General features: G+C 43.5%; 2 protein-coding genes across 2 annotated transcripts; both read left to right on the top strand.

Moving 5' to 3' along the window:
• The first annotated feature begins 10,524 nt into the window (after positions 1–10,524).
• Positions 10,525–25,623, top strand: PNLIP (pancreatic lipase). Its single transcript, XM_090278659.1, has 13 exons — positions 10,525–10,555; positions 10,695–10,740; positions 11,867–12,021; positions 12,596–12,718; positions 14,627–14,761; positions 15,698–15,809; positions 16,969–17,088; positions 17,187–17,306; positions 17,840–17,958; positions 20,077–20,206; positions 21,273–21,381; positions 21,952–22,116; positions 25,501–25,623. Exons 2-13 carry the CDS (start codon positions 10,695–10,697, stop codon positions 25,562–25,564), a joined length of 1,398 nt encoding a protein of 465 aa, XP_090134785.1. The 5' UTR covers positions 10,525–10,555; the 3' UTR covers positions 25,565–25,623.
• Positions 25,624–31,616: 5,993 nt separating this feature from the next.
• On the top strand, positions 31,617–46,215 carry PNLIPRP1 (pancreatic lipase related protein 1). The gene is made up of 12 exons (XM_090278660.1): positions 31,617–31,696; positions 32,247–32,401; positions 32,876–33,001; positions 35,063–35,197; positions 36,769–36,877; positions 38,371–38,490; positions 38,590–38,709; positions 40,166–40,284; positions 41,195–41,321; positions 43,405–43,513; positions 44,083–44,250; positions 46,095–46,215. Exons 1-12 carry the CDS (start codon positions 31,648–31,650, stop codon positions 46,156–46,158), a joined length of 1,401 nt encoding a protein of 466 aa, XP_090134786.1. The 5' UTR covers positions 31,617–31,647; the 3' UTR covers positions 46,159–46,215.
• Positions 46,216–50,992: the final 4,777 nt, after the last annotated feature.

Consider the following 50,992-nt stretch of genomic DNA (forward strand, 5'->3'; position numbering starts at 1 on the left):
TCTTGCCCTTCCTGTAATGTTTAATAAAGAAAAGTATTTGTCATTACATGGTAGTGACTAGGGAATGATATCACCCATAAAAAATGGGACATTATTGCCAGTAATTTTTATGACTCATACAATTTTCTCATACATTTAAGAACTACTTTATATAACTGCTTATCCAAGAAAGGATATTTTAGAGAAAATGTAATTTAATTTAACTTTGAACTATATTTAATTAAACTTCAATTATGCAAATGACTTCCTCATCTGAAATATTTACTTTGCATCTACATGTTTAGAATTCTCTAGACAAAGTTATAGTGATCATATAAATGAAAAAATGTAATTAGCTTAATTATCTGGTGTTCTGTTAACTGTGATTTTCCTCATGTGCTATTAATCACGTGTTAGTTATTTCTTCATTATTTCTTATAATCAAGTTTTAAATGCATATGTTAAACTCAGAGTTTATGGGTAGCATTTCACAATTAAAATATCAGATTATGTGCTAAATGTATAGTATTAATCACAGGCAAGATCTGTTGGTTTAGATGAGGAAAAGTTTTGAGCTTAATTAGGAGAAATAAAATACATTGTTAGTAAATTCTGCAGAGCCTCATACAAACACAAGTAAAACAGAAAACATTCACCAGAATAACAAAAATATTTATGAAGCACCTACTATGTGTCCAGGGAGGTAGATTCCATAACATTCTCATTTCACAGATGAGGAAGCTGAGCTGAACTTAGGCAACAAGTCCAAGGTCACATCAGCCCACAGTGTAGTCAGGGTTAGACCTAGGCTTTCTGATTTCAGAGCCTGCCTATTCCACCACAGAAGTGTAGAAAGTTTGCATGCTTTAGATTGCTAAATATCCCCTGCCTCCTGAAGCCTGCAAAGTGGGAATGGTTTTTACATATTTAAAAATCAAAAGGAAGCCCAGGCCTGGTGGCTAAGTTGGAGTGCCATCCTGTACCCCACAAGGTCTCAGGTTTGATTCCCAGCTGGGGCGTGTATGAGAAGCAACTGATGGATGTTTCTCCTTCGCATTGATCTTTCTCTCTCAAATCAATAAATATATCCTTGGGTGAGGATTCTTTTTTTTAATAGAAAGAAAAAAATATTTTTGTTACACGTGAAAATGATCTACAATGAAAATTTCAATGTAAACTAAAGTTTTATTGAAGCACAAAACCACATTCATTTGCTTACATATTGTCTACGGTAGTTATCATGTTCTCACAGCCAAGCTGAGTAATAGTAACAGACCATAAGCCCACAAAACCTAAAATATTTACTATCCAGCCCTTTACTGAAAAAAATGTACTAACTCTTCCTGGAGACCGGAAGTAAAGGAAACAAAGAACACAGAATTTGAGCAAATGCATCTGCAGGTCCATGAAAACAGACTGCCTGTCACTGAAGGTTACCTGGCAGCAGGCCTCCCCTTGCAAACACAAGTGTGTGACGAGAAACACACGCAAGGACCCCAGATGGCAGTGGTGTGGGTGGAAGCTACATCTGCCTCCTCCCAGGGCCAAACTGGAATTACAACTAAAACATAGAATTATCATCCTGAATAACCAACCGGAGAAAGACGCTATGCGATTAAGTAAAGAGCACCCAGAGACAGAGCAGTGGGTGTCTAGCCTGCTCTTCCTGGGTGGGGTCTGAGCGTAGGCACAGATAAGACCAGGAAGAGCAGGGTTGTTCCCTGGCCTTCTGGATCCAACACATACCTGCTGCTTCTCTCACAGATTGACTCAGAAAAAGAGCCAGTAAGTCAAGAAAGGACGAAAGTCCCATCTCCCATTGCCCTCGTTGCCTGAAAGGGATTTTGGACTGGAGACCTGCAGGGATCTTTCTCAGGGGCGGGGTTAGAGTGAGGTGGGGTGCACATTGGTTTGGAAGAACAGGGGCCAGCATGCCAGGGAAGCCCCGTTGTGTGTCAACAGAGCTGTCAACCCATATGCCCTCGCTATAGAGAGGCAATACTCACTGAAAAACTACTTCTAAACGTCTTGACTGGGAAAAATGTCTTTCAATAAATTATGTTTTTAAACATCATTATGATTACTTTTTTCCTCCCAAATCAAGGTTACTAGAGGCTATTTCAGTTCTCAGGGAAGGCGGAACACCAAAGCTGTATATATTCATTAAAACACTTGTTTTCATTAGCCAGGTGGGCTACTGTGCTGATGCATTTGGGCCGAGGCCTGTGAAGTGGGTCAGGCCAACTACTCAGAACTAAACAAAGATGCCAGTCATTTTGTTCATAAGTTCCTGTATACGTTCTCAAATGATTATTTTTTTACGTAACAATGAAAGATATCCTCTATGGTATCATGGTATTCTCCAAAGCATGCACATAAAAAGTGTAGCTTAATGTGTTTTAAATTTGAATTTTATGTCATTCCTATTTTGTTGAGTTATATCCACATTTTCACATGCACACGAGTATGGATTCGCGCCTTAAAAGTGGCTCTCTGATGTGCAAAGGCAGTGACGAAAATAGTAACGCAAATACCATAGCTCAGAATAAGCTCATAAACCGAAAGAGACGAGACCACAGTAAAAATCTGACTTATAAACCTGGAGGTCTTGGAATCAATGTGAAAATAGGATGATGGTAATAGGATAGACAATTATGATCAAAACTTGGATTGCATTAGATCAGCATTCACTGGTCTTTGACCAGCCTGTCTCCGGTCTCCAGTGGGATTAGTCATGAATATTCCTCCAAAGTGGAGTTGATGGTGTTGCTGTTTTCATAATATTTTCAACTACTACACTGGTAGGCTCAAGGAAATGAATTGTTTTTTTCCCCCAGAAGAAGAAAAACATAATGCTTTCCAGGATGAAATCAATTAATTTGGCCTCTAAAGTCATAACTCAACTCAAGACTCTACAAGTATTAACCAAATTGCATTTGTAAAACTACTATCACAAAGGAGCCTGCAAAACCAGCCATCAGCCACGATTATAATGATATGTATTATTTTTGGATAGAAAAATAATGAGCTATCAGACAAATTCCCTTATCATATGACATTGTCGAATGTTATGTAGTATCAATGGCACACTATGTGGAATTATCTTTCAGAGTGAGCAAGAGACGTATTGAGTTGGCCAAAAAGTCTGCACTTTTTTTTTTTTGTAAAATAAGACACATTTTTTCTTTCTACCAATAACTTTATTGATTTGAATACTTTGAATATGTCAGCTGTCTCCTGCTATTGGCTTCTAGTGGGTAGAGGCCAGGGCTGCTGCTAAACATCTTCCAATGCACAAGACAGCCCCACGGCAAAGAATTATTTGGCCAGAATGTCAGTAGTACCAAGAAACTTCGCAAATCACTTTTGGAATATTTGATCAGTCACAACACCTTCTCCATATACTGCACAAATCTCTCTTTCTCTCTTTCTCTTTTTTTTTTTTTTTTTGCATTTCAGTTGTGCTTTTACCTTTCTTGAAATAGTAAAACCTAATATGCTGAAAATGTTGCGTATCTTTTTCCACCTTCAATATTGAAATGGCTACACAAAAATTCACCAATTATGATCATTTTTTTAAATGCACCCTGATGTGACATCTGTCACCATACAATCCAACAAAACTGTTTTGAATGAAGTTAAAGACAACTAAGCACTACTAGAGCCATTGTATGGAAAAAAAAACAAAGGAACATCTTGGCCAACCCAATATTTCACAGTTACAGTTGGATGGCTTCACTCATGTGCAGAGTAGAAACTCTTTCTTGGCACAAGGAAGAGCGCTTTACACATTCTTTGTCTTGTTTATCACTAAGCATTCATATAATGATTATTTTGTAAACCATAACACAAGCTGATAAAGATGCATTGGGATGTGTAAGGAAGGAACACCACTGGCTTTACAGCAGGAAAGGGTGTGATTCTCAAGCTATAAAAGGTAGCACTTCATTCTGAGCCTCAGAAACCAGCTGGTGGTCAACCAAATGCTTGTGCCCCTGGTTGAGTGTTGAAGCACAGATGAAAATTGTAACTACAATAGAACTCTCTCTTAATCAGCCTCCACCTAGCTAATTTGCTGTAGTCACTCATGTTCTCCATCTGAATGGCCAGTTCTTATTTCTTATTCTTAACATATGAGACATTGATCATCTCTCCTTGAAACATTTTCTTCTTTTAGCCTCTGTGATACCAACTATGGAGACAGTAAAAAGATCCAGTGAAAGTAGGGAGAGGAATGAATAAGCAGAGCACAGAGCATTGTTAGGGCCATGAAACTCATCGGCATCGGCAGCCGTCCGTCTCGAGAGACGATGGCGTAGCTTCTTGAGAGTCTATCTGCACCGCCGAGAATGGCTGTGCAGTCCGACTCGGGAGTGACAATCCCTGCCATGAAACTACTGTGTATAATATCAATACTAGTCTGTTGGATATGCCATTATTCATTAGTTTGTGTTCAAAAGTCTACAGTCATTCTTATCGTTGTTTTCCCTGCTTATAGTGTCTCTCCCCAACCCCTGTCTACCTTTAAGATTTGTTTTTTTAATCATTGGGTCTCAGCAGTTTTACTAGGATATGCCTTTCTATGGTTCTCATGGGATTTTTCCTACTTAGGTATGGTGAGTTTCTTGGATATGTGGGTTCATTGTTTAAAATCAGTATTGGAAAATCTCAGCATAATTTTGTCAAATACTTTACATACCTCCTGCAGCAAGAGTCCAGTTATGTGTATGCTCTGCTACTTACTCTCCCATAGTTCACCGAGGCTCTGTTTAATTTTTTGGCCTTTTCTCTGTACTTCAGTTGGGATACTTCCTCTTACCACGTCTTCAGGTTATTGGTCTTTTCTTCTCTAATACATAATCAGCCATTAAATCCAAGCTTGATAATTTCTATTCCTCAACTCATTATGTCCATATAAGTCCCTGTCTAATAATTTAATCATCCCTAACAGTTCTGCATTTCTTTCTGTTAACGGATGAGTAATATTTTCTGCTTCTTTGTGTGCCTAATAATTTGTGATTTGATGCTGGGAACTTATAATTTTACACTATTCAGTACATTATTGTTTTCTACTAAAGAGAATTATATGAATTTAAAAATCCTTTAGTTGGTTAAGGTGGGTAGTTAATTTACTTGTAGATCAGTTTGATCTTATTTTTTTAATTGAACTCAATTTAATGTACTATTCCTGCCAGTTCCAACACACTTCATTACTTATATTGTTGGAAAAGCACTTAAAAATCAAACTGCATAATTTGTACTTATATATCTTTTTAATACTTTTTAAGTTATTTTTATTATTATTCTATTACAATTGTCCCAGTTTTTCCCTCATTGCTCCCCACTGCCCAGCCCAGACCCCTGCTCCCACAGTCAATCCCCACCCTGTTGTCCACGTCCAGGGGTCATTTATACTTGTTCTTGACTAGTCCCTTCCCCTTCTTTCCCCCCTTCACCCCCCCCCTCTGGTCACTGTCAGTCTGTTCCTTGTTTCCATGCCTCTGGTTCTATTTTTCTAGTCTTTTTGTTTTTTCGTTACGTTCCTGTTATAGATGAGATCATATGGTATTTGTCTTTCACTGCCTGGCTTATTTCACTTAGCATAATACTCTCTGGTTCATAGAAGTGTTATTTATATTAGCCAAGTGCTAGAAACAGCTGAAGTGTCCATCAGTGGATGAGTGGATCAAAAAAAAAAAAAAACTGGTACATTTACACGATGGAATACTATGCAGCTGAAAGAAAGAAGGAACTCCTACCTGTGATGACAGCATGGATACGACTGGATCAGTCTGATCTTTTTGAAGTTTGTTCTTATGTTTGTTAAGCTAGGCTGGAATTAGCCTTTATTCTTGGGCTATGTTAACCCTCTCCCTAAGTCATGACCTTCTGGGGAGTATCTACTAAATGCCTTGGTCATTTAATGAAATCTCTTTCTCTGATGGGCTGCATGTCTCCTCTGAGCTCCAAGAGCTGTTCAGATTATAAATTCCTCAATAGTTGGACTTTCCCTGAGAGTTGTTATCTGACCAGCTTCATGGAATCTTACCGTTTGCATGCACCGCTTAGCATTCATCCAAAGACTCAAGTGGACCACTATGCCAGTTTCTGAAACTCTTCATCTTTGTAGCTTCCTCCTCTCCAGGACTCTGCTCTTCAAATTCTAACTACTTTAACCTCCCTAAACCCTGATGTCTCTCTCCCCAGCTCAATGACTCTGCCTTGCTCTGCCTGAAATATACACCCCTGTACAGAAATTCCTCCAAGCATAGAGGTAGAGTGATTGGAGATCTCACCTCATGTGTTTTCTTTCTTTCATTTTTTCTTTTATTATAGTCTTGCACTAGTCATTGTACAGTCTTTGACAATGATTGCTTCATATATTTTCTCTAGTCTTTCAGTTATTTATGACAAAAAGATACTTGCTTCATCATGGCTAAAAGTCAACATTCCCTCAGCTTGTAATTTTTTTAATGAACTTTGCTACTTGACTTATAAAGTTGGTTATAGAAATGCACATAGTAAGAGCGCTTCCAGCTTTGCCTGCCCCTCTGAAGATTCTTAAGTAATTTCAAATTGATCCCCAAAATATAAGTATGGAGCCAAAAAAAATGATACAGATTATTAGCCTAATACTAGCCTGACTGTCCAGTAGTGTATAGAAGACAGACAAGAGAGGCGACTGAGCAATTAGGAAAATACTGTGGTGGCCCAGGAAAGAAATAATTATTATATTCAATGTCATAAAAATAGCATTTTTATGCCATAAAATTGCCATTTGCTGCATTAGTAGTAAGGGCGCTAAATACAAATAAAATAGGTTATCCGAAAATATGCATGACTTTGTTTTGAAGAGCAGATACCTGGACTTACACATGTATACATATACACGCACATATGGACACCTCCCACTGGGCCCATTCTTGACCATGTTTTTAGACCGACTGTAGACTAACGCAGCCCAGGAGAACATGGCCTTCTGTGGATCCACAGTCATCCGGGGCTGCTGAACAGAATTTGCCCCTTCCAGATTTAGCTCTGCTGCTTACCAACCGTGTGTCCTGGGGCACGATGCTTAAACTCTGAGTCTCACTGTCTTCATAAGAAAAATCACTAAAACTTTCTCAGTTTCTGTGGAAGATTATATGAAAAACAGTTGAAAGTATGTAAAGCTAAACAATGAATCCTATCAAAAGGTAGGGCTGTTTGTTATTCTGTTCCACAAAGTAAACCATCTCCGTACATAACGGAGGAGTGTTCACTACAGTTTCACCCCCTCAGCCTGGGTGAACTGAACCCCCTCGTATTTGACAGAATGGTCGCTCTGGAAGGTGTGAGGCAATGGTGGTCCCAGACCATCATAGTCTTCTTCTGCTCCGGGAAGTGCGGCTTCCCTCGGCGAGCATGCCCTCCCTCCCAGTGACGGCCCTGGCCATGGACTGGACTGGATAAGGGAGGCTCTCTGAAGGTTAAGTACACGAGACCTCGTTTGGTTCACACGCTGATTATCTGGCCACACAGATGTCCCAGAGCCTTTCTTTCCCTTACCTGGAGTTCGGTATCACACGGTTGCCAGAATCAGAACCTAAACTTAGATCAATATTTAACTCCTTTGCAAACATAGCGATTGGATTAGGACTGTCCAAGTTTGGAAATTTTATTTTTAAATGTCCAAGGTTTCAGAGCCAAAGCTGAGTCAGTGTTACAAATGCGCTGCCACATCCAGAGGTTGTGGTTTCAATGAGAAACCGCTTTCAAGGCCATGAGCTACCTGGGGAAGGACCCCCTTGGCTCTATCACCTTCCCCAGGCCCACCTTCCAGCCTACAGCCCCGAGATGTGAGGAGTAACAAAGGCTGGCTGCAAGCAGAGTTTTGGGGGGAGCTCCAGTCCACCTCCCTGTGGTATCTGCAAGCTTCTCATGCATCCCGCAGATTGAACGGCTCCAGTCACACGTAAATTGCAGTTGGGGGTACGTTTCCACTGAACCCGGATGTACCATATGGCCTCAGATTGCTTGTGAAACAACGGCCACTATCAGGACCAAACTGGAAAATGCCCATTAAAATTAAAATTCTACAAAAGTGGAATGAAGAATGGAGCAGTTAATTTTTATAATTCTGGAAGTGACAGGAAAGGGGGTTTTTAAGCCAAGCATTAGGAAAAAAAAATCTGTCAAAATATCAATGTTATACATAAGTATCATCTAGATCTCATGGTAAAATTTATAGCCCAGGATTCAATGTCTGGTACTGAACTGTTCTTGGAAGTAGGATAAATCATCGTACAATACAATAATCCCTATCGGTTAAGGTAATGCTAGTTGCTATAACCCTGAAATATCAGTGGCTTAAAACAATGGGAATTTATTTCTTGCTCAGGAAAAATTCAGAATGGGTCTTGGTGATATGGCTGGCTTTCCTCTAAGCAGGGAACCCAGGCTCCTTCCATCTTATGGCTCTGCCGGCTTCATCATATGGCCTTCAAGGTCACCGCACTTGCCTGAATCAGGCTATGGAAGGCAAGGCACGTGAGGACTGTGTGTGAGTTTTCATGGCAGAACTAGGACCGGTGCACATCTGTATGCTCACAGCTCATTGGCTGGAAGTTGATCATGTGGTCCATCGTTCTGCAAGGGAGATTGGGCAACAGGGTCTAGTTCTATTCTGTATAAGAAGAGGCCACCAACCTCTGCCACATACTCTATAAACAGTCCTAGATAGCTCACTAGTGGTCTGAAGGAGACAACAGGGATGATAAAATTATACAGCCCAGCTAATGGGTTCGGCAACATTGAATTGTGGAGGTCATTCCTCCAGAGCTCACCTGACAGGCTGCTGATTATGCACGAGTCCCTTCTTTGCTTTTATAACAGTTTGGGAAATTGACTCTTCCCAAGACACTCTAAAGTTTAAACCTATTTCAGTTTATAAAACAATTCCCCACGGACTCTAGTCTCTGTCTCAGAATTTGGTGACTTTTTGTCCTAATTCTACAGCCTCTGTTGAACAAAAGTCACCCAAATGATGGATTAAATATTGTGCCATCTAAAATGTCAACTTCAAAATTTTGTGTGAATTATTTGGTGATTCACACATAATATATTTTACTTCATAGTAAACCCAAAAGTGAACATTGGCTCACTTTGGGGGGGGGGGTTGTTTGTTTGTTTGCTTGTTTTACGTGAAAAGAGCCTCAGAAAATTACAGTTCTTTACTGTGAGGTTGTATAGGCAGTTTTCACGGTAGCAAGTATGCAATATAAAATAGCTTTTTATTTTCATTCCTTCACTGTTTTGCTCATTCATCCAATGGCAATATGTTAGAGGTCTTCTGTGTACCATCCATGAATTCTTTCTCATGCCTTCTGTCCTGATTTTAACACTTCCCTTGCCCAACTTTCTTGAACTTTCCTCATATACAGATAATTTTATTGCTTTTTTCTGTAACTGTAAACTTTGTCGAGGAACTGAATTCGTTGGCCATATTTGACCTACAAATGTGACAACTTCAAATGGCTTAGTCTGTATATGTGATGTTGTCAGACTAAATGGAAACAATCTCTTAAAATTATAGTATCCCATTACCATCTTCTTAAAACTTATTTTAAGCAATCTATCACCAACTGAAAATATCCCAGTTATTTTCTATCAAATACTTCTCTTTCAGATTATTTTTTCCAAACCATTTTTTTTTTCAAGTTCAATTTTATTTTTCTCTCTTACTCATCATTTCATATGATGGCAGGGATCACTGATTTTACCTCTATGCTCTTAGAAGTAACTTCATTTCCTTTTGTCAGTTCATTTATGCTTTTTTCTTTGTTATTACTGGGAAATAAACTAGTTCTATGGACTATTAAAATAAAATATCAATTGCTTTCCTGAAAGGAATGCACTCTCTTGAAGAATTGCTTCCATTTCACTGTTTTTGAGGGTAAGGCAAGGTTATAAAAAAAAAACTGCCCAAGCTGGTAAGCTTTTAAAATGTGTTTTCAAGAATGCTGCTATCACCCTGGCCGGGTAGCTCAGTTGGTTAGAGTGTCAACCCATACACCAAGGTTGCAGGTTCGATCCCTGGTCAGAGCACGTACAAGAAGCAACCAATGATGCATAAACATGTGGAACAACAAATCAATATTTTCTCCCCTCTCTCTCTCCCTCTTCCTCTAAAATCAATCAATAAATAAAAATTTTAGGAGACTGTTGCTATCAAATCTGTGAAAACAATTTGGTTTCACACATAACCACAGACCTGCACAGAGAATAGTAAATTTAAAAGGAGGTGGACTAGAACATTTACTACGTTGAAGTTATGGTGATTCTGAGCATTATGTAATCAGACTGGAAGAGAATTGTTCCTATCCACCCCTTTCTCATCTTCCCACGAGCACTGTGGAAAACTTTACCTACTCTATCAATTTGGGTTTATTTATGATTAAAATTAGAAGTAGATCGTTGGCACCTCCTCTCATTTCATGTCACTTTTCCATGGAACCACTCAAAAAGATAAGGCTTGCCTATAAAAGGACCTCTGGATCCCATCTGGTTGTGAGCAGGGCCTGCCGGAACTGCCACGGTGAGTCAGGAGCATGTTTTCCAAGCCCCGTTTATCAGTATTTACCTATTTCCTCCCAGCAGTCTAGCCACACTTGAATTATGCCAATCTTTTACAAATTAATTTAGCCAGCTTCACTCTTATTTTTAACTTTGTTTAGATGCTTCCCATCTGGGCACTTGCGCTGCTGCTGGGAACAGTAGTAGGTAAGTAAATATATTTATATGGAGCTCAATACTTTCAAGAAGGGCTGTGCTGGCTGAATTCAAGCCACAATGGGGACGAGGAGGAGCCAGAAAAGTGCATGAGTAACAGCCCAGGTGCTTGGAGCGAGGTGGCCAGACAGAAGCTAAGGCGCCCGTTACATTTGAATTTCAGATGAACAACATGTCATCGTTTTCTTTAAAAGATATTCATGGTTTATCTAATACTCTAACTTGTGTTTTTATTTGCTGAATTTAGCAACCCTAGCTTGATGTTGTGTGGAGTTTGAACCTGGCTCCACCAGCCACCAATGTTTTCCCCTGAGCGACATTCTTAACCTCTCTGTGCTTCATTGTCGCCATCTGTGAAACGGGCATATGCTACCACCCCTCTCACAGGGTCGCTGGGGGACTTGGGTAACCTAACGCATGTAAACCATGATGCTCAGCACCCGGCACAGAGCGAGATTTCAAGGACACGGCCCCCGCAGCCGCTGCTCCTCCTCCTCCTCCTCTCGGTCTAGACTTTGTCCTCCTCAAGATCCCTTCCTTTGCGTTGTTCTTTCTGTGGGGTAGCATATAAGCCTCGAGTTGAATAAAACCACGGATTTTCTGTTTGATTATTTGGGAGCAGATTCTTCTTCACGGGAATCCAGGATGCCCCTTGCACAGAGGTCAGAGACGTAAATACGCAATCATTTGGAGATACAAAGTTTTGGCCTTTGCATGAAGTGAGTTCCCCACCCAAAACCCAAAGCCAGAAGACGGCTGCAAGGGGTTTAGCCTCACCTCCTCTACCAAGGCCTGGGGACAGGAGGCTTCTTCTTTCTTGGGCACCAATGGCCCAGGAAAGATATATGAGTTGAGAGGCTAAATGGGGCACCACACAGAGAGATGAGGGGCATGAGGGGGTCCTACATGGTAGAAATGAGCAGCTGCAGCCTGTCTTTAGCTTGGACATTGGCTACTGATGCTGGTCTGTGAATGTGTAGAAGGAAAGAAGTTTGGGGATGAGGCAGAAGAAAATGTGCCACAAAATATAAGTTAACGCATATTTTGCCAGAGAGACCATTCAAAAAGAACATTCTGGTTCAACTAATATCCTTGAAACCCTTCTGGGTGATTGCAGGAAAGGAAATCTGCTTCCAAAGACTTGGCTGCTTCAGCGATGATGCCCCATGGGCAGGAATTGTGGAAAGACCCCTCAAAATTTTGCCCTGGGGCCCCAAAGAGGTCAACACCCGCTTCCTCCTGTACACCAATGAGAACCCAAATACTTTTCAAGTAAGAGTGCTCATTGTTTTCAGAACTAAGTTCCATCTGCTTTATGTGATAAGGATACTGAATTTTTAGTCTTTTAAAGATAATAAGTCAGTGGAATTTACCTCTTTGTAGGCCTTTAGGACCAAATATTATCTTATGTAACTTTGTTTATAAAGGTTTCATTGTCTTGATGTTACTATTCTTATCCTACCTCTATGGTACCATTTAATAAATAATTTAAATATGGATATATGTATATTTATATATAATCTCATTATTATATTTATTATTTCAACATATTTTTTGTATGTAAAATACACACACATATACACATAAACCCTTCCATTGCATGGAGATGAGACCCCCTACCACCAATATCATAGCAGACTTATTATCCCAAGTTGAACAACTGCCAACATCTCGTGCCATCTAGAAAGTAGCAACCTGAGGTTGGCTGCAGATAGCCTCACTGAAATGGGAGAACCTTACTCACAAGGCTCCCGAGCCCAGGCCGTCTTCTCCTCCTACCACCTCTCTCCACGTGTAACCAGAGGCTACAAGAAACCTGACATCAAACACTTTTCTCCCCAAACAGGAACTCGTGGCAGATCCATCAACTATTGAGGTCTCCAATTTCAAAACGAATAGAAAAACCCGCTTCATTATTCACGGCTTCATAGACAAGGGGGAAGAAAACTGGCTGGCCAACATGTGCAAGGTGAGGCATGGTGCTCTCTTAAGGAAAGATGGTTTCTGGCATGATCATGAACCATGGGGGAGGCACAGGCCCCAACCAATCAGGACAAATCCTGGCCACGGTGACACTGGAGGAGCCCCTGATTCTGCTGGGCCTTGGGCTTCCAGGGGAGGTCCAGGAGGCAGACGGGATGGATGGAGCCCGGCACTGTCAGGGCAGCAAAGTTGGCAGGTGTTTGGAGCTTTGGGTAGTAGTTATTCAATAAAGAATACAGAGGTACTTCAAAATTTAGCAACACATGTTGCTCTACCGGTAAACATGAATTGCATTTCCAAGAGCTTTTAATTTCTTTCAATAGGTTTTCATTTCTCTATGAAGAGTTAATATACCTCATTCTGCCCAAAAGAATGAGTTGCCTTTGATTTTCTCTTGCTCCTTTGGGCTCTCCTATGCTAACGATAGCTAGGAAAATTGTGTGGTTTTCCCTTCTGGCTTCTGTTGTTCTCACAGAGTAGTGATCCTATTTTCTTTCATTTGTCTTTGGCTGTGTGGCCTGTGGTAATGAAGAAGTTTTTTAAAAGACAGAAAATGAAACAGAACAAAATTTTCTAGTAACTGCTAGATAACTAACAGCTCAAGGAACATAATCATTGATTCATTTATTCATCAAGCCTCTGTGGCCTGTCATGTCTTCAGAGATCTCCAGAAAAAAAAGACACTGAGGTCGTTATAATACCATTTAACTTCAGACCTGTCTATGACTCAAGCCACAGGCTGACTGGGGACAGCTCCTGAGAGTTTCTGCTGATCTTCTGAAGGCAGCCAAAATGAGCAGGAGAATTCTCTTCCCAAGTTTAGAAATAATCAGTAAAACTATAACTTATCTTCTGAAATAACTTAAAGTTGATGATTATGGGGGGGGCGGGTAATAAATTACTATGCAGCAGTAGAGAAAAAATAAGTGATTCTCATCTCAGGAAAATTCAGACCTTGAGATATATGTGTATAATTTATTTCTGAGATCTCAAAAGCAGATGTATTTTTCTGGCATTTGACTTGGTTTTGACAATGCTATTGTACTTCGATGGAGAAAAGTAGATTAAACTCAGAGGTTAAAGGCCCTGGATTCTAGTCCGACTCTACCCACGACATTAGCAAATTGCTTCCCCTTTTTGAATTTTTGCATCAGTAAAATGAAAGAGTTGGAGATGAAGTCTAAGGCTGCTTCGCTCTTCTCAAATTCTTCTTGGAAAAAAATGGTGAGAATATGCATAAACACACACTTAAACAGAATTCCTGCCAGATCTAATATTCATGAAACGATTGTGGCTCCCTGTTGGATAAAGCTTCCAGCAGCTATCCAGTAGACTATGCTTCTATGTGAAATAACTCTTCAGTACCATACAATAAAGCATGTTTGTCTAAAAGCTTTGATTAGTTTTCCCATTATGGAAAAGCTTACCCATTTACCTTCAATATATTTATTTAAGGAGTTCCTAACATAGTCTTCCATTTATACATTTATTTATTCATGTGATAAATATTTATTGAGCACCTACTGTGTGCCGGGAACTGTCCATGCTACTGAGGATACCGCGGTGAACAAGACAGGCAATGTCCTGGAGTGTATTCTAGGAAAAGCTCTAATGAGACAACCCATTGTACCACATTTTATATATTTTTCCCTGAAACAGGTGTCTATGCAATAGAAATCCCAAGCATCCAGTCCCCATTATGGCCAAACTTCCGGTTTGGAGTCCATGTTAAACTTTAAAAGGGAATCCACATCCATAACAGACTAGAAGTTTTGTTTATTACATTGGGGTCAAAAGCAAGCATGAGTTGGTAAATCCTAGTCCTCCGATGTAATAATTGGGAATTAATAAAGATTCGGAATCACTTACCTGTTTATTGTGTCTCCTCCCCCAGAACATGTTCCAGGTGGAAAGCGTGAACTGCATTTGTGTGGACTGGAAGAGTGGCTCCCGAACCGCGTACACCCAGGCCTCACAGAACATCCGGATCGTGGGGGCAGAAGTGGCTTATTTTGTTGAAGTCCTTCAGGTAACTTTTATATGTCAAATCCCATGCACACTGCTCTCTGGATTCTCTTTCAAAGGAAAAAAAAAGCTGTGGTTTGACTTTCCCCTTTATTTGAAAAAGAAATGAAAAAAAAAAAAAAAAATCCAGACTTGGGATTCATCTATATGCTTATGAAGGTCAACAGGCTAGTTTTTCTTAAATATGTTATTATTCAACCAGGCAGGCTGTTTCTACTGGATTACCCCAGTATTTCTTCTAATTTTGCCAGCTATTAAATGGCATTGACGTGATAATGTCAGCCTCAAGATTAAACCAGTTTTTTGTTTTTGTTTTTTAATTTTTTTAAGATTGTATTTATTGATGTTTAGAGGGAGGAGAAGGGAGGGAGAGAGAGAGAGAAATATTGATGTGAGAGAGAAACATCAAATGCTTACTTCCTGTACACACCCCAAACTGGGGCTAGGCCCACACCCCAGGCATGTGCCCTGACTAGGAATCAAACCAGTGACCTTTTGCTTTGTGGGACAATGCCCAACCAACTGAGCCACACCTGTCAGGGCTATTTGTTATTTTTTAAGAAAATCACAATGATAACAAACTAACCTGATCTATTAACTAAAAACAAAAACAAAATTCTAAACTTAAAAGTGCCTAAATAATTGTTTTCATTATTATTTTCTAATCCAAATACTTGCTTCACTATTTCTACGTAACAATTCTTTATATCCATCAAAGAGTCTCTCAACATAGTAAAACAACAAAATAAAGCCCTACTTCTACCAGTTTAAATGTTAAAACCATCATCATTTTTTATTATAACTGAAAAACTGTGAAAATTAATTGCTTTGAGGGAAGAGTACGTCTTCTTACTCAAGTGCTCAGAGGTTCCCGTTCCATGTCCATCCTGAGTTTTTCACTGTTCGAAAACATTCTGAAGGAGTCTTTTTTCCCCAACAGTCGGCATTTGGGTACTCCCCATCCGATGTCCACATCATCGGCCATAGCCTGGGTTCCCACGCTGCTGGGGAAGCAGGAAGGAGGACCAATGGAACCATTGGGCGGATCACAGGTTGGTCAGAACAGTAAAAGCTACAAAATTAGACTACGTGTAGCCTCTGAGATGTCTGAAAGGATGGACATTAGGTGCAGCCTGAACTGGGCCACGTGATGAGAAGCCAGTGTGTGTTGAGGCCTTGTGAATGTTTTATTGATATCAGTCTTTGGCCTACTGAGCTCTGCTGAGCATATAAATATTGCATGTGACTAAAATGTGAATGGAAAACATCTTGAGGTTTTATTTATATCTATTTCCTTTTTCCAGCATCACAAAGGACAAATTTCATGACCAGGGTAAAATAGCATAAATAATAGAACAAATAATAAATAGAATTAAGACGAAAGAGCTCAAAAATGTATGATAAATTATATTCTGCTTCAATAGCAATTGGTGATTAGCCCAATTTCCATCAAACACAACCCAAGAGAATTGAGTGGGAGGCAGGCAGGTGGTCAGGCGGCCCGGGGCTGCCAAGTCTGCATGCTGCTAATTAGATAAAATATATTATTTTACAAATCTCAGACTACTTATATTTGGCTGATGGGGTCACATGTTGGATACTCAGGTCCTAAAACAACCCTGTGAGTGTATAAGAAAGACTTTGCTCCCCTCCATTGGAGAGGTAACTCAGAAATGGCCACTTTCCTCTTCTAGCCTCCAACTGATTTTCTTTTTAAAACTTTGGTTAAGTTGGTTATGTTTGGATTGGTGGAGGCAGCTGGAATGTTTGTCATTAATTTGCAGGAGGGAACGTTCTTCCCCGTGGTCTGTAAATGTTTACAAAAGCCTAGCCAGCCAGGCACTATGCGAAGCCACGCAAGCCGAGGTCATGGCTCATGGGAGGTTAGAGTATAGTGGGGACTCTTTCAGCCCGAGCACCTATTAGGGGTGTTGCATCTCCCAGGGTCTGGCTTTTTCCTTGTAACTGCTGCTAGTGACCAGGATCATCTCAGTGACTTAAGTATCCACAAGTAAAGCAAAATTCCATGAGTTGGGGGCAATGCCCTTTAATGGGAATAGTACAATAGACGCAGATTTACCTTCAGAAAAAGGTGAGGTAGCAAAGAACTAGCTTAACACTTTCATGCGTAACTCACGATGACCGTCATGAAGACAGATGTATGTGCAGGGACACTGATGGATGTTGACATGACATATCTTGTCACTTTAGGGTTGGACCCAGCTGAACCTTGCTTTGAGGGGACACCCGAAGAAGTCCGATTGGACCCCAGTGATGCCATGTTTGTGGATGTAATTCACACAGATGCTGCCCCCATAATCCCCAACATGGGTGAGTTTCTCAATTCGTCCTCCTGGAATGTTTATTGAGTCTAGACATTAGAGTATTTTAGAGGGTTATCATCTTTTCTATATTTTAAAATTCTTCAGGATTTGGAATGAGCCAAACTGCAGGACACCTGGATTTCTTTCCAAATGGAGGAATACACATGCCCGGATGTCAGAAGAACATTCTCTCTCAGATCGTTGACATAGAGGGGATCTGGGAAGGTAAAACCATTGTGTGCATGAGAGGTTTCTCTTGGGGGGAAATTTGTGTTTTGTTTTGCTAAACTTACTAAATATTTTGGTATTGTACAGCTCTCACATTTTCTATAACAAAGGACTTTTTAACTGTATCCCCAAGCTAGGGCCTTTTCACTGGGGAAAGTGAGCATGAGAAGGCTGTAAGAAAAAGAAATGTGTTTGCAGTCAACTTTCAAATTCAGGGAATGCGTTACTAAGTTACAGTTATATCTGTATGAACCAATATTTTCCTTCTGAAGTGGCTTTTCCATTTCAAAAAAAAGAGCTATTTTTCTATTTCAAAAGCTATAGAATAACTATTATTACCTTAAATAGTACTTAACTTCTAACTTCATCAGGAATCCTAAATATGGTTCATAAATGATTTTGTTCTGTGACCCTCATGAATTCACACTAATTAGAGAAACTTATCCAACAACCGAACTATTACCTTATCATGATGTTAACTTGGAAAAATAAAATCTGTCACTGACATGAAATCATGCCCGATTCCAAAGGCTCTCGTGACTTCTTCGCCTGTAATCACCTGAGAAGCTACAAGTATTACTCTGATACCATCCTCAACCCGAACGGCTTTGCTGGGTTCCCCTGTGCCTCATACAGTGCTTTCACTGGGGTAAGTAGACGCCCCCTGGTACCTATAGAATTTTGTGACCATCATTTCTCATGGCTCGTGTGGGTCACTGCCCATGACATGCATTCAGTAAATGTTGCTATACATCTGCCACACTCCATATACTTTTAGTCATATAAATTTATTTTAATAGTGATAAGGTGCTGGAGAATTTTCAAGAAATGGGCTTGTCTGTCTTATTCACTCGCTTCTGCGTGTATCAGGTAAAGGTTCAATCTTGTTTTTGAAATAATTCTAAGTTAAAAATAGTCTAGAAATCTGAGCTGTGGCTATAGGATGCTGATGAACATGGAAAACTTGTCATACATGCTGACCTTGTAAAACTATATAATAATGGACATATGGATATTTCTGTGCAATCTCATACTTGTCAAGATTTTTTTCTCAGTTTTCATCTTGTTTGGTATTCTCTAGTTATCTAGGTTAAGATCTTTCAATGTGATCTGGAATATGACATACCCCTGTTTACTTTTAATTGCTTTTCCTTACACCATAATTTTTTCAAATAAAAATGTATAATTTTTACTACAAACCCTTTTGAAAAATAAGAAATGTATAATCTATTTCATTTAATAAATAAAATTTCAAGTAACAAGTCAGCTGAAGTCATAATTACCAAGGAGATAAAATGTAGCGATGAAGAGAGAGAACATGAATCCGGGTTTCACCTTCAGAATGCTAAATGATTTGGGGCAAAAGACTTAACTTCCCGAAGGCAATTTCTTTATTTCTAAATGTAAATAATAATGGGAGACTTCACAGATTTGGTGGGGGAATTTAACCGGATGATACATGTTAATTGCTTAGCCCAGAACCTAAAATATCATAATTAGCAGTCAACACCTATGAGCTGTTATGTGTGTGTTTGGGGAAGGTGTGTGGTATATTCTATTCACAGTACAACTTACATATACAACCAGAACACCCCCCTTTCTTTGGTCTAACTTATTGTTGTCGTCTTCCCATAGCCCTATTCTCTAGGTAATGGGGAAAACAGACAAACAGAGAAGCTTTAGGTTTAATCTAACTCAATAATATAAACAGTCCTTTTAGGTGGTGCTCAGACAGTTGTATAAGAAAAATTCTCAGCCTTGCAGATTCCTCAGCCTTTCTCTCCAGGCTGGTATTGGGCAAGGTGATCATGGTGGTGGTGGTCAGCATGTCCTGGGCAGAGGGAGAACTCGGGGGTCTGCCTCAGTGATGAGCCCGTGGCAACTGTCTGCTGATGAATTCTGGGAGCATCTACTTATTTTTGGCTCAGGCAATGCCCTCAGAGAGCTGTGGGCATTCTTCCTGGCTCGCTTAGTCTGTCTTTAGCTTTTGCTGGATGCCGACCTGGTCCTCGGCGCAGTCCCCATCTGGTTCATTGATCCAGGAGTGGGACAACTTTGCCCTTCCACAGTGGAAATTGCTGTTTGTCCTTCCCACCCTGTTCCTCCCTTTCCCTCTCTTCTTGCCACAATTCCTTGGCCCACAGTTACTAAATGATATCCATCTTTTCTAGACCCCAACCTATGGCTAAACCTTAACAACCAACTGGGGCATTTTCTCTCCATACAGAGAGAATTCTGAATCTGAATTCTTTAGCCTTTGATACACTAAGTAGGAGCTAAAAGAATTGAGAAAAACCTGGCTTTTGAGCCTTTTGTCCTTCTGCTGGGTCCTATTTTGAGGTCAGTAGCTGATCATCACTTCTTGCTCTGTGTCTTGCAAACTTCGTAAAATAAATTCTACCTACCTGCAGGCATATATATGCATATATATATATATATATATATGCATATATATGCAGACCTATATAGACCTGGGGCGAAAGGGGAAAGATTCAAATATGTATATCTAAATATTTACATAAATTCTCTTTTGTGTGATTTTTATAATATTTTTGTTAGTATTGTGTTATTTAACAGGGAAATTGCTGATTCGTCATTTTAAAATAATGAGATGCATGTTTAACCTTTGCTGAGACACTGTTATGTCTATTTTTACCATCAGAACAAAATTGGCTTTAGAATACTTGGATTGTAACACTTGAAAAAAAAGAGGATGCGCTATTATAAGAAACAGCCTCTTCATCCATCACTTCTTTGTTTCCCATAGAACAAGTGCTTCCCCTGTCCGAGCGAAGGCTGCCCGCAGATGGGCCACTATGCCGACAGGTTTTCTGGGAAAACAAAGGGAGTTGGCCAGACATTTTATCTAAACACTGGTGACGCCAGCAATTTTGCCCGTAAGTCTATTTGATTTGCCTTAAATTCGTAATGCTATGTATTTTATCATGTCCAGGAAAAATGCATGAAATTCCTTTTCTGCACCAAAGTTTTTTAAACACCCCATCCCACTGTGGAAAAACACCCAAATGCTGGGCTCAGCCAATTTGGACGGTAGAACCAGGTTTAGGGACTGAACTATGAATAAGACAAAAATAGATTTCTTCATATTTGATTCTGGGGCTGAATTTAGGAGGCTTCTTCTATTCCAACCTCTTCATAGTCAAAAGTTCCAGTGAACAAAATTCTGACGTTTTGTACAAACAGAAAAGTAATCCAGGAGAGAGATGGCAGAGATAGGAGAATGGAAAGGAATGGAGAGATTCAAGAGGTATTTAGGATTGCAGACTCCGTGGGTGCCGGCACCTAGGGGGTGCGTGGGTGGTGGAACATGGGGACAGACTGCAGGTCTCTCTTCTAGCTAATGGAGGAAGAAAACGATTTGGCTGGGAATCAATGAGGTTAGCTGCATTGTAAAAACTAAAGCCTGATTTTATCCCCTCCCCCCCAATAGTCCACACTCAAAATGGTAAAACAAACAAACAAACAAACAAAAACACTGATAACTTATTATTAACTAATACCATAATTGGTTACCACAAATTGATACATCGCCAAAGGCAATGGAAAGTTGAATTGTCAAAGTTTTGAAAATTTATGTAGACTATTTAGACAAAGATGAGAGTGCCCTAACACGTGATGCTCGGTGCAAATGAAGTAAATTGATACTAATGTCATAGTGTATCGTTTTCTGCTTACACTTGAACAGATAGTTCTTTCAACATTTAATAAGAAACTGTTAGGTTAAAAAATCAAAAACAAAATATATTGCTTTTTCTCTTGCCCTTCCCTGATGCCTGTCCTCTGAATATTGGGATAAAAGGAATGTCCGTGACTGTTCGAAGAACTACCGATACCACAGATAAGCTATTCAGACTTCAGCAGGAGTGAGATTCAAGTTTACCTGTTCTTAGTGTGTCTTGTCTGCAAGCTGACATTCTGCACATTCTCTGTCACCTCATGCAGGTTGGAGGTATAAGGTGACTGTTACTCTGTCTGGAAAGAAGGTTAGAGGCCACGTGCTAGTTTCTTTGTTTGGAGACCAAGGAAACTCTAAGCAGTATGAAATTTTCAAGTGAGTAAAATATAACTCTCCGCTTCTTGAATGTTGGAATACCCCACAGAGCCGATGTATGTCATGGGCACAAGAATTTATTCATTTCTCTCGGAGTGTGTGGTATTGCCACATATCATCAAAAAGAAGAGGTTTTTTTCACCCTTACGCCTTAATACATTTCATATTTTTGTTTCTAATGTTTTTCTCTGCTATGTCCTGAGAAAACCCCAGATGTTTACTTTGATGAGTAGCATCTGATTTATAATCGATAAATAATTATTCTATCCAAAACAACTGGGAAAAGATGATATAATGTCATCATTTATGATATACTGGGAAGATATGACTAAAACATATTTGAAGTTTTATTAAAGGAAGGATAACTTTAAAGCAATATAAGTTATTAACAGTAGACAAACTACCGCTGAGTTAGCATACATGTCTGCACTTATTTAATACATCAGAGTGACAAATGTACTGCTGATCCTCAACTTAGAGGTGCCTCATAGCTGGTTTTAGAAACATACATATTTGTATGTATATTTAAATATGTTCATGTATATTTTTATTAACTTTTTAACTCCCAAGGGGCGTTCTCCGACCAGACAGTATTCAGTCCAATGAAATTGACTCAGACGTGGATGTTGGAGATTTGCAGATGGTTAAATTTGTTTGGTATAACAATGTCATCAACCCAACTCTCCCCAGAGTGGGAGCATCCCAGATCACAGTGGAAAGAAATGATGGAAGACAGTAAGTAATAAAAATCCAAAGAGATTTGACCTATTGAATCACCTTTATAGTTCTAGTGCCACTGAAAACTTATTTGAAGTTAAATCTCTTACAATGATTCTCCTCCACCCCAGCCACAGCTGCATCCTAATACCTTTTCTTTCTTTAGGAGAAAGTGGAGAACTTTAGGAACACCACTTTGATAGATTTGTAGTTGAGTGTTATGTCATCTCACACAAGTTGGGTTAGGTTGAGAATCTGGTTTCATGATCTAAGGTGAGAAGAATGATTTCATTTAGCAGCTGTGCTCTGTGCTATGTGTGTGCTTAATATGTGCGTCTTCTCCAAATGTCCTGGCCCTGACCAAATTGCCACTAAAATTATCAGGAAAACCACTTATCAAGAAATACAAATAGACTGTTCTGGATCATTGGCCCTATCAGTGAAGACAAAGGTCAACTTTTGGTTCTAACCAAGACTAATGTGTATGTGAGCCAAAGGGTATTTACCATGGTGAACCACCAGAAAAAGTGAATTGATGACGATAACAATAACAAAACCAATATTAGCCCAGTGCTTGAAGGTAAAGCCAAATTCCAAGGCACAGAGCTGTGCTGCTTCTGTCAACATGTCACTCAGTCCCCGCAAAAGCCCAATGAGGCTTTTGCTTCTGGCAAAGGTGGGGTAACAGTGGTCAAATTCCTCTTCCCAACGAAACAACTGAAATTCCAACCAAAAGTACATACAATAACAGTTATTAGACACTGAACATGAGGCAACAAAGGAAAGTGACCCCTGAGAGACAAGAAACAAATGAGGTGGAGCCTTGCAATTGTCCCAGCTTACTGCCTAAGAGGGTTTTCAGGATGTCGCACAAGGAGGAAAATTTCAGGCAGAGTCCAATGAACTCCCTCAATTAAGAAGACAGAGCAAAGACTCCAGAAAACCCAAGGCAACTAGATTTCAAAGAACAGAATACCAGAGAGGAGAGAGCTACAGAGAGAATCTCAGAAATCTGGGAAGTTCCCTTGAATATTCGGCAGAGCACTGAGCAGCACCTATGTGGGAGGAAACGAGCCATCGCCAGTGAAATATGCGTCTGAAAGGATTAGAGAGAATAGCGCCCAGGAATCTTGCAGGGATGGGAAGGGCACCTGTGTCCACAGCCAAACTGGAAAAGCTCACAAGTCAAGAAACATTGTGTAGAATGTTTAGGAAAGTCTTCCCTCAGTTGCAGGAAATCATTAGCCTAGATTGAACAAAATCTGGAAGTTTCTAATTGTTTCCAAATAACTGAACTGCAACCCAAAACGGAGCTTAAGAAAATTTATGGGAATACAAAACTATCCAGCAGCAGACAAACTAAAACCCACACAGTATGACATGAAATAAGTTTCTCAAGTAGAGGAAAAATCAGGACAATACAAACTCTGATGAAGATGGTAATCAATCAATGGAAACCAAATCAGAACTGACACCAACGTTGTAATAGCAGACACAGACATTGAAACAGCCGTTAAACTCGTATTCCATTTGTTCAGAAGCTCATTAGAGGTATGGCATATATGCAAGGAGATCCAAGTTGAGTTTCTAGAACTATAATATTTGAAGTAAGAAAACAGGGTGGGGCAAAAACTAGGTTTACTGTTGTGAGAATGCAAAACACAGTTAATTATTGTATTATTTATTAATTATTGTATTATTTATTAATTATTGTATTATTTATTAATTATTGTATTATTTTTCTGTATGAATGTAAACCTATTTTCCCCACCCTGTACACTGGATACAATTAACAGCAGATTAGACATTACAAAAGAAAGATTAGTGAATTTGAAGGCCTAAAAGAAACTATTCAAAAAAACACACAGAGAACAAGATTTTTAAAATAGAAAGAACATCAGTGAACATTGAAATAACTTAAAGAAGTGTATTATACTTCTTGTTGAAGACCCTAAAGGAGGAAACAGAAAAATATGTTTGAAGAAATAATGGCTCCCAAATTTTCAAACTTGATGAAAACTATAAACCAACTGATCTAAGTGATGTAACAAGAAACATAACGAAAACTAACCAACACACATCAAAATCAAACTGCTCAAAACTAGTTATAAAGATAAAATCTTGAAAGCAGACAGAGAAAAAATATACATTCCGTAAAGAGAAATAAGGACCATAATTACAGCAAATTTCTCATCAGAAACAATGCAAGTCAAGGAAACAATGAATCAACATCCTTGAAGTACTGAAAGGAAAAAAAGAAGTTAACTTAGAATTCTATACCCACAAATTCGTAGTTCAAGATGAAAATGAAAGACTTTTCATACATACCAAAGCTGAAAGAACTTATCACCAGCAGGTCCACATAATGAGAAAAGTTAAAGGAAGATCTTCACAGAGAGGGGAATTAGACCAGTGGAAAATAATCTGCCAAAAGGAACTAAGAACCTAAAAAATAGCAACTACATTGAAAATACATGTGGTCTTTAAATACTATTACTTAAGTCTTTGAAAATAGTTGACTATTTTAAGATGATGGTAATATATGGGAGGGCTATAATACATGTATGTGTAAAATACGTGATAATGATACCATAAAGGGAGGAGAGAGAAATGTAAATATCCTATTGTAATATATTTATACCAAATGTGAGTTGATATATCATTTGAAGGTAAAATGTGATAAGTTAAAATTTTATGGTATAAATTCTAAAGCAACCACTAGAAAAATAAAACAAAAACTCTAGCTAATAAGCACACAAAGGAGATAAAATGGAATTTTTTAAAAATAAGGTATAAAAAGATGAAAAAAGACTAAGAATATGTGACAAGTAGCAAGATAATAGACTTGAACCTAACCATATTAATAACCATATTAAATGAAATAGTCTAACTGCAATAATTAAAAGACAGAGATTAAAATTAGATTTAAAAAAAAATCAATACTCAATTATATGCTGCCTATGTGAAATATACTTTAAATATAAAAACACAAATATATTACCAGTAAAAGGACAGAAAAAGATATACCATTAGCCAATGTAACCCCAGGGCCTCAGAATTTTTACTCTGGCTGATTTCTTGTGCCGTTGCCCTGCCTCTTCCTCGGCCATGTCAGCTGACAACATGCCAAGTGTTTAGTAGGCGCTTGTAGAATGTGACCAGTGAGTCTTCCCTGTCCTTTGAGGACACCTCCTCTCTCTGCTATTGCACAGCCATGAAGTAACATTGGAAAGGAGAACCCAGTCCTTTTCATGGAAGAGAGGTCGTCCCTCCAGCAAGGTCTGGTCCCAGGCACAGGGCGCGCTCCTCACCCCGATGGCGGGGAGAGCAGAGCCTGGCCTCGGGCTCAGCACACCGACTGTGGCTGCAAGGAGCTGACCTTTCGTTGTCTTCTCTCCGCAGGTATAACTTCTGCAGTCAGTCAACGGTGAGGGAGGATGTACTGCTCACTCTCACGCCATGTTAAGAGCCTGCTGACGTGTGACCACTGGATCTTATTGCTAATAAAATCTATTGGTGAAGCAAGACATTCCTTTCTTTGTCGTCATTGGTCTATTTTATCCCATGAAACTTTTGGATGCAGAGACTGAAATCCAAACTTTGGGTTTAGTCTGGAGAACCACAAATGACTATTGAATTCTGCTGCTATTGTGTGGCATTGAACTTAGAAATATTGTTCACCTGATGTTGGCGTCACATCCGTTACTACTGTCGCTGATGTCAGTCTGATTACTTAAGGCAGATGGCCAGGTCCAACATGACCCCCACTGGTGGGCACACGTGGCAAGTACACAGTTTTGCTGCTTGTTGCACCACCACCTCCTACTATCAGGAGAGAGGAGGCATAAGGAGGGGAGGACAGGGTGTTTCTGATGCCTCCTAACCGCTCCCAGTGGGGATCCCTCAGATGCCCCTCCTCTCTGCAACCTCTTTGATTTTTCTAACACAAAAATCAATGATCCTCCCAATGGTCCCCATGATAGAATCCACATTCCTTAGGAAGACTTGCAAGGGTCCTCTTGGGCTGGCTCCCACCTAGGGCTCCAGCATCAACTCTCACCACATTGCTTCTGGAAGCCCACATTCTGGCACTGTCCGCTGAAAGGGCACTGACCTTGGATGCTGCTGGACCTTTGTGCAAACTCTTCCTTTCCCAAAGATGTTCCTCCCCGACTTCCTGTTTAACTCCTAATGATTAACTTCCTGTCTGTGTAGGCACTGTTTCTTCCAGGAAGACGTTCTTCGCCTCCATCACCCACCCCCGCCCCCTAAGTCTGGATTAGAGGCCACCCCACTACATCCCCAGTGTACCCAGGACTTCCTCCGTCTCAGCACTTACCTCTTCATATCACAGTCACTTCTTTACTTGCCTGTATAGCCCATATGTGATCTCCTTAAGAAGCTTGCATGTTATGTGTGCCTGGTTCAACAGAATGCAGAAGAATGTCTAGGCTGTGGGAAAGATTTAGAAACTAGCTTTCTCAGAACAAACACTTCTTTGGAATTAAGGGGCCCTGAGAGACCAGCTTGACCAACCCTACGTTTCCCCCAGAAATGATAAGATGCTTCTCTATCGAAAGGACATGGTACCTGAACATTCTTAACTTGAAATTGAAAGAGAAAACAAAGACAGAGCTGATTGGCTGGAGGGAAACAGTGATTCAGCTCCATCTGGATGTGTAGACAGGGCAGATAATAGCTGGAGACCTCATCTTTATCTTTGTGACCTTCAAGAAATTATACATTTTGAAGATAGAAGAGCTGTCTGATGGAAATGAAGTCATAGTTTCAAAAGAGATCCACAGACTTGTGTGAATATGAATCCTGCCTGAAATTCCTGAAGTGGAGCGGAATCTAAGTTCATTCAACATATTTCAATTGTTACTGTTTGAAAGCCTCACCTAGAAATCTTCCATCTGGGGCCAAAGGAATTCATTGGTCTAGGAGGCTCTAAAGGAGATGCAGTTCAGACCCCAGCCTTGCTAGGGGCTTAGAACAGTTACATCCCCCAGGGCATTGGAAGAGGAGCCAGTGTATCACAGGACGTACAGCGCATGTTGACAAAATGTGGGTGTGAGGAAAGAATACACCCTTTACCGATGCTGTGTGCCCAAGAATGGTGGCAGTGACAGGACTGCCAGCTGCTCTCTCTCATTCCCAGGCCTGGATGGGTGGAGTTCCTATATTGGTTAGCTACTGCTGTATGACAAACCACCACCAAACTTAGTGGCATTAGACAGAAAGAATATATTAGTAATCTCTGGGTTAGTCAGGTACTTCTTCTAGTCTTGGCTGGATTCAGCCATGCGTCTGTGGTTAGAGTGTATTGAATCAGCAGTGCTGGTAACCTTGGCTACATCTCTCACATACTCGGAGGTCAACTGGCTTTGAGCTGGTCCAAGTGATTACTCCCAACACAGTGAATGACCAAATTGAGTCACAATCTATCTACCCAAAAGGATGGAGAAATAGACTTCAGTAGTTGCTGAAAGGAGCTTCAAGATCACATTGCAAAGGGCGTGGATATTTGGGGGGGGGGGGGGTGTGAAGACCTGTGACTATTTTCACAATCAATCTATCACTGCTGCTCCCTCCCAGGGAAGCTGAGGCTGAGGAAGGTCAGGTGTCAGAAGGGTTTTCACAGCAATGAGTCAGGCCAGGCTCCAGGCTCTGGCCTTCCTGTCCCGCCTTTTCCTCACTGCTGCCCTCAGAAGTAAGGGCACCTGTTTGGTTCCCTCACTTTTGACTTTCTCCATGACAGATGCTTCTTGTCAAACAGCTAACACCAATGAATGGAGGGCTGCTGCTGCTTATCTCAGAACAACACAACAGTCCTGATTAGCAAATCTGATCAGAAAATCCAGTCTCCACAGTCATCACTCACTCTTCTATTAATATAAAAAAAAAAAAAATTACCAACTTTATTGGGATGACCTTGGTTAATAAAATTATATGCATTTCAAGTGTACAATTCCGTACTATATCATCTGCATATTGCATTGTGTTCACCCCACAAGTCAAGTCTCCTTCCGTCACCATGTATTAGACCTCCTTTACCATCTTCTCCCTCCCCTCCACCCCCCTTACCCTCTGGTAATCACCACACTGTCGTCTGTGTCTATGAGTTGTTGTTTATCTTGTTCATTCATATATTGCTTGCAGTTTTACATCCCACATGTAAGTGAAAGCATATGATTCTTGACTTTTTCCATCTGACTTATTTCCCTTAGTGTGATATTCTCAATAGCATTCACTCTTGATAACTCATGCGAATCACCTCTTCATTATTTCAAGGTATGATGAACATTATACTTTTAAAGAAATCCCCTCCCTAGCAGCACTGAGCCACCAACTGTGCACTTTTGTACAAATTTAGCAAAGCCACTGGCTTAGAATTGCTCTTTCCTTTCTGTGGAGCCACACACCTCTTGCGGTGGCTGCCACCCAGCTCACAACTTCAGCTCCCTGTTTGGGTGCGGAGGGGTGAGTCCCCTCAGCCTGGCCTGCCCAGTAGGAGCCACTCCCCATTGTTAGCCAATTCACGGACAGCTCATGACCTAACCAGACTCATCAGCTGGTAATTAAGAATGCTGAGCTGAGATGCACATGGCCCAGGGATCCCTGCCGCAGAATCAGGTCCAAGGCAGAAGGTCGCCGAGCATGACTGGAGTTTGCAGGATGGTCCCATTTCTTGGGCTTCCCCGGGTCTCGTGGTTCAACAAATTCATGGATTCCATGAGATGCCCCAATATTCTTTCAATAAATCTCTGCATTTTTAAAATTTAGCTAACTAACAAGAATTGATTTCTGTTGCTCACAACCAATAGAACCATAACAGTTCTCTAAAAACGTACTTGTTTACGTAGCTAATGGTCTGTATTTCACTGTTGTTTCAGGAAATGAGGGTGAATAAAATAACCTACATACACAGACACATATTAAACGTACAGATCTTTTATCCCTGAAATTCAACTTTAGGAATTTATCCCACAGTTACACCATGCATGCGGAAAGTGACAAATGTATACGAATATTCACTAAGACATTGGTTGTTGTTCTTTTTAAGGCATTGTTCTTAGTAGTAAAATATTAGAAACACCAAATGTTCATCAATAGAGAACACACCAGCTCTGGTCACCTTTGGGTGGTTTCAACCACTGAACATACAGGTAGGGACCGTTCCCTTGGCGTGGACATGGAGCCCACAGATGAACTTGACAGTGAAGTCAGCTAAAAAAGAAAAAGGCACAGGGGCCTCACCCATGGGCAAAATGGGACAGACCATGTGTAATTATTTCTCCTAAATCTAAGCTATGCCCTCTCACCGTTCTCAGCTCTGAAATTCACTGAAAATAAGAATAAAACGCCTATGAAATCTATTCATGGCACATTTATTCTTTCATTAATTCATAACCAAGTCAGTGCCAGGCACAGTTCAGCAGCTGGGATACAGCAGTGGCCAAAGCAGATGTGGTCTCTGTCCTCAGGGAATGCATTCGAGGTGGGAGAAGCATGACTACAAATAAACAGGTACATAAGATAGATAATTATAACTTGTCACAAGGGATCTGAAAAAACAAGGTGCCAGAGAGCGGGGGCCTGAGGTCAAGTGGGGAGACTTCAGGGATGGTCAGAGATGGCCTCACTGAAGAGTGACATTAAAGCTAATTATTGAAGGATGAGAAGGAGCCAGCCCAATGCAGGTCTAGGGAAGAGAGTTTCAAGTCATGGGAACAGTAAGCACAAAGGCCCCAAGATGGGAAAGGACTAGGCACGTTGGATGGAGGCCCATGTGGCCATGTGTGGAGGGCAAAATGGAAATCGGGTAGGAAAGAGGTCCACGAGGCAGCCAGGGCCACCTGACATCTCCCACCAGCCCACTTACCTGTTCACTCACCACTAGATTGTCACGAGGCTCCTCCTTGGTCAGCGCTGAGATGTCAGGGAAAAGTGTGAGACCTTTGACATCACCAGCATCTCCCTACACCACCTCAGCAGACTCCCAACGCTTAGCTAGCTCATCACATAGGTCAACCAGATGGCTCAAGTCTGGCAGTGTAGCAAGGATGTTATTTTCTTTTCCAACTTATTCCATGTAAATAATTTTCTTATCCTATGTAGTTAACACTCAACAAATCTTGTTGATAACTTGCTCAGAACACCTGAATATTCAACAACTCCTTGTTTTACTCCGTGCAGATTGGATTCAAATCCTACCTTATCACACACTATCTATGTGACTTGGGAGACGATATATCTACCTCTCTGTGCCTCAGTTTACACATATGCAAAGGGAAGCAAATAATGGTACCTACTTCATGAGGCTGTTGTAAGACATAAACTAAGTAACAAGTGTGAAATGTTTGGTTGCACGTTCTAAGCCTTAATAACTGTTGGCGATTATTTTTTGTTATTCTGGGGGGAGTCCTTTCTGTTTTCTTAACAGGGGAGCCCTCCCAACTGTCCCCCAATGTTCTGGCTACTCTGGAGGAGTGTGAACTTTGACAGTGAGGCATATTTAACTTGGGGGTGGTGTGGGGCATACATGGTATTTGCCATGTGAAAGCTTATCTGTCTGCTGTGTGAACTGGCTGGGCTGCTCACAGATGCATGTCTGTGGGGAGTTCATGACGGCCTCCCAGGGGCCGAGTCTTACAGGACAGGTGTGCAACCTTCAGAAAACCTGGGGAAACTCAGCAGATGTGACATTGTCTGGTGACATGGGCTTTTAGAGGCTCCTGGACCCAGCTCTTCAAAATTATAGTGGTATAATAGAATCATCGCTGTTGTTTCAAACCATTAAGCTTTGAGTTGGTTCATTACAAAGCAGTGGGTAACGAGGGTAGGTAGTTAACGGGGATTATGGTCAGAGGCTACTGTGGAGGCTGTTGAAGCTGTCCCCAAAGTTCAAGTCCTTGGATATCACTAGACTGCCAGAGATGCAGACAGAGCCAGAAACGAAGGCTGAGTCTAAAAGTGGCAGTTTTTCTTAAGCAGACAGTTCCCTTTACTTTCATGTATGTGGGAGCATTTCCTCCCATTCTAAGTGGGAAATACTACCCTCTGTTATTACAGTTTGCAGCTGCAACCTCACTGGAGCTTGCACACTTCTTGGTGATGAAATAGAAAATTGGAAAGTGGGGCCCACTTGGCTCACAATTATATGCACAGGCACATAGTACAAGTTAGGGGCTTTTCACCGCCTTTTAATCAAGCGTTCTTTCATCTTTCCAGGCTCGTGGAAAGATGAATTATTAATCTTGTTTTGTGTATTTGTGCAGATTAAAACATGAAGTGCACACAGCATGTTTCATCATCACCTCCGGTTTCCTTGAAGGAACGTCCAAATGATAAAGCTGGAGTATAAAACACAGCCCGGGCCCTGGATCCGGAGGGAGGGCATGCCTGCGCTGGCCGTCAGGGTAAGTCTCCTGCTCTGTCCTCCCACCGGCTGGGAAGGAGAGGCCGGGCAAAGAGCCTTGAATTCCCGTGAGTCTGCTCATTGCTCTGGTGAGACTTGATGAGGCTGAAACTGTGAATTTGTTGTAGATGGTGAGCATCTGGACAATCGCGCTTTTCCTGCTGGGAGCAGTCAGAGGTGAGAAACAGCACACCTGCCCCTCGGAAGAGCTGAAACCCAACATCTCAGCACCAGCCACAGGAAACCTGAGATGTAATGGGGCTTCCAGCACCTTGGGACAAGTTCGGTTCCAGAGAGAGGCGGATCAGGGCGGGGGGGACACTCTGGCTGGGAGCAGGGGCTGTTGAGGGGGACCTACTTCCCAGCCTCTTCCCAGCATCCTGCCTTCAGGCCTCGGGTACCCTGGGCCGGACTTTTCTAGGTAAAGCATTAAACACCCGCCTGCGTTAACACATTGACTTATCAGTGCCCCTTTTCACATTCTTCCAAAAACATATCTGAAGAGCTAGATGGGACACAGAACTTTGAAGTTTTGAGGGTAGTATCTCCATGGGACTCAATGGGGCTGGTTCCAGACCAGAAGGCGGACATTGGGGGCAAGAAAATATGGGTGTCCACAAGGTCTACAGACTGTCCCCAGGCCAGGGAGGGAACAGGCCTGAGCGGCAGTGATGTCCCATGTCCCAGCTCAAGCGCTCATCCTGAGCAGGTCATCCTTTCTCTACAGGAAAAGAAATTTGCTATGGTCAGCTCGGCTGCTTTTCAGACTCTGAGCCCTGGGGTGGGACTGTAATCCGGCCCCTGAAAGTCCTCCCCTGGAGCCCTGAGAAGATCGGCACCCGCTTCCTGCTCTACACCAACGAGAACCCAGACACCTTCCAGGTGAGACCTGGGTCACGTTAACATCCTTGGAAGCAGGTGCGCGACTGTGCCCACCCCTCAGGCCAGGAGTTTCTTTTTTCTGTACCCACCTCCTCCCTCTTACTCTACCCACCGCACTCCTTCAGCTGCACTCCAAGGCCTGGACAGAGTAGGTCTTCAGTAAAAATTGGCTTGAATGACTGAATGGCTCATATTTGCCAGAACCTCTAGCTGGTTATGGGATTCTGGTTTGGGGCAACAAGCTTTCCAAAGAACCCTCGGAAAGGTAAGACCTTTAGCCGTGATCCAGACACAGTGGAGGCAGTGATTCCCGACACGAGAAGGTGAGGCTGGGAAAGGGAGATCATGGAGGGCTTCATGGAAGGGGTGGCTTTTGCTGCATTGGAACAACTAGAAAAATGAAAAAGAGAGGTAATGGGATAGTCCTGAGTGGTGGGGCTGCAGAAATATGTGCTCTCTCTGCATTTGTTACAGAATCTTCTTCTCTCTGACCCATCAACGATTGAGGCATCAAATTTTCAAACAGACAGGAAGACGCGGTTCATCATCCACGGCTTCATAGACAAGGCCGATGAGAAATGGGTGCTGGACATGTGCAAGGTAGGGGCTGCCCTGGTCCCTGTGGCCTGCTCTGTCACTGCTGCCACTGAGTCCTGTACTGTCCCCGCCCCCCTTTAAGCAATCTCAGTAAATGAGCTCAAAATACAAACACATGCCTCTCTTTTACAAAAGTTAGAATCCCTTTCCACGTTACTGAACTGCATTTGTAGCCCGAAACAATGACATTTGCTACGTGAACAAGCGCTTCCTCATGCTGCTTAAATCAAGGTTAAGTGTTCTCTTCTTCCATTTCCAGTGAGGGTACATACTTGCTATTCCTGTAAAGGAGGAATTAGGTTCTTTCTGTTCCAATATTCCCCTCATCCCTGAGAGTCAGGGGTGTGTGGCTATGACCACTTATGTGGGAATGGAGAGCTGAGATTGGGTGACTTAAAAGGCCACATAAAAAGTGACAGAATTGTATGTAATATAAAATATAGCACCTTTTGGTCAGAAGAACAGACAAAAGACAAGCACACACAAATACATATAGAATATACCATTATTCTTTCTTTTTATGTGTACACTAGTTTAATCTACTTTTTGACACCTAAGAATTTACCCCAGCACATGTATTAATAACTCTGACCTATAACGGCAACAGGAAAAGTCACAAACCCAGAAAATTAAAGTCATTCTGCCCTTGGCCTTGGATTACCAGCATTTAATTCTTGACAGCTCTCTCTCTCTCACCAGTAATAAGCATTTTTATGTATAAAGTGTAAGACATAGTTTGTACCGCACATTTTCCAGGTTGTAAGAGGTTCTTCCTGGTTGCTTATAGAAGTCCTGAGGAACTACCTCTTGGTATTCTTGTGTATGTGATCACACAAAATAGTAGATACATGAAAAGATTCTGTATTAGGTGAGATCACATGGTATTTGTCTTTCGCCGCCTGGCTTATTTCACTAAGCATAATTCTCTCCAGTTCCATCCATGTTGTCGCAAATGGTAGGAGTTCCTTCTTTCTTTCTGCTGCATAGTATTCCATTGTGTAAATGTACCACGGTTTTTTAACCCACTCATCTGCAAATGGGCACTTAGGCTGCTTCCAGCACAGCACATCATGGGATATATAGTCAATAATATTTTTATAACTATGTATGGTGCCAGGTGGATAGTGGGTATGTCAGGGGAAATACTTTGTAAAGTATATGACTGGCCACTGTGCTGTACCTCTGAAACGAATACAAAACAGTATTGAATGTGAACTGTAACTGAAAAGAAAAATAAATTTAAAAAAACAAAGTTTATGTAAATTTTCTAGGTATTGCAAGTATATGTATGCTGCATATACTTGTTGAATTACTATTAAAATCATTACATTTTAAATCATTTTTGAAAAGAGCATAGGAAAAGAAGATTCTGAGTTGTTTTTACGTTTGTAGTCCCATCTTAAATTCAAGTTGGCATGCGTAACTCCTGGACAGACTACTAAGGTTCTATCAGTTCCTTTAACATCCAGGAAGACGTTTTCCTGGTAGAATTCTTCAATCTCTTTTAAATCAGTGCAGTTCTATTTTTCGAATACCTGCAGTGCGTGTTTTCTCCACGAAGCTCTATGCTTTTCTGGCTCTAAAAACAGCAATGCTTCCCTATCCTTTCAAACTTAGTCGATGCCCAGCAGGCTGGGCTGAAGGCAAGCCGGTCATTGGCAGCAGCGTTGCTGAGCAGCTGAAAGGACCACTAGCAGTCAAACCCACAAGGTCCTTTAGACACTGGGCCCCAGAGATTGCGCTTGAGGCTTTTCCTTTTCAAAATGGGGCTCCTTGAATGCTGCGGTTCAACCTTATTGAATTTGGTCAGAGAGAACCAGAGAGCAACCAGCTTTTCGTTCATGTACGAGCCAGAGAGGGAATCTGTTTGCATGCACCCTGGAGGGGGTGGGGGGTGACTCTTAACTGACAACAGGCGTCCCTAAAGTCCAGTGGATCTCAGTGCCCCAGCGAGGACAGGACAGGAATGCGGCCAGCAGTAACTGTCAGCGACCGTTTCTGAGCCCTGGCTGGCTGGAGTTTCACGTGCCCTCGTGATAACCCCTGATGTCTTTCCATCCCCAGAACATGTTCAAGGTGGAGGAGGTGAACTGCATCTGCGTGGACTGGAAGAGAGGCTCCCAAACCACCTATAGCCAGGCTGTGAGCAACGTGCGCGTGGTGGGCGCCCAGGTGGCCCAGATGATAGATTTGCTCTCGGTGAGTGGACAGCTGGGCGGCTGGGCTGCCAAGGAGGCAGGCGGGGCCCCAGGGTCTTGGTTGGGTAAAGACGCCTCTGGATTATATATTTAAATAAGAGCTAGAAAGAACTGATATTTCTCCGAGAGTCTTCCTTCTAAAACTCTGAATTTCGCCTTAGTAATGACACACCTTGGAAGTGAACAGTCAGCACTAACACTTAAAAAGTAAGGGCACCCTGGCTGCTGTGTCTCAGTGGATTGAGCGCCAGCCTGCGAGCCAAGTGTCACTGGTTCGATTCCCAGTCAGGGCACATGACTAGGTTGCACATCAGGTCCCCAGTTGGGGGCGTGAGTAAGAGGCAACCACACAGTGATGTTTCTCTCCCTCTCTTTCTCCTTTCCCCTCTCTCTAAAAATAAATAAATTAAAAAACAAACAAACAAATTAATTAATTAATTTTTTAAAAAAAGAAAGTAGGGCCTTTTATTATCACCTTCAATTGACAGAGAAGAAAACTGAGGCCAGAAAGCTTAACTAGTTTGCCCCCCAAAATCATAGAGCAGGTGAATCTAAGAGTTGTCTTTGGGTCCCAAAGCATCCAGTTCCCAGGGTCCCCACTATGCCACGTAGACGCTGTTTGGGGGAGAACGTAGCGTCGCCAAGGAAGGCCAATGTAGCCAAAGGACAGTGTGCACAATTGGCGTGTACGGGATCGGCTGGCCTGCTGTCGTGGGTGCTGTTGATGTTAGAAAATCTCTTCTGGAACAACCCATTCAGCTATTTCTTCCTGCTCTGCCCTTCCTTTTTCACTAATTCTTTAAGTCTTTAATTCTTTCAGTTCAGTCACTAATTGTTGGTGACTCTTTTGTCTCCCAGATAAAGGTCCCAGCCATTTCTGTCTTAAATTCAAAGGGTCTATCAAAGAACCAATTGGTTCTAGCGACTTCTGCAACCCTGCAGAAATCAAAACCCAGGGTGTTTGCTCTAGAGGCACTGGAGACCCATACATGAGTATATGTAGGTGAGCACCGGCGAGACCGCTATGTGCCAACACGTCGTACCTCTATGCTATTTGTTGGTTCATCCACTATTTTGGGGGGTACAGGGTCAGAAGCTGCACTAGGAGGTAAAGAGGAAGGAGGAGGTGCCAGGACCTGGAGGAGCTTACAGGGAGGATTGCCAATAGAGCGTGGTCAGGATTCTGATGGGGAGAGTTTAGGCCTTTATGGAAGCATGTGAGTGGGTGGGACTGATCCAGATGGGGTGGGGTGGGAGTGGGGCTGATGTGAGCTGGGCCAGTAGCCAGGGAGATGTACAACCACAGGAAGAGAATTCCAAACGAGGCCCAGAGATCAAAGAATATGACCTATTTGAGGGCCAGAAAGGTCCCCAGAGGATTTGCTAGATAAAAGTCTATTAAAATACATTATGAGCCAGGAAAGCTTCGAGGACCTGGTACTGAACTCGGGCTTGATTCTAAGGGGAGGGGAAGCCATGGAAGGTCTCAGCAGAGGAGTAACAGTATCAGGTCTGCATGTCACAAAAACCACAGCACAGAAATGTCCTAAAAATACCACCTTTCCTCTGCAGACACACTACAGCTACTCAGCTTCCCAAGTTCACCTCATTGGCCACAGCCTGGGAGCCCATGTGGCTGGAGAAGCAGGGAGCAGGACTCCAGGCCTTGGCAGGATTACAGGTGAGGCCTAAGGGGTAGGGTGCTGGGTTCTGAGCCCAGTAACCCCACAACGCGGTACCAGACTGAAGCCTAGCTCAGAACCGGCCCAAAGGAGACTGTCACCCCTGGGCCACGGCACAGGTGGCTGGAGCCTGCAGAGAGCATTTCGGGAGGTCCCCAGAAACCCAGCTCTGTGGCCAAGGGGTGACAGCTTCATTCCTTTTTTTCGTCTCTTTGCTTCTTCTGCCTCTGTCCCTATCTCTTCTGTCTAGATCCAAGTTTTCTGGCAGTGTGGGTTGCTCAGCAGGACTGGGTACCCAGGAAAATGCAGAGTAAGGCTGGTATGAACATGAGCAAACATAATTAAGAAGGATCCCTACTGCATGTCATTTCTTGTCCCCCTGCTCTTCGACATCAAGGGCGGAACAGAATATGAAATGTATGTTTCCATTGCCTCGCCTGGTAGAAGAAACCCAGTCACGATCATGACTAAAAAGCATCCTGTTGGCCCAAGCAAGGCCTTTACATTGTAACAAGAGCAACAAAGTATATCTGTATAATATAATAATAATAGAATGCTCACATATTTGCTTCAGGAAGCATAACTGAAGTGTCTAATTATCCCAGATACTGCACAATGTGCTTTACATTTTCTCATTTAATCCTAGAACCAAAGGAACAGCCTTGAGAAAGTGAGTAGCTGGTCCAAGGTCACATCACTGATTAGTGGCGGAACCAAGATTCCAGCCCAGTGTTGTCACTTGGCACAAACAAGTCTACCTTTATAAGAACTCTCCCTTTTATACTTAGTAGACAGTTATGTTCATGACTTCTTGGTTGCTCTGACCAAACCTTCAAAGAACTATTGACAAACCCAGGAGCCCTTCTAAGAAGGAAATGTAGTCAGGAGGAAATAATGACAATTAATATTTTACTAATCCACCCATGATGATGTGCCAGGCACTGTGCTGAATGCTATGTATATTAACTCATTTAATCGTATAACAACCATATAAAATAAATACCATTATTAACCCCATTTTATAGATGGGAAAACAGAGGCACAGTAAAGGCCAAATGATTCACCCACAGTCATGCAACTTGCCTAGGAAGTAGCTGAGTAGGGCTTTGGAGCCAGGCAACCCAGTCCCGGAATCTTGTTCTTATCTATAATACCATACTGCTTTGTCCCTTTTTTCTTCAAATTTGGGAAGTGAAAAGAAGGTTGAAAAAGAAAGAAACATAAGTAAATGAGAGTCTCTGATGTAGAAAAAAATCTTTGCTCCAAAAACAATCTGAATTTCTTTTCATCTGCCCTTCCCTATCCATGCCGCTAGAGCAGCACTGAGACTCTGTGTTCTCATATTCGATACCCAGGGTCCCAGCACCGGACACCTCCAGGTTATGGCAGCCCTTTCGTTAGAGCACAGCCTGAACAACTGCACACCTTGGTCCTGCCGGCACACCCAGCCAGGTTCATTCTCTGCAGCACTACCCATGTCTCTCTCTCGTAGGGTTGGACCCCGTAGAAGCAAGTTTCCAGGGTACTGCTGAAGAGGTTCGACTTGATCCCTCTGATGCTGCCTTTGTGGATGTGATTCACACGGATGCAGCTCCTTTGATCCCATCCCTGGGTGAGGCCAGTGATGCTCCAGCCGTGAGCATGCGCAATTGGGTTTTACCCAGGAGAGCCTAGCACCGTAAGAAGCTCACTGCTGTTCCAAACATTTCAGGTTTTGGAACGAGCCAGCTGGTAGGTCACCTTGACTTCTTCCCTAATGGAGGAGAAGAGATGCCGGGATGCAAGAAGAATGCCTTGTCGCAGATTGTGGACCTGGACGGCATCTGGTCAGGTAAAGCCAGAGTGGGGAGGGGCATCGCCTCCCTGGGCTGAGCAGCGCCTTCCCTGTAGCAAATCTTAAGAAATAAAAACAACCTGTTCTTTCAAAATATACAATCCCCCCTCCTAGGCCTTATTTCTGAAAATCATAGCTATATACTATTCATTATATCTGAGCTCTACTGATTTTGTACTTCCTTACAACATTGTTCTGCTGTCCTGGAGTGTACAAGCAACGAAGAGTTACCAAACGGTTGCTCAAAGCTGCAACTCCGACAATAAATTGGTAGATACACAAAACAAAGTAAGAAAAACCATAAAAGTAAACATCCGGACTCTTAAGAATTTTTCTGCCAATTTCTCCAGTGGGAGTCAGTGATATGCTTCCAGCTGACGCAACGGGCATCATTTCAGTAGCCAAAACAGGAATATTCCCAGTCATGTCCATGGCCAACCACCTGCACAATGAGAGTCACCATTCCTCAGTGTTGGGTCGAGAAGAAATCACACTTAAGGAATGTTTGAGCCAAGGCGGTGCTCTTCAGGGTGGCTGGTCCTTATCATTGATCAAGCGCACCTGGAATAAAGGGCATCCTTCAGACACAGCTCTGCCTCTGTGTTGGATAATGTTAAAAGTACAACGGACAGCTGAATTTTTCTAGCCAGACTCATCATTGACCACCATAATGGTCAAAGCCCTTCGTGATATGACCAAATCTGCAGAGTAAAGATTTTTATTGAACTCAGTCAAAGTGGCTTGGCAAGTCTGGATGCTATTGGAGCAAACATTAAGGACAAGAGTTGTGGGATGGTTTTTTATAGCCTTATGAGGATTTGCATGGACAGGGTGGCCAAAACTCTTCATCCATCATGGCCAAGCAAGTTCAGCCCAGGTCTGGAAGGTATGAATCTGTCACTTGGCAGGAGTTATGGGAGCCAAGGTAGAAGCGAGATGCATTCAGAGTGACAGGGATGCTCATATTAAGCCACCTAAAACTGCTCAACCCCCCTTTTTATTTGCATGAGAGTATTGTCACCCTGGTTTTGTCATGCCTAGGAAGTCAGTGTCAGATCTGGTTGTGTCTTCAAAGACTTCCAGCTTGGTGCCTGGAACACAGGATGGCAGAGGGTAGAGGCATGGATTCACGCACTAGACGGGCTGGGTTTGATTCCCAGCTTTGCCATTTACTAGCTGTAATCTGAAATCTGAGTCTGTAATCTACAGATCCCCATATAATTAGGGATGGGATGGTACATAATTTGGTATGTAATTAGTGATGGATAACATGGGCAATATATGTAAAGTTCCCAGAACATTGCCCGTTCTATATGTTAACGACACCAATGTGGCTGGATTTTGGACTTACCTTAAATGCAGTCCTCCTTTGCAAACATCCCACTTGAAGAGGCGAGAGGTTGTCACAGCTCCATGACTACCTGTGTAGCCTTCTTCATTTTTTTTCCTCCAGGAACCAGGGACTTCGTGGCTTGCAATCACCTGAGAAGCTACAAGTATTACTCAGACAGCATCCTCCATCCTGATGGCTTCACTGCATACCCATGCGCTTCCTACAAGGCCTTTAAGACTGTAAGCTATTGTCCTACTCAGAACCCCACTGTGGGACTGTTTCCTGCCTGTGTTTAGAATTTGCAGTACCTGCTCACCTTTTTCTGCCCACCCACTCCTTGTTCTACATGGCCTCTCAGAGTTGCATGGTCCTATGGGGTGGAGGGAAACAAAACCTTAGGCAGGCAGTGGCTAGAATTCTAGATGAGTCATGTGGATGAGGAAGACTTTGGGAAAGCAGAGAAAAGAGCAATTGATTTAATAACCTAGGAAGACTTCCTGCAGGAGGCAGTGTTTGAATCTGGCTAGTAAACTCACTGGGTTTTGAAGGAAGGGAAGGAGTGCACGTGTCTGGCCAGGGCAGAGGGAGAATAGAAGAATGTATGAGAGATGAACTCAGATACCAGAAAGAAGGAAAGGTGATGCTGGGGTTCACATGCCAGGCTGGATTTCATGCCTGTGCAGTGGCAACAAGGGGAGAGATGGAGGGAGTGGCACTCTGGAGCCTGCCTGTTCTGGCTCATGAGAGCCAGTGGGAGCCACTCTTCCCAACTCCACTTCCAGTGACATCATGTTGGTAGCCTGAAAATGGCCATAGTCAGAGTCTTCACATCATGGAAATTGGTAAACTCTACAATCAGGGATTTTCTTGTCCCAGAGTCAGCTGTTAATCATTCACTGGCACATCACTTGATAGAAGGTATAATTGATCTAATCTGGGGCCCAGTATTTTCTAAATATGGGCATCAAGATTTTCTAAAGCTCCCCAAGCAATTCCAGTGTAATGTACACCAGGCTCGGGAAGGTGATTTAGAGACCCTCTTGTCCCGCTTACAGTTACCAATAGAGAAGCTCAGACTGTGGGAAAATCGTTCCCCCGACATGTGGATCTTAAAGAGACAAATTCACTCCCTCTCTCTCTTCTCATTAGAACAAGTGCTTCCCCTGTCCAGACGAAGGGTGCCCGCAGATGGGCCACTATGCTGACAGATTTGCCGGCAAGACAAGTGAGGAGCAGAAGTTCTTCCTGAACACAGGCGATTCCAGCGATTTTGCCCGTAAGTTGCACTTAGACTTTCCCTTCCAGGTCAAGAAAGTTTAGTTTCTTATAAATGAAGGGCTTGTCTCTGACCTGAAATATTTATGAACACATTTTTATTATCTTAGAAAAAGGACACATCCCCCCACCCCCAAACCATCCCATTTAAGACTCAACTGGGGATTTAGAAACCGTCTGCATTCCTTCCATTGTGTTTCTATGACATGAACTGAGTAGACGCAAATAATATAACTAATGGGATAATAGCAATTTACATGTGGCTGTAGCCATCAACCCTGAATTTTTACTGCTCCATAGTTCATGGTCCCTTTTATTTTTTTTTTCTTTTCATGTTTTTAAATTAAGTTTATTGGGGTGATATCGGTTAATAAGATTATATAGGTTTCAAGTGTACAATTGTACAATTCTATGATACATGATGTCTATATTGCATTGTGTGCACACCATCGACAGGCACATCTTCCATCACCATGCACTTGACCCCCTTCACCCCTAAGACTGTGTCACGTGCAGCTGTTCTTATATTCACTCAAAAAGCATTTATTTGGTACCAGCTCTTTGCTGGGCTGGGCTGAGCCCCTTAAGAAGCCCAGCTCCAATCTCCCCGTTCCCCTCCCCACCCCTGATCCACATGCACCTGGTGCCCAGAGGCTGTCCCTTTGGTGGAGGGGGGGCAGGAATCAAGAGGGGTGATTTCTCTCAAGAATCTGTTGGATGGACTAGGTCATCGGGTACAAACAGGGCGTGCTCAGGTCCCTTTGTGCTACGCTGCCCTTGATGGTTCCCTAAGATATTTCACTATGAATAACAGACTATATTGTATAAATATATGAATATAATACATGTCTTATGTAGTCAAGTCAAGTTTATGGAGGCTTAACCTTTATTCAGCAATATTTACTTTTTTTTAGTGCATAATTCAATGAGTTTTGACAATGAGTCTTGTAACCACCTCCACAATTAAGATATGGAGCATTTCCATCACTATATGAATTTTTATCAATCCTTCCACTGAGGTAGTGATACATGAAATACTTGCCCATATTTTAACAACAAAGTAAACATTCAAAAACCATAGGTTAACCCCCCAACCAACGTTTATGTACGGACCACAGACGATGCTAGACACTAGGGGTTCAGGGGACAAGGCGTGCTCCGCATGGAATGTACAATGTGGCAGAGAAGGCAGAGACCAAGCCAGCAGCAGCGAGTGTGTCGGGCCTGCTGCTGTGACCTTGTGTGACAGAGGACCTGGGCCCGACCAGAGGGAGAGGCAGGGACAACTCCTCTGAGGATGTGAAGAACAAGTAGGGATTAAGCAAAGGAGGTGTGTGTGTGTGTGTGTGTGTGTGTGTGTGTGTGTGTTTATACAAAGGATGTGTGATGTGTGTGTACATGTATGTATATGTGTGGGTGTGTATGTATATAAGTATGTGCATGTTACTGTGTGACTATATGTATGTATTTTATGTGCATGTATGTGTGCTTGTAGGCACTAAGACAGCACCTCAGGTACAAATCTGGGTGACAACTGAGCCCCACTCCATGCTGGACACGGCTCGGGACCTGGGATGCAGAGATAAGACACAGACCCTGACCTTGGGAGGCTCACAGGACTGCACTCCTGAGCTAGATTTCCAAGGGAGGGGACAAGCCCCTGTTCTGTCTCTTTTTACCTTAGCTCATTGTCCAACCGTTCTAGAGCAGAACGCTCCCAAAGAACTTTCTGCAATGGTAGAAATGTCTGTACTATCCAATCAGCCGTCATTAACCCCATGTGACAACTCAGCACTCAGAATGTGGCTGGTGAAACCGCAGAACTCAATTGTTTATTTTATTTCACTTGGATTTACACTTAAGCAGCCACAGACGGTCGGTGGCTCCTTTATTGGACGGTGCTGGTCTGGAGGAGGATCTGCTAAACATGTATTTCCCCTCATGGCCTAGTTTGAGTTGTAGAGGAACATGTAGAATATCCTATCCTTGGCTGCCTCACTGTATGGGACAGGGATGGGGATCTAAGATGTAGGTTGAGCATTTGGTGCATGAATAAACCTAGCTCTTTTCCCTCTCCTGCACAGGCTGGAGATACGGGGTGTCCGTCACAATGTCTGGGAGAATGGCCACCGGTGAGGTCAAAATTGCTTTGTTTGGAAATAAGGGAAATACTCACCAATTTGACATCTTTAGGTAAATGTCCTATTTTAGCATCACAGCTCATTTGATGACATACACAGCCTTCAATCCGTGCATTTAAAGGCTCATCATTCCTTTATCTAGCAATGGATTGTAAATTCTTTATGTGCTGAAGTTAATTTCAGAGTTCCGCTAACAGCTTTTCTTTTCTCCATTGTAAATCCAGGTATTTCATTATTTCTCATTCCATAGATCATATATTTTAAAAATAAATTTAATTACTACCTAGACATCATGTTTTATAATTTGCATAGTAACATGTGCTTGTTATGTTAAACCATGTGAATAATGTGTTATTATACAAATAACTCTTCCAGAAAAAATAATATGAGGGAATTATATAATTTTCTATAAGAAAGTTTTGTAGAGAAATGAACTCGAGTTTGAGTAACAGATATTTAAATATTAGTTATATTTCTGGCTTTTCCATTTCTCCATCCTTTATTTGGAAATTAATTTGGAAAAAAAATCTCATTAGTTCAGAGCAGAAAGGAGTAGCAGGGCCTTATCTGGTCATCGGAAGTTGTTTCTAGGGATGAAAATGTTCCTATTTCTGTTTCAAGGGGAATTATCAAACCAGGCTCCACCCATTCCAATGAGTTTGATGCAGAGCTGGATGTTGGAACAATTCAGAAAGTCAAGTTCCTTTGGAACAACAATGTGATAAACCCAACCCTCCCCAAAGTGGGTGCATCCAAGATCACCGTGCAAAAGGGAGACGAGAAGACAGTGTATGTATCTTTGCCGGCTTGTGCCTAAGGGTGTTTGCAGGAATTCTTGTTTGTAAGAAAAACTCATCCCAGAAGGTCAAGTTATGGTTCCGTCAAAAGAGTCAAGAAAATGTACCCATCTGGGGCCCTATTTGCCCAAGCCAACAAATAGCTGAAAGGAGACGCAGAACAGTTCCACTGGGTGCCCTTTATCGGGTATTCTCAGCACTATCGGTGGGGGTACAGAGGATATGACCCCTCCCCACCCCCACGGCCCCCTCCTGGCCTCCTGGGTGCTGACCTGTAGCTCTGAGGGACCTCCTGCAGTGCGACCGCCTGCTGGGCCAGCTCCTCTGTCCTCCCTGGCTCACAGGGACACTTTGGGAAGTAAAAAAGCTGAACTTGTCCAACTATTCAAATAATTTTGCTGTTATGAAAACAGCCAGTAAGTAACAATTTTTAAAATCATCATCATCTTCCTTAGGAGGCTAATGAAAATCAAAATTTTGTTCCAACCTCTTTTCAGATCCCCCTCAGATTATTTTAGTCACTTCGTTGGGTTTTCAAGTCCTACCAAGAAACATGCTGATTAAATTCCCTCCTATAACACGGTATTAAAAGAAGTGTGACTCCCCCATCTTCATCCACCCCCCTTCCTTCCTTCCTCTCTGACTTCATTAAGCACCTACTGTATGCCTAGCAAACAGTTGGGGAGGCAGAGAGTGCCTGCTCACAAGGCATTTACCATGTAGCTACTGAGAGAAATTAGACTCATGGTTCACGTGAAAGGTCAAATGACAGAATGAAAACCTCACGATGAGGGTCCCAAAGAGAGTGGCCGAGGAGAAAGCAGAGGGCCCAGGGAGGCAGCCACTGCAGGAAAGGGCCACGAGGCTTCTCTTGGGCTGAGGAAGTTCCACTGGGAAGGGCACCAGCAGGGACAATGGGCTCAGTGTGTGAGGGGCACGCAGAGGCCAGCCTGCTGCTGGCGGGCTTCAAGGTGCAGGGAACCAGGGAAAACGATCTGAGGGGACAGGAAGACAAATGAAATGCAACAGTGTTGAAAGCAGGTGAGGAGGAAGGAAACTGGACAAAGGCTTCGGGGCTCCAAGAGGCTGAGTGAGGCCTGGGAGAAGCTCGTGGTTCTTGGAAGAGCCGTGATAACAGCCACTTAGGTCTGTGTTGTTCTTATGACCTTGAAGTTGCTTTACATTTATTGTCATGAGGTGTTGCATTATTGACATGGGCTTCTCTGGGAACAATGCCCTCGTCTATAAATGGAGACCAATGCTCAGAGGCTCAAGAAACCAGCCCCAGGTCACCTCTGGAAGGCGGGGAGGAGAGAGCCCTGGGGGGAAGGGCATGTCTGGAAGACAAGGTCATGGAACATGTGGGCTGTGGTATCAGATATTTGCTTCTTGCTTCTTCCACTTGTTAAGGGAGAGTCCTCTGTGCCTCAGTTTCCTCCCCTGTAACATAAGACTCTTAATAATACCAGTTAGGGTCATTGCCTGCAGCTAGTAGGGGCTCAGGATATTGTAGCTACTGCACTGTGCAGTGAGGTCCCCGGAGTGGCTGAGCTGAGAGTGAGCCCATCTGTTGACCAGTGTTTATGAAGGGTCTGCACGTGCCATGTCACACAGAGGATCTAGAGACCAGGGCCACTTCTGAGTGACAGCTGGCCTGTACTAGGGCTCAGCTGCCTGTCATACTGGCAGACCTGGAGGCCATCAGTTCTCCAGTAATTGGTTGAAGCTGTGACCCCATGGGTTGGGAATTGCAAATCAGCAAATTCCTTTGCTGAGCAACACCAATCACCAAGTAAGGAGGTCCAACACTTAAATAGGATTCGTTTTTCTCCACAGGTACAGCTTCTGCAGCAAAGATACCGTCAGAGAAGATGTCCTGCTCACTCTCACGCCCTGCTAAACTCCAGGCACAATGTGGCCGCCGTGTTAACATCAATAAAGTCCATCGATGCATCTATCTGCTGAGCCTGTCTCTGACATCAGCTGTCCCCTGCAGGGACGTTCGGGAATTGAACATTTTAAAATGTCCAGATGCCCTGAGCATTGCCATAGATTTGGGTCTCTGGCCATTGGCTTCTGATCACACACTCTTTTCCCCCCAGCTTCCTTGGTCTTCGCGGCCACTGTTTCCTCCTCACCTGAGGGGGCAGCAGCGCACAGCAGAACTAGGGGGCGGGTGTTTGTGCCTCCGCAGAGCCTCGCATCTTACAGGTGAGGAAACTGAGGCTCAGAGTGCGGGATGTGGCTGTTCAAGCACACAGGGTGAGTCACTGTCCTGTCAGGACAGACTCCAACTCCAGGGCTCCTCCCTGACTCTGCCATCACCTTGAGGGATCACGGAAAGACCGTGCTATGACGCGGCCTCTTCATGGTGGTAAATTCGGTGGAGACGGGACCATGGGGTGGCCTGGCTCTTGGTGAGGCAAAGGGTGCTCCAGCCGCCAGAGATGGTGCCAGGCACATCCACAGAGCGCAGACAGGCTCCAGCTCCCACCTACCCTGGGCCGCAGCTGCCACGGGGTCCTTGCTATGCCTGCTGGCAGGCACCACCCCAAAGCAGGGCTCAGCCTGAGGAAGGATGGTCTCAAAGAGGAGGGGAGACTTTTCTGTCATTCTGCAGTCTGAAGCCACCAAGGAGCCCTCAGCCAGTCAGACCGCACCACGGGCCCCACCTCACAGGTGTTCTTCACCAAGGAGAGGAGAGTGTTCTTTAAGGTGTCCCTGCCTGTCCCATGATCAGCCCCAGGGGGCTGTGCAGGTCTGGGAAGGCCATCCCCTTCCCTAGGGTGTCCCCTCTTGGCCACCAGGCCTCACATCCCACGCGGCCTCTGTTCCTGACCACGGGTGTCATGTAATACTATTATTGAGCTTCGGACGTGAGAGGGAGCTCCAGACTGTTCCTGAAGGCGGATGCTGTAAGGACTAAAGGAGCGACTCTAGTAAGGGCCCCACAGTGAAGGGCGTGCACTGAGCACCTGGTGAACAGTGGTAATGACGAGGGTAGGCAGCTGCGCCGGGCAGGAGGGGACGGAGCCCAGAGCGGAGGCTCCGTAGTCACAGTCCTGCCCGGCGCCGGCCGTAAGCCCTCGCCCTGGGCAGGGCAGCACCATGTTGGCAAAGAGCTCAGTCAATGGAATGTACATGTGCCAGCCCTGCGCTGGCTCCGCAGTGAGAGGAAAGCACACTTCCATTCAGTCGCCCAGGTGTGCACAGTAGGAGGGAGCCCTGCCCCTGAATAAGCCCGGCCAGGCTGCCTGACCAGTGCAGAAAGCATGCGTGCCCCAGGACAGGGTGACCCAGGAGATGGAGGAGCAAGATGGGGAAGGCTCTGTCAAGCCTTGGTTCTAGGTCAAGGCTTGCAAGAAGACTGCAGGCCAGGAGGCCAGCTGAGAGGAAGAGGCCCCTGCAATATCCAGGCAAGAGGAGAGAGGACTGGATGAGGGCAGAGAGCAAATCAGAGGCATAATGGATGGGGCGGGAGCCTTCTCCCCGGTCAGGGACAGCCTGTCTCCCCCAGACTAACTGATGTGGCCAACGACTTGGGGGAGCAATTTTATTTATGTCTTTTAATTAAGATTTTATTTACTTATGTTTAGAGGCAGAGAAAAGGGGAGGGAGAAACATCGGTGTGAGAGAGAAGCATCAATTGGTGCCTCTCACACCCTCCCTGACCAAGACCAGGCCAGCAACCCAGACCTGTGCCCTGACAGGGAACTGAACCAGTGACCTTTTGGTTTGGGGTATGATGCCCATTTCACTGACCCACACGAGTCAGGGAAGGGGAAACAAGTTTAAAACAGGGAGGAAACTGAGAAGTGTGTGCAATGCAGGAGGAGAAAGCCACTTGGGAAGGCTCCCCAAGGCTGTGTTCACAGCGTAAGCACTCAGTGAAAGCACAGCCCTGAGCCTTGGGTGACCTGAGTCTTGTCTGTAGGCACAGTGCTGGCTCCGGGGCAGGGAAGGCAGTTGCTGGGGACTGAGCTGGAATGGGGCCAGGCTCCGCCCCCTTCTCCCACGTCCCTTGGCCCGAATGGACATATGTCCTGTTAGCAGATGTGCAGCTAGAGCCAACTGCTGGGAAGGCAGAGAGCAGCAGGCTCCAAAGTCACTGCCGTGGACCTGGGCTGCTTACCAGTGTAGCCACGGAGCTTCCTCTCCCGGCACCACTGGGGAGTTCAAGCTCAACCCATATGTACATCCACGACCCTAACTCACCGCCCTGGGAGGTGGGGAGTTTGGGGCTCTCTGTGGTTACTCAGGGGTATACCTGCAGTGTCCATGTGACTTAGCCAAATCTGTTCAGATGTCCAGACTTCGGGGGCTACATGGGGCCACTTTGACTGGGCTTTGTTTTTGTTTTGTCTTTAAGTAACAAAGGGGGCACATTATTCAGAATACATGTGGATACAACCTTTGGAGCAATGAAAATATGCCACATTCTTATTTAGTTTATTGAGATAAAGCTCAAGAGAACTTGAGTTTGGTTGGAAGCAATAGAAAAGGGTGTTGAGCTGGCAGTCAGGAGGCTGGCCAACCCAGGTGACCTTGGGCAAGGGTTTCCACCTCTCTGCCCAGCCTGCCTTCTGGTATTGTCCTCTGAAGGCTCTAACAAAAGAATCAACAGCACCTGGAAATGGAGGGCTCTACCGTTAAGCCCTCATGCTGTAAGGTGAGCGAGGTCACCCATGGAGTGTGGACCCAGCTGGTGCCAGACCCAAAGCTAAGAGAAGGCTGCAGGCATGCAGAACAACATTGGGACCCTGGACCCAAAGCCATGCTTATTAAGGTGGGCTTTGTGCCCACCCAACACAGGACTGGCGTACTCACCTCAAGATACAGGAGATCAGTCCTGTATCTGGGACATCCCAAAGCTAAGGAACTAGCAGAAGCATGCACCATCCTAGCAGAATCACCTGGGAGCTTAAAGGAATAAAAGGGGTGGGGCAGGGCCCTCCCAAGCCCCAGGCTAAACTAGTCAGAAACAAAGCTGAGCTCGGGCCTTTTGTAAGCACTCTCAGGTGAGTCCCCTGGTAACCCTGCTGGGATACAACACTTCAGCGACACTCAGAGGCTCAGGTCCCAGCACTCTAATTAATGTCATTCCATTTTCATGGCAATCCACATGTTAACCAATGCTAGAGGCAAAGTTCTCTCTTTGTCGTGGTGCTTTGCAGCAAGACTCTTGTTTCCCGAGTTCATGGGACATAAAACGAGGTAAGAGTGTCCCAGGGGAGGTGAGAATCTTTAGCGAGGATGGCATCCCTGGATTCACTCAGGTCTGAGAAACCTCGGAGAGTAGGATCTGGGACTGGGACTGTGGACGTCATGCCCGGTGTCACGGGCTTTAAGAGCAGAGTTGGCTCTGGTGCCTGGAATGGAGGAGCAAATGGAGGAGGGGGAGGGATGGAGGTGGGCTGAGCCGGGGGTAGAGGGGAGGGTCTGGGAGAGAAACTGCAGGGGCAGGTTCCTTGAAGGGGAGGGTGAGGTAGAGATGCAGCCAACTCCCTGGCCGGGAAGCCATTGGTGCAAAAGCTCAGAAGAGGGAAAAGGCAGGTTCATTCCAGAACAGAGAGTCCTTCCACTTAAGCGATGGTGAGGTGGGGCCGTGGCAGAAGTGAATCTGGGCAGAGGCCACATTGCCGCCTTCTTAGTCAGCTCAGGCTGCCATGACGAAGTGCCACCAACTGGATGAGTCAAACAATAAAAATTTATTCTCTCACAGTTCTGGAGGCGGGGAAGTTCAAGACCAAGGGTTAGCGGTCCTGCTTCCTTCTGAGGCTGTGAGGAAGAACCTGCTCCACCACTCTCCTTTTCGTGGTTGCTGACAACCTCTGCCACCTCTTGGCTTTGAGAAGCATCACCCAGCTCTCTTCCTCCACGGTCACATGACGGTCTCCCTGTGTGCCTGTCCTGTGTCCAAATTCCCCCTCTTTATGAGGATGCTGGCCATTTGGGATCAGGACACACACTCTCGATGTCCCTTTTTGTGTGTGCAAAGAGCTTTTCTCCAAATAAGGTCATATTCTGAAGTCATGGGGGTTAGGATTCCCAACTTATCTTTTGGGGGGAAACATAATTAAACCCATAACAGTGACCAACGTTAATGACTGGTTTAGGAGCTTAGATTCCACCTAAATTTGGACCCCATCTCCACCTGATATTCCCGTTATTCTCTTTAGATAATGCCCAAATGACAGAGCCCAGGTACAAGCCCTCCTCTGTGCGATTTTACTTCCTTTGCAATTATGAATGTATTTGTCAGCAATCAGGGTCTGTGCCCTGTGGGACCATCAGCCGCGTGAGGACAGGGAGGGAGGCTGTCTGCTCACTGTTGTACCTTTGAGGCTGGAAGAACATCCCGCACAGTGTAGCCACATAAAAATAGACATGAATGAGCAAATGAACATGTGAAATGTGCATCTGAGGGCATCAGGGAGGCGCCCACAGGATTAAAGCTGGGAGGAAGCTGTGGGGGAGAGTGCCTGGGGCAGGGGACTAGAGAGGAGGGGACACACAGAAAAGGTGTTGAAGGAGAGGAACTAACTTTCAACAGGCCTCAGGGTGCAGGAGGAGGACCCATCCCCTGTGTGGCTACTCTGTCAGCTAGCAGGGCTCCCCTAGGCCCTGACCCTGCCACCTGCCAACATGTGGCAGTGAATAAGTTTTCCCACAGGTGCTGGCCTTCCCTTTCTTCCCAAGACACACAGCTGGTGGGATCTCAGAACCTCAGGTCC

The sequence above is a fragment of the Furipterus horrens genome, unplaced genomic scaffold, assembly GCF_987537825.1.
Source record: "Furipterus horrens unplaced genomic scaffold, mFurHor1.1.pri manual_scaffold_5, whole genome shotgun sequence".
Classification (NCBI taxonomy): domain Eukaryota; kingdom Metazoa; phylum Chordata; class Mammalia; order Chiroptera; family Furipteridae; genus Furipterus; species Furipterus horrens.

What these genes read in the sequence shown, in the direction of transcription:
- PNLIP (XM_090278659.1), top strand. Translation starts at nt 10,695, where the DNA reads ATGCTTCCCATCTGGGCACTTGCGCTGCTGCTGGGAACAGTAGTAG. An exon ending in AGAACCCAAATACTTTTCAA is followed by an intron (nt 12,022 to 12,595) that starts GTAAGAGTGCTC and finishes CTCCCCAAACAG; the next exon opens with GAACTCGTGGCAGATCCATC. An exon ending in GGCTGGCCAACATGTGCAAG is followed by an intron (nt 12,719 to 14,626) that starts GTGAGGCATGGT and finishes CTCCTCCCCCAG; the next exon opens with AACATGTTCCAGGTGGAAAG.
- PNLIPRP1 (XM_090278660.1), top strand. Translation starts at nt 31,648, where the DNA reads ATGGTGAGCATCTGGACAATCGCGCTTTTCCTGCTGGGAGCAGTCAGA. An exon ending in CCTGCTGGGAGCAGTCAGAG is followed by an intron (nt 31,697 to 32,246) that starts GTGAGAAACAGC and finishes CTTTCTCTACAG; the next exon opens with GAAAAGAAATTTGCTATGGT. An exon ending in AGAACCCAGACACCTTCCAG is followed by an intron (nt 32,402 to 32,875) that starts GTGAGACCTGGG and finishes CATTTGTTACAG; the next exon opens with AATCTTCTTCTCTCTGACCC.